General features: G+C 38.9%; 1 protein-coding gene, 1 non-coding gene and 1 pseudogene across 4 annotated transcripts; 2 read left to right on the plus strand and 1 right to left on the minus strand.

The window, feature by feature from the left end:
* Positions 1–3,817: 3,817 nt before the first annotated feature.
* ZFX (zinc finger protein X-linked) lies at positions 3,818–42,367 on the minus strand. Of its 3 annotated transcripts, XM_090263922.1 has the most exons (9): positions 42,001–42,367; positions 40,847–40,941; positions 27,286–27,374; positions 23,798–24,367; positions 11,587–11,736; positions 11,223–11,366; positions 10,709–10,861; positions 10,030–10,170; positions 3,818–9,193 (listed from the first exon to the last, which is right to left on the minus strand). In XM_090263922.1, exons 3-9 carry the CDS (start codon positions 27,344–27,346, stop codon positions 8,010–8,012), a joined length of 2,403 nt encoding a protein of 800 aa, XP_090120048.1. In that variant the 5' UTR covers positions 27,347–27,374; positions 40,847–40,941; positions 42,001–42,367; the 3' UTR covers positions 3,818–8,009. The 3 variants fall into 3 exon arrangements, with proteins under 3 accessions (XP_090120048.1, XP_090120047.1, XP_090120050.1); XM_090263921.1 differs by lacking the exon at positions 40,847–40,941; XM_090263924.1 differs by lacking the exons at positions 10,030–10,170; positions 40,847–40,941.
* LOC149991751 (cleavage and polyadenylation specificity factor subunit 5 pseudogene) lies at positions 33,286–33,974 on the plus strand (annotated as a pseudogene).
* A 14,305-nt stretch (positions 42,368–56,672) lies between the features above and the next one.
* Positions 56,673–56,778, plus strand: LOC149991752 (U6 spliceosomal RNA). Its single transcript, XR_016508746.1, has one exon. It is a non-coding gene; the product is annotated as a U6 spliceosomal RNA (small nuclear RNA).
* Positions 56,779–72,089: the final 15,311 nt, after the last annotated feature.

Raw genomic sequence — 72,089 nt, forward strand, 5'->3', positions numbered from 1 at the left:
GAAAGAACAATCGAAATTGCCTGAGTACTTTTGTCCTAGAAATATGAATATGGTTTAACTTCAGAAAATCCAGCACTGTAATTCAATATTCTTCATTATATCAACAAATAAAAAAAATCAATTAAATTAATAGGTGGCTAAAAAACATTTGACAATATTAATTAGTCATTGCTAATAAAATCTCTAAGTAAAATAATAGTGAAAGGAAACTATCTAACCTTGGAAAATGCTATTTTCCAAAACCAGCATTATACTAAGTGGTTAATTACTGAAGTATTGCCATGAAAAGCAGCCGGAACACAGAAATGCCTGCTGTAATATATATTATTCAGAGTTGTTTTAGAAGTTCTAGCTCACGTAAGACACAAAAAAGAAATAAAACATATTTTTGTCACATGACTGCACACACAGAAATTCAAAAGACTACTAAAGCACAATCAGAATTGGGAACATAACATGGAAATGTAGCTGGGTACATGAAAAATATATAAATATCTAATAGCTTTTTGTTATATTCACACAGTATCTAGGTGGCTACAAATTATAATGGACTTATGGAAAGTATAAGACCTATATATGAAGAAAGCTACGAGCATCACACTAAAGAATGTAAAATAAGACCAGAATACATGGAGGAACATGGATATGAAGAGAGTATATTAAAAATGTCAGGTTCGATTTAGTAATAAAAATTCATGCAATTTGAATAAAAAATCCCAATGGCTCTTTCTAAGGGAAACTGGATAAAATGATCTTAATATTCCTGTGGAGAAATAAATGTCAAGAAAACTATAAAAAAAAAAAGAACTTACCTTCTAGATATTAGAGTTCGCCGTAGAGCACTGTGAGTAAAACAATATATCGGCACAAGAATAACAAATAGATCAGTAAAACAGACTAGACTTCAGAAATAAATGCAAGGTTATATATGAACTGACACACAACGAAGTGCCATTTCAGTTCAAGGGGGCACAGGGTGACCGAATAAACAGTACTGCAATAATTGGCTCTCTATCCAAGAGAAAAAAGAAACTAGATCTCTTACCAAATAACATTAACAAAATAATTTTAATTGTATAAAAATATAATCAAATTAAAACAATACAAATATCTGAAGAAAATCTAGGCATGTATCTGTAGAACCTTGGGGTAGAAAAGACCTTTTTAAGCAGGACAAGAAAACCCAGGAATCATAAAGGGGGGGAAAAAGACATATATTTGATTCTACAAATATTAAAGATTTTTACCTATCAAAGGCAACATAAACAATAACAAGAAAAATCATAGACTAGAAAAATGTGCAGAAATGTATTAGAAAGCTAATAAGCCAAATGTGCAAAAGACTAAAGATAAAACGGGGCACAGGATTTGAAGAGGTGACTCATCAAAAAGAAAATTCAAAGGGCTATTAGACATATGAATGCATTACTTAACTCCACTAAGAGCCAAGGCAAAGCACATTGAAATAATGATGGCAAGGGGAGAGAGGGTCTCTTACTGTGATATTGGCCCTAACACCCACTGTTTGTAAGACTGAGGGGAATGAGCCCTCCCCTGCATTGATTGTCGTAATAGTGTGAATGACTACAGCCCTGGAAACCTCAACATCCAACCAAAAATTTTCCTCAGCACCCACTATACACCGTGTTCTACATGAACAGTAATGGACAAAACATACAAAAATCCCTGCACTCCTGCAATTTACATTCTAACAATAAATAATCTGTTAATGTCTGGTAAGATTTTTTAAAAATAGCACATATCCCTTCCCTTGGCAATCACATCTTGGGAGAATCTATCCGGCAGAAATCGAAGCCCAAGTATGTAAGGATTATATGCACAAGGATAGTTACTGTAGCATTCATGCAGTGGCAGAAAACTGGAAACAACCTAAATGTCCATCAAAAGGGGAATGGTGGACTAAATTAGGGTGGGCCCAATTTCTGAAAAGCTGAGCTATTAAAGAGTATGAGATGGTGCTCGGTCTACTGTCCCAGAGGGAGGGGTATATTAAGTGACTTGCAAAGATGCACACTCTCATTTTAGTAAACAAACAAAAATTTGCTCCCGCTGCCCCAGGCCTGCTGTTGCTTGCTCTCTTTCCTTCTCTGTCTTTGTACAGGTCTGTATGAGCATGGAGCAAAGGTGAAGTCTGTTAACTATGATTAATTACCTCAAGGAAATTGGTTTGCAGGAAGTGTGTGGGTGAGATCACTGTCTTTATGCTTATTTTGTGTTGTACAACATTTGTTACAACAACACGTATTTCGCAATTGAAAAATCTATAAAATTAAAACTCAATAAAGCTATATTTAACAGGATAATAATGTTCCAGATAATGGGTTGGGGGGGCATTTTACTTTCTTCTTTGTATCATTTTGAACTTTTCATATTCTCTCAAAAAGAAAGTACATTAAAAAAAATTCTAAGGCAGCCAATACATACCGAAATACTTGATGTTTGAAAAGAAAATTGCTGGACACAATAAAATCAATGCTGTGGTTACAAGACAAAAGATTTATGTGTATGGGCTGAGATTGGAAAAGAACAAAGACGAACAAGCCCTTTAATAAAGTGTCTTCATGGGTGATCATTTTCTCACATTTTGTTATGAAAACATGCAGTAAAAATAATCTGCAAGATTTCCATCTTTGTATAGTTTAGTAAATTTGCCTTTAGAAGTTATTTTTCTTAATAAAAACATACAGCTCTAGGAGAAACAGGAACTAAACCTTTGAAATTCTGCCATAACCACTACCTCAAGAGGGGACAGTGAAAGTCAATAGGGGAAAACGAACATGTAATACGCAAGGCCAAAGATAAACAAGCTCACACTTTGCTCATGGGCTAGTGCCAGAGGGCCACCCAGAACAGGACTAACCTATTATTTCATGAGTGTGGCATAAGGAAACTCTTCTCTGCTTTCCCCGAGTGCCGGCCTGGGAATGCTGGGGAGAATGCTGCAGCCGTTCTCACCCACTTGCTCCATTTCTCTGGTGGGAAACCAAGCCATCTCCCTACAGTTCAGAGGGGAGGGTGGGCCCCACACCTTCGGTCAAGGCTCTGGATCTCCCAACCCAGCTTTACTAAGCGAAGTCACTCAACTGGTGGTTTCTTGTGTCTATTTTCAACATGGTTATAACCCAGAGAGGACGGGTATAATTAAAACCTCCAAAACCCCAACAGATGGCTTTGCAAGACCTCCCCTTATTTCAAAGAAGCCCAGGCAAACGGAAATGGGTTCTGCTTTTAAAGCCAAACACAAGCATGAAGGAAAAGCAGAAACTGGCTTCTCTTGGAAAGCAAAATACTATATTAGTTCTAGTTAACTATTCTGTTTCCATCAACGCATTTAGATATTTCTGTGGTAGCTCACATCATGAATGAATTATGCCATCTACAATTCCTAAGCAGGTTTTCTGTAGCAAAGTATCCTAATGTCTTCCCAGTATCAGCAGGTCACTACGATGCGAAATCCCTTATGTTCACAGATACCAGCATGACAAGTGACACAGGACCAAGTGAATGGAAAAACCAAGTAAATGAGAATCATTCTTGAGTTTTACCTCGAACTTAATATACTAAGAATTTCCATCTCAGAGGTCATGGAAGTGATTTCGAAGTCTGAGCGGGTGCAGATGCTATATCTATATGCAACAGCGATACCTTCAGTGGTGCTAGAAGTGCTGGACTACTGAAGGGGCCCCATCACTTCCAGCTTACACTGTGTTGGGAATTGATTAACTATGTGATTTGTTTCCTCATTTCCATGCGTGTGCGTGCCTTTGTCTACAGCCAACACTCCACTAGGGTAACGTAAAACAAAATAGGAATTTATTTACAATAGCAGATGTCGAAAATAACAACAATATATAACAAATCCAAGAATTATTTTATGAAAAAGGCAAACAATATATACACAAAAGACAAAACAAAACCCCAAAGGGCAAACTTAACTTTGACCGCATCTAAAGTTACAGAATGTGGCAAAATGGGTTTTCAGATATGAATTACTTAAGTAACATTGGGCCAATTAATTAAACACATACACTTTCCAGCCCTTCTCCTCTTTTACTTGCTGAATCTTCCTCTCGGTTCCATTTACCTTTGAGGAGTGTAACTTCCGGAGGTCATATAAGATTTATGAAGCTCACGCTATTTACTTGTGAACTAAAGGACTTATTGACCTGCAGGCTCACACTTTAAAAGGGGTAAACCCAAGGTATAAATTGTGAGTCCCATTTCACCTTCAACTGCTTATTTCTGGCTTTTGTGTGTATGTGTGCGTTTCTAATCTTTGAAGTTCCTCAAGTGCTCTAAAACAGTGTTTCCAAAACTTGAACATGAATCAGAATCACTTGAAGGGCACATTAAGACATAAGATCACTGGGTCCCAAGTCCAGTTTTCCGATTCAGTGGGTCTGGGGTGGGACTGAGAATTTGGCATTTGAAAAGCACTGTTCTGAAACAGCACCCTTTTAAGATTTTGACTGGTCATGCTTTCCTTTACATGAATCTTAGAATTTGTGAGAAAGAAAGGAAATTAATACTAAGATTCCCAGAGAACAGAGCAATACCTGATCTGACCACCTGGGATCACAGACTGGTATGATGTTACCTGTTGGGCATTGTATTACAATTGTTTCTCAGCATGCTATGACTTTTATGATTTATGGCTCCGGACAGTGACATTCACCATGTCCTCTGGATCACTTAACTCAAGTTTTGATTACTTACTGTTGCGACTATTAGGCAAATACTTATTCCTACATAGTTCAATATCAGCAGGATCTCATCTTTAATGAACATTCTCCAGCATGTTAGTGTCTACCAGTCCTCCCAACTGGGGGCAGGGCTTCTGCTGTGGAGGAGGTGACAACCCCCAGTGAGTCAATGTGCTATGGATTGATACTGAAATGAACTTGAAGTGCTCTCAAAAACCACTTTATGCAAGGGAAATTATCTCAGGTGAATTGGAGATGCTAATAAAACAAATCCTTTGTGAAGATAAAAAGAAAAAATGAATTTCAAGGATATCTCATCAAAGGACTCACCAATCACCTAACTTATCTGAAATATTACTTGCAAATTCACAGGACTGAAATATCAGTATTTGCATTCAAGTCACAAAATTCAAAGAAATCAAGCATTTTGAATTCCACTGCTGCATAAAAGGAACTAAGAAATGGGGAAATGAAAATAATCCACTGCTTTTGATGTTTATTAGGTTTACAAAAACTGTACATTTTTTTTCTTAAGAAAAAGCATTAACTTAGTACTGGTATCAAATAGACTAAACATTCATTAACAGGAAAATATTCTGATTTTTATTTTTGCACGTTATTCTCAAGTACACAATTACAATAATGTCACACATCCCTATATGATTTTATTTTTATGTATTTTACTTTTTTTACAAAGTGTACAGAGGGAGGGACATACAATATTTAATAGGATATTTCTACAGAACAATAACTTATATTATGTCCTTGTAAAAATCTGTACCTCTTTAAAACATTTAACTGAAACAATCTTTTTTTTTTTAGCTTTGCTAATCAAAATTGTTTTTTAAGAATTAAAACTAGGTTGTAACTAATGTCAGTACATAAGTGACTACAATTTTATTTTCTCTTTATACAGACAAATACATTTTATAATATTCACTTGACCAAACCCTTAAATACCTTTTAAAGGTTTCAATATTGTGCTTTAAAAAGAAAAGAACTGTGTATGATTCCAGACTATATAAGAGAAATATAAAGTGTGTAAAATGCTGTGTTCTTTATCTTTCAGTTTATTTAAAAAAATATAATGACCAATTACTTATATTTTCTGTATTAATTTTACAGGATGTTTTAAAATTAACTTCCAATTTAATGTGTTTTTACATTAATCTGGTGGAAAAAAATATAAGGGAGATTGTAAAGGTTCTCACAAAAAAACAGACAGAGCTTTCAAGAATAGAACTTCTACAGGGCAATGAATCACACAATTTTGTTACTTTTTTTTAAAAAGCACGTTATGGAGGCCAAGAGGACACAGGAGTTCCCACTGGGACAGGCCCAGGCCTTGGTTCTGACTGGCATTCAGGTTGGAGTTCATACCAGCTTAAAGGATTTGATTTAAACTGGACTAAATCAATCCAGCACTTCAAAGGCTTGCCAAACACACAATATTTAGATTTCTAACCCTACAAACTCTTGAATACAGATATCAACGGCAAAGAGAAAGATGAAAGAGAAAGAGGATGGAGCACCATAATGAAGTGGCAAGGCAACTATCAAGTGGGAAGAAAAGTCCTGTATCTCCCACGATGTGCCAGGTACTCGTATGTGCTGACAGCCAATTTAAGGACCCCAAAAACTGTCTTCTGTTCTCCAAAATTCCTTTAACATAAACAAATTCTAATTAACTGCATTCACTTTATGAGTCAGAACTATTTATTAAAAAAAAAAAAAAAAAAAAACTCTCAAAGAAAAACAAGACAGTGAAAGAGTTGGTGATGTTCCAAATAAGGCCTCAGATTTTCCTCATGCACTTAAAGCATACCTTTATCTTATGTTCTAATCAAAGCCAACTTAAGTGTTAAGTTTTTGAAAGTTTCCTAGCTATAACTAAGAAATAACAGCGTAGGCTGAACTTGAAAAGTGTAAATCATAATTAGCACCCAGTCTCTGGCATGTGGAGCCCTAGCTTCCTTAGTCTCCCTCGCTTGGTGACACAGAGTCCTCTCAGGGCTTCTCAGAGAGAACTGAGGACAGTCTGTCTGGATACTCATTAGCTTTTCAGAAAAATATAAAGGCATGGAGCTGAAGTTGTATGAAAACATTCTATCTAGAAACATCTTAACTTCTATTTTTCAATTACCAAAGATATTTAAAAGAAAATACCTTTACTCTTTAAAAATACTAGTGTCCTTATTTTCCTTCTAATTCTTCACCTGAGTAGTCTCTCTGAAGAGCATTATTTACAAAATGCTCTCATACATCCCTGCATCTTTCATGTTATTGTAAATGTAATACTTTTCATTATAGATTTTAAACAACTACTACTTGGGGTTGTGTGTATAAATATGTAAAATAAGCAATACACACAGATACATGTTTTATATATATGTGCATATACATAATTCAGAGTACATTTACATATATAAAGTTGCAAAAGATCCTAAGAGCCACGAATTAACCTCTAGGAGATTCCAAAATGCAGTCCCCAGTAAGTCTCATTTGTAGCACACGACCATTCCAAGACAAAGCAGCACAGACAGAATAATCAAAATACAACAGGATCAAGCAAAAATTTTCAGTAAAGTTTTCTAAAACTTTGCTATGCTGACAAAAGATGTAAATACTCCAAAGAAAGCCCCCCAAAAGTATATTTTGTCTGCTAAACAAAATGAAAAGTAAACACAAACCCAGCCACTGTTCTTTACTCAGCAATGCCAGGTATGCAAAAGCTCAAACGGAAACTTTCATTGTCATGTGGTCTGAAAAGATTAAGCAAGACAAGTAAACGACTTCCATGTTAGCCTAATTAGACCTGACTGCTAAATCTCCCATTTATGTTAGTAGATGTCTCTGACAATTTTATTGTGAGAAATTCATGGGGGGAAAAATAGTTACTCTGAAAGTAATCATGTTGACTCAATCTAAAGTCTTACCCTAACTTTAAGTTAAATGGTCGTAGAAGAGTACCATCAAGGTAAGCAAGGTAAATATTTAAATAAATATAAAACTAGTAAGAGGAAATTTCAGTACAGAAGCAAGGTTTATTTCATCGAAAGCAACTTGCTTCTTCCTGCTCTTTCCCATTGATTAAACAAACTGAACAGAATTCAGAACACACTACTGAACAAAATGTAAAAAACCAATAATAAAGTCAACTAGAAGCAATATTCTATTTGTACACAGCATAAATCAATATACAGTATTGTAGGTGAATGAGACTGATTGGCTTTAAGATATTCTGCTTCAAGGCCAACATCTCCACGAATGTCTGCAGAAGTATTATTAGGGCAGGCCCACTTCTTTATGATGCCGCATTATGTGCTGGTTCTTTTCTGAAGGTCTTCGGAACCCCTTCTTGCAGTACTCACAACGGTGAGGGTAGTCTTTTGTGTGGATGGAAATAACATGCCGTTTAAAGCCCGAGGCATCTGTCGTGCTATACTCACAGTATTCACACTGATACACTTTCCTGCCACTGTGTGTCTTCATATGCTTTTTAAGCTCATTTTGTTGCCTAAATCCCTTTCTGCATCTCTTACACCTAAAGGGAAGATCCTTTGTGTGAACCGAGAGAATATGGCGACTCAGGACAAATGGATCTGCAATCTTAAAGTCACAATGTCTACACTGGTGCATTTTTTTACCCTTGTGGGCAGCCACGTGTTTCTTGAGTTCTGAAGGCCTATGGAAGCCTTTATCACACATATCACACTTATGGGGGTAGTCCTTCGTGTGAACTGAAATTATGTGTCGTTTCAAATCACTTGAGTTTGAACTCTTGTGGTCGCAATGCACACACTGGTGTGTTTTGCTTTCTTGGTGGATAAGAGCATGTTGCTGCACCTCTTTGGTATCTGAGAAAGTCAGAAGACAAATGTCACACTTGAATGGCATTTCTTTACTATGCTTAGTTTTTACGTGTGTTTTCAAGTTAGAAGAGTCTGCAGACCTATATTCGCAGTACTGGCATTGGTAGGGCTTCTCCCCGGTATGGATTCGCATGTGCTTTTTGAGCTCTGACGGGTGACGAAAACCTTTACCGCACTCCACGCAAATATGAGGGAAGTTCTTGCTGTGGACCGCCAAAAGGTGGCGATTCAATAGGCCTTGTTCAGCTGTTTCATATTCACAAAACTTACACTTATACATTTTGTTGGCTCCTTTTTCCTTATGCACCATTTTGTGAGTAAACAAAGCCCCAGCATGAGAGAAATGCTTCCCACATTCATCGCATTCGATGGCCTTCTCCGTCTTGCTGGTGAGCTTGTGGCTCTCCAGGTGGTTGTGTAAACTTATCTTCTTGTTGGTAGTGTAATCACAGTCAGTACAGCGGTACTTCTTCTTGGCAAGGTGTTCAGGATGGTTTTTCATGTGCCTTTTCAAAAACCCTCTTGACTTAAACTTTTTCCCACAGATCATGCAAGGATAGACGGTCAAGGGATGTCCATCAGGGCCAATTATTATTGCTAAGAAAGGAAAAGAAAGGTACATCAGTGATCAACCAACTTCTGTTTTGGTTTCTTCAAGAATTTAAAGGGTGTGTTCTGAACATTATTGGGCAAGTACTCCTAAGTTGAGGTATTTGCTACTTAACATTGCTTTTACCATGTTTCAACTCAAGAGGTATAGCAACCTGTCATAAAGAGGAATCTGGGCTGGACACTTCATTCCATAGGACTATACCAACCTCACTCCCTCCAGGTTAAAATAAGTAAATAAATATGGAACTTCCATCAACTAGTGATTAAAGCTATTATCAATTTAGAAATCAGTGGGAAATTACTCATCACAATAAAGTTTTGTAATCACAATTTCTGCTTTGGTTATTCCAAAGAATATAATTTATGTCAATTTAGAGTGAAGTTTAAATACACTATAAAATTACTGAGATGTAAATGGGCATACAAGAATAGACAAGAATGTCATGTGAACTGAAGTACCTGTCCTGCTGCTCTGTAAATCATGCCTCCTTTATGCTGACATAATCCGATTCTTTAAATATATTAGTTTTAAAAAGGTTAATGCTTGTAACATATTTGAGGGATTTGTTTTCATTTCCACATAAAAATCACCTGAGTTTTGAAATTTTTCATTCATGTTCAATACATTCCCTATTTTTTTTATCCAAGAAAATCATTCATGAATATCACTGAATTCTTAAAATTATATTTTCAACTTCAATACACAAAAGCTACATGTGGTCTAGCAGCTAAAATGCCATCACATCACCTCTGTGGATACATACTAGTTTCATCTGAGAGCTCGCAGAGCAAGCTGTGCTGTGGAACTCGTGTGCCCTCACCTGTTTGGTACTGCCTGGAATCAGGTCTTCTCCTTTTCTTTGGTTTTTGTTTAGCCAGTCTGCCGAGCCCAGCAGACTCATCTATGTGCAAGAGGGCACTTGCAGTGCCATTCCGGTTTTCAATTCCATCAGAATTATTACCTAACAATGCGCATTAAAAAACAAAATTATACTGCATTATAAATTATAAAGAATTAGGGATTCTTTATTAACTACAACAATGTAAAGTAAGCCATGATACTCATGAATGACAGAAATTCCCCATCTAGGTAATGGGTTTCATGACCACATTTATTACAGCAAGACTGGAAGAAATGGTCTAGCTTCCAAATTTAAAAAACACATGAAAGCATTTTGCCCCATGGACTCCCTTGTTGTCTCCCGAAAATGGAAGGGTATGGGACAGATATAATCAAGATGAAAAGTTTCAGCTTGAAAACCTATGTACTTCTTGCAATACTTCCTTCTACGTGCTATACACACGAAGTAAAGTCCTGTTAAAAATAAAGACAAAAAGTAGATTTTATAATCTCCCTCTACTCCTCCTGTTCAAATCAAATAACCCTTACAGGTTACTGGCATTTCAGATTTCTGAAACCTAAGACCACAGAAACTGTTTTTCAATCATGAATTCACGTTTGAAAACCAACTCAATCCTGAGCGCTGCTACGCGACTTACCGTAAGCGGCTGCCCACGCTATTGGCATGAAGGTTTTGATTTCATTGTCATCGATTTGCTGTTCGTGTGCGGCGGCTGCTGCCGCGGCTGCAGCAGCATCCTCTTCTCCTACGATCACTTCCATATAAACTTCATCGGCAATTTCAGCAACATCTAAGTAGAAAATTATATAAACTTTTGTGACCAGGTTCAGAGATCTGAGGAAAGATACTGTCATTTGAATTCATTTAATAGACAAGTAGAAAGGTTCAAATGTTACATACCTAGAACAAAACTTTCACACAGTAAGCACTCAAATATTTGAATGAATCATTCTTTTCTTTGTTTTCACCATAATTTGTTTTTAAAGCAACATTCCAAGCATATATAATAAGTCACTGATGATTCCCTTGGAATATGGCGGCATAATAATCTCTACAATAATGCTACTTGTTGCCTTTAAACACTGGCACTATATATATATTTTAAGAGCTACCGAGATAAAATTTTCTCCCACAAAAGGCCACCTACTTACTTAATTCTTCATCTTCTTGTTGAGAGTCATTGACAGTCATATAAACCATCTTTTCCCTTGGCACACGAATACTGCTATTCTGATCAAGTAGTTCCACTCCGTGGTCATTCTCAGGCTCACTCTCCACAATGTCTACAGTGCCACCTATCAGGGAAGATGACAGCTCCAAGAATTTATGTGAAAATTTCATTTCTACCTATTTCACTTATCGTATTTTACATACTTTTCTACTGCTACCTTGGAATCCTTGCTTAAAGGTTATCTTCAGAAAAGGTTTCCAATGTTCTCAATCTAACCCACCCAGGAGTAATCAGGTTGAAGTGCTCGGATCAGGATGTGTAATGTGCTCAAGGTGTACTCTTACCTAAGTCATCCTCTCCAGGGTCAGCTTTAAAAATGTACACCTTGATGACTTCAGGGCAAGTGCCATCCACTTTACAAGTATCAATTTCCGACTCGGCATCCAAGGTCATTCCAGAGGAACCATCGTGTTCTATTTTGCCAGCATCATCCACTAAGAAGACAGGAAACACATTACAAATAATATTAGTAGGGACTTAAGTGTTACTGTTTTCAGGTCTTTTTTACAAACATAATCTTTAAATTGATTCATATGAAATTGAGTGATTTTACCCTGACAGATCGGCACGAGGGGCATGGTGGGAAATGTGGTTAATGGCTAAGACAAAGCCTGGTCATGGAGGGCCTTGTGTAACCAGGCAGAGAAGCTCAGCCTTGATCCTAGCAGGCTGGAGAGGTTTCTCAATCAGGTCAGGTGTCAAAATCTCTTAGGGAATTTAAAAATACAGGCCAGCACCCAGCAGTTCTACAAAATCAGAATCTGCAAGGGTGGAGACTAATATAGAGATAGATTTAGAGGTAGTCTGCCCTAGGGGTTCTGATCAGAATTTTGACAACCGCGGCTGTAGGTGATGGGGCACTTCTAAGCCAAGCAGTGACAAGGTGAGATGGTCATTTTTGCTATACCATGCCAGCCTTGAGAAAGGTGGCTCTAAAAGGGGTTAAGACATGTAGCAGGGACACCACTCGCGAATCTACTGCAGTAATGCAGATGACAGATGCCAAGGCCTCAAATCAGGACAGATACAGTTCAGATGGGGAAGCTGGGTGGACTTGACAAAGAAGTCACAGAAAACTATGGGATTTGTGATTTAGGTGACTGAGTGACTGAGGGAAGAAATGTTAAGAAAAACGAGGAAAAGGATCTCTCTTACTACATGTTTAATTAACTAAGGTCTGCCTATCCCTATCCCTCTGTGCTCACAGCACCCTTTGACTGTATGGAGTCAGGTGTGGGTTGAGGATTCAATGGAAGGTATGACTTTCTTTAAGAAGTCGAATTTTAAAGTGAACAAAACAGTGTGGTGATTGCGGAAGAGGGTATGAGGGAGATAAATGGTGATGGAGTAAATAAAATTTCAAAATATAAAAAATAAAAATAAAGTGAACAAAGGGGCAGTAACTAGAATGGGTTGCGGGGTCAAGGACTTCTCTGTTTACCTGATAAAAATACTCATGCATGCTCAATCCGTGGGAGAAAGTAACAGAAAGTAAAGGCTGAAGTCAGACCTGGTGAAATTTCTGGATCGAGATCTCAGAGGAAAAGAGATATCAAACTAGATACAAAGATAAAGGAATTTTCCTGAAATAGGAGGATAAATACGCTACCCTTCCGAGACCTGCGAGGGTCACCTGGATGAGAAGAGAGCTACACTGTGTGTAGGGAGAGGGGGAAGGCTGTAATGCAGAAAGTTGGAGGAGCTCATGGCTGGTGGCTTCAACAGTAGATAGGAAATAGGAAGAAAGGACTTGGTTAAAAGTGAGAGAATGGTAGACTGGGTTAAGAGCTTAAGGAAGCTATAGAAACTGAGCTGATCCAGGACAAGCTTAATGATATGAAGGGTCAAAGAGATCAGTTGGTTAAACTCTTTGCAATTATAAAACAAAACAAAAAAAACAAAAAACAAAGAGAAGTTCTCTGAACTCTGAAGATAATTACCTAAATTCAAATATCTTGACTATGTTTTATAAAAATGGTTTGCAAAAAAGGATAAATATGATTTGCAGGAGAAAAGAATCAGTATATGTACTTATTTCTGGTCTAATGTGTACCTGCCCTTTTCCAAAGCTAAACATTTTTATGACATATCCAAGCTGACTAAGCCAATGTTATTTTCTTTTTTTTTAATCCTCACCCAAGGATATGCTTAGAGAAAGGAAGGGGGAAGGAGGGATTGGGGAGGGGGCGGGGGGGGGGGAGGTAGGGAGGTGGGGGGAGAGAGAGAGAGAGAGAAACATCCATTGGTTGTCTTCTGTATGCACCCTGACTGGGGATCAAATCCACCACCTTTTTGTGAACAATGTTTCAACTAACTGAACCACCCCAGCCAGGGCGCCCATGTTATTTTCTTAAAGGTGGCTTTGGAGTTTTAGGTGGAGATCACGAAGATCTCACCAAACCAGCAGGAAAGTCCTGAGTATATTTGTTATGTCTTCAGAGAATTCATCTCTGACAGCTGGTACTGTTAATAAAGCTTGGCCTCTTTTGGCAAGGTCTATCCAAACGGATTCTAACAAGTACTAGAAGATCAAGTGCCCTTGTGTTTACAAAGAACAAGGTCAGACTACCTGTTTATACGTACATTAGTTTGTCGGTACTCAAGATAAACCTTTGATGACTGGAAAATCTAATCATTTTTGAGCTTTGCAAAATGTCATGTATTTACCTATAACCTGAAGTAAAAGACTTTCTGTTTATTTTCATTAATGTGTGAGAAACACATTTCAAATATACAGGCTTACCTGAGTCGAACACAACTATTCTATCATTTGACAAAAGTAGAATTCACCTTCAGATTTTCACCTTGAGAATTTGCTCCATAACTCAACCTATAAAATTATTCCAAATATGAACTATTAAAGAAGTGATCTGTTTAAAAAAATACTTTGATGGTCCTGTCACTCAAAATTTCACTGTGATTTTAAAGCTACCATTAAAAATAAATTTCTAAAAACAGACAAAGAAAAAGCTTCAATAAAATTGAGTCACTTACATATGATTTCTGCATAAGTGCCTTCTTCTAATACAGTAATGAAGAACTAGAGCTTTAGAAGAAAGTCTCTCCAAAATAGAAGCACATAATTTCTGAAAATTAAGACTTCTAATAATAACTAGCATTTATATGGCATTTCACAATTTCCTTGGCATTTCTAGGTAGTTTTATTTTTTTGATACTCATCTTTCCAGGTAAAGAAATAAAGGCTCTGAGATGGTATGTGATTTGCCCAAAGCAGTGAACTAGTGAGAAGTGGAGACAGAGTGAGGAGGTCCCTGTCTTTAAAACCCAGACCTTTATTTTCATCTTCTGATTTTTTTAAAGAAATGTTATGTTCACTGTATATAACTTAGTACTGAAAAAAAAAAAAAAAATTCACCGTCTCACCAACCAGAGATTCCATCATTATGTTGGTAAATTTCCTTCCTAGTTTTTTCTACTTTTTAAAAAATAAAACTGCCATCACAGTTTCCTCAAACTTTATGGAATAATAATTTTTATATCTCATCCAGCATTTTAAACTTCAAAATTGAAGAAAAATTTGATGTAGCACCAATTTCATTAGTAACAGCAAAACTATAGCAAGATATAGGCATACTTTATAGTGCTTCAAAGGAGCTTCAGGTACATCCCCTGAAGAAAAAATTAAGGATGGTTATTGGCAATGCTAACAGATGTTGCAGAGTCTAAAACGTAGCTCATTAAGACTTCAGAAAACCCAATAGTTCCTGGAAAAGAAAAATTACTGGGGGGTGAGGGAAATATACCACTTCAAACAAATTGCTTGTTAAAAGAACACTGCTCTAATTTAAAAATCAGCAAAACTAAGTTGATATAGAGAACATTTCATGGAGAATCTATATAATAAGAAATGACGGTGGTTGTGATAAAGATAACACCAAGTATTTACCTACCACATGCCAAGCATGATACTAAGCCCTTAAAATATACCATTTACTCCTCACAACCACCTTATAAAACACGTGATATTGTTCTGTTATTCTCGCCTCTCTAGGTCTCAAGACCAATTTCATTATAATTTTTGCCAAGATAGAAAAATGGATGGTACTGGATTGCAACGGAATTGTATTTTGTATACATTAACATCATAAAACACACATCACACCAAAATCCCTTAGACACTGTCCTCAGTCAGATTTCTTAAAACAAAGATCCAATCGCCTTATTTTCTAGCAGGGAACAGTGCCCTATTTCCTACCAAGTAAAATACAAATTGCAGTCTAGCAGCTGAGCTCTGATCAAACTGCCTTCTGTCTTCACAGTCTTGTCTCCTCCAGACTACCCTTAACATCATATGCTTTTATTTCCATTCCTTTATGTTTCTGCAACTTTGCTTTAAAATATATATAGTTTATTGTAGAGATTATACAGCTTATTAAGAAGTATTTAAAAAGTATAAAAATTAAAATGTACTCAAAATCCCACCACATGGATCAATAGACATTTTTATGCTATTTAGAAATAAAAGGATGGAAGACAGAATGAACAGTTTTAGTGAAAATTGTGTAATGTTGCATGCTATTTTTAAACAAAAATTATTACATTAGAAATAAATCCAACTTTAATTCCATGATCAATCCCATTCCCTGGCTCTCCAATCCCTTGCCCCAACCTCGCGCTTCATTTCATCATACTGCTTGGCCGAACCATAAACTTGGCTAAATGCAACTTTCCTCTTTGTCTCTGCACTAGTACCCATGCAGCTAAATTTGGTTGGAAACACACACCCACCACCACCAACACCACCCCAACCCCACCCCGCTGATAGTTTCACTTCAAATTCATGACCCTGAACCTGCAGTGGAACTTTTCTGCTACCTTCCCCCTTTCCTATTTTCTACCTTCTCTCCTCTACTGTCACCTCCACATCCTCACTTTCTGCTGATGATCTTTTTATTTTTTTTTTAACTTTTATTTATTGACTTGACAGAGAAACATCGATTTGCTGTTCCACTTATTTGTACTTTCTATTGGTTGATTCTTCTATGTGCCCTGACCAGGCATCAAACCCACAACCTTGGTGTATGGGGATGACGCTCTAATCAACTGAGCTACCCAGTCAGGGTTTGTTGAACATCTAGCTTCACAGGAAACAACCGAAACAATCAGAAGAGATTACCTGCTTCACAGGTAACAACTGAAACAATCAATCAGGTTATCAACAACTACAGTAGCCTGTAACCATAGCCAAACCATCTGCACTCCTAGCTAAAGCTTGCTCCTTACTCCCCCTCCCCCAGGATCATTTTCCTTAGCATAACAAGCTATTCACAGCCTTTAAAACAAACAAGTCTTGATCCCCTGTGTCTGCCACCTCCTTTTCTCCAATTCTTGCCATTCCATATCCTCTAAACTCACTTCAATCAGGCTACTTCATCAAAATTGTTCAACAAGGTCATCCATTCTCAGCCCTCATCTGGATCGGCCTACCTTGGCTTCCAGGACCCAAGCTCCTGTTTCCTCCTCCCTCACTGGCCATGTCTCCTCAGTCTTTGCAGGAGCCTATTTCTTAATGCTGTAGACCTCAGGGCTTCGTCCTTGGTCCTGGTTTCATCTACAACCACTCCTTTGGTGACCGATCTCATTCAGTTTTAGAGCTTAAATTTCATCGATATGCCAAACACTCCCAATTTCGCATCTCCACTGTAGTCTTGCTTCCCTAATTCAGACGTACATCTTTGATGTCTATGAGACATCTCACAATTAAGTCTCCGGTCAAATGCAATCTTCTCAGCAAACCCTAATCACATTGATAACCCAGAACCGTTTTTATACTTTCTTTTTCTTCCCAAGCACATACCGGTATCACTTGCATACCACTTATTTATGTCTGTGTACCTCTGCTAGAATATTCTCTCCACGAGGGAAAGGCACTGTCATCTCTGTCATCTTTTTGTTCACTAATGTACTATCCCAAGTGCCTACAATACTGCCTGATGTATAGTAAGCACACAATGTTCATTTGTTAAATATATGGATACTGATCTTGAAGTAAATGTTTAGTTACTATTAGACTTACCTGTCTAAAGATAATATAAAAACACTGAGTCATACCTTGCCTTTCATACATGTATTAATTTTAAAGCCAATATCTATTCTCACCTTACTAAGATGTGGAAATGAACACATTCACACAGCTCTTCTTCCCAAATATTTTATATTTAGTTTTATATTAAGTTAATTCAATACTCACTACAAATCCTTTTATCACTATTTCTCCATTCTAGAGTTCTTTTTATTGACCGATCCTTTGGTTTGCTAAATGCATTATCACATAGGGCTATCAAAAAGGGGTAATGGATATTCCAGTTCCTGAGTTCCTAAATACTTAAAAATGTCAATCCATGAAGTTTTGGCTAGGTATAAAATTCTTAGGTTACATTTTTTCAGAATTTTGTACACATTGTTCCACTGTCTTCCAGCAATGAATATTTGTGTGGATATACATATAATGTTTTAAAGTTCACTAAACATCACTATGATTATAACTGGGTGGTTTTATCATTATGTTAATTTCTTGAAACAAGAAAGAGCTGGTATCTTTATTTCAGAATAATCTCTTCCATTATAAATATTTTTCTAGTCCATTGGTTGTTCCCTTCTGGAATTTCACTTACGTGTGTTTGTCTCCTTTATCTGTCTCCATAATCATTTTTTACCTTTATTTTTTGAACCATGTCATTTTTGTAATTTCATAAAGCCCAGTCCTTCTGCCCCTGGTTATATACTGAGACATATTTATTGTTACAGTTGCTTCTATGGTGGATTTTATCTTGATATTTTTACTTTTATTTTCCACTTCTTTCTGAATTCTGTCAGTTTACTTTCTGTCAGCCTCTCTTGTCTTATAGTCTTCGAACTTTTGTATTTCTTCTTTGGGTTGTAAAAAAAGAGATTATATTGTTTGCAATTTCACTGAGACTATAAACCAGTACTAATTAATAAATCTTTCGGTGATGATGGAAACGTTTATGTCTGTATCAGCACTAGCTATATGTGACTACTAGGCATTTGAAATATGGTTGGTGCACTGCAAGCAGTGCTTCCATACACCATGCTGCTTCTTTAAGGTACTGAAAGGAGAAGCATGCTCTCTCCTCCCTTCTCTTTTCCCTCCCCAATCCCCATTATCCCACAAAGTAATCATAGATCTATTCAAAGAGCAAGCTCTCTGCCATTCCTCCCTCCTCAGCCACCTACTGAGAACATTTTATTCATTCTTCAAATGGAGTTAACCCCAAATTAAGCCCTACGCAACTGACCTACTAGGCCAGGGCCCAAATTCTTTTTGAAACATGTAATAATAGTACTATTATTTTCTAAATCTCTGTCTTTGAGAAATACTTATAAATGAAATAATGTGAAATTTGCTCCAAAATAAAGTGAGGAAAATGAATAGGAAGAGACACGAAATAAATTTAGTTATGTCCTCAACTGAGCTCCCATAGAACTTTGGTTTACACTTTCATAGCATTCAGTTCACTCAAGTGTACCAAAAATTTCCCATTTCCTTAGTGCTTCCAAAATACTTTGTATATCCAGTTATATAGCTAGCTTTTCCCACTCAACTGTAATTACCTGTTTGTATTCATCTTCTCTCCAAGACGGAACTCTTAAAAAGCCAGAGACTTTCACTGTTTATCTCTAACAGCTGGCAAGGCTCCTAGCTTATCATGGCTGATTAATAAATGCTTTTGAATGAAGACATATGAAAAGTAAACATGGGCAAGAGTAAAAATAATAGTTTAGGTAGGATTCCTTTTTCTCACATAAACATAAATTTGAAAAAAAATAACATTTTTTTCAGTAGAAAAACAATGAAACAGGGTATGGGTGGCTTCTGCTATAACAAGTAACTAAGAAAATGTTTACGGCCACCCCAAATTATTTCCTAACATTGTTGAAACTGAGTATTCAATAATATTATAAATTTTAATAATCACTGAAATTCAATTTGCCTCCTACATCCAGCAATAATCACTATTTATTCCAAATTCTACTGCTTTGCAATATTAACTTTACACACACACACATACATACATACATACACACCCACAAAGTCAATATGAGTGGAGCAAACACTTTTTTTCTTTTTCGTTTTAATTTTTTTCCTTTTTAAATTTTTTCCCTTGCTTTTTCTTCTTCTTCTTCTTCTTCTTCTTCTTCTTCTTTTTTATTGGATTAGACACTTGAATAAAACACATCTGATTTTACCCTAATATTAGCTGGATGTGTAACATTTGGACAGGTTATTTAAACTGAGCCTCAGTTACCCAATCTGTAAAATGGTGATAACACCAACACTATAGGGATGTTTAAGAAATAAGCCTGGCACAGATACTAGTTATTAGAGGTTTACTATTACCTATTTTTATTTTTACCAACTTGTTACAAATGTCCAACTAGGCTTTCTTGGGATAAAAGAGCTTAAGTTTAAAAAAAAATTTAAATTGTCTATACTCACTTGATGACAAAGATTAAATAACAATCCTAAATGTTTTTTCCCTTGAAAAGAGTGCTTTATTAACAATAAACCTCACCAAACAAACTTAATCATGTCTTCTGACAGAAACACAACTGACTCAAGGTCATTAGAAGATGGATCTGATGAGTCCAAATGCATTCTGCACACATTAGCACCTGAGCTCTTCCTTTGAAATATTAATTCAAATGGATTTAAATTATATATATACCACCAGACCAAAACTGTAATAAACATCGCTTAAGAACTAACCAGTCTAATAATTTATTAACATTCAGCTTTTACAAAAGCAGTTACATATTGTAGAAAAGTGTTTTGAATACAATTTTATCCTAATGAGAAAGTCACTGGCCTTAGATTATAAACACAACTAAATGGAGAGAACACAGCTATATTACTGTCATCAAAAATTTTTATTAAAGTTATGGTCTGTACCAAGTAAAATTTCCAATTTTATAATCAACATGTTAAAAATGGTGGCAGGCTTTCACTTAACTAAACTAGTTTAAAGGGTTCTAAGCTTAAATTATTTGCTATAATTTTTGTTGTCTTTTAAAAAACTTTCTAAAATAACTGAAAGCAATATTTTATTAAAATGTGTATTCGAAATGAATCATTATATTGGTTTATATCAGAATAGAGGCCTTCTGGCCAAGGTTTTAGCAGAACGGAACCCCATGGTCTAGAGGCATGTTAGTTGTTTCCTCCGATGTCACTATAAAAGGTAGGCATACAGACCCAAGGACCCTTGTCTTCCATAAGAATGCATTATGTTGCCACTGCTTATTAATTTTGCTACTCCTTTAAAAACTGATTATGCATTTTTGCCTGGACTTTAAATTTTAGACTTTAATATTTAGGGTAATAAATTTCACAAAACCATTACCCACTCCTGACAGCATGAAACTAGTATAAGGATAGACATTTAGATCTGTGGAATAAAATTAAGAGTCCAGAAATTCACACCTCACATTTACAGTCAACTATTTTCAATAAGGGTGCCAAGAACCTTCAATGGGAAAAGAATAGTTATTTTAACAAATGGTGCTGGGACAACTGAATATCCATATGCCAAAGACTGAAGTTAGCCCTGCCTTGGTAGCTCAGTTGGTTAGAGCATCGTCCCAATATGTCAAGGTTGTGTGTTCGATCAGAGGTCAGGGTACAAACAAGAAGCAACCATTAAATGCACAAATAAGGTGGAACAACAATCAATGTTTCTGTTTCTCTCTCTCAAATCAATAAATAAAAATAAATTTTTTTAAGTGGAATTAGCTCCTGACCTCACACTACATACAAAAATAAACTCAAAATGGATCAAAGACCCAAATGTAAGAGCTAAAACTAAAACTCTTAGATGGGAACATAGGTATAAATCCACATGACTTTAGATTAAGCAACAATTTCTTATTGTGCCACCAAAAGCACAAGCAACAAAAATATATAAATTATACATTATTTAAAATTTAAAACTTTTATACACTACAACAGTAGTTTGTGTCCATCTGTATTTATTTTTTCAGGAACATTAAAATCTATATAAATTAGCAGAAACCTAGGGCCTAAAAGAAAGATGACTATAAAGATTTTTAATGAAAATTTTACAAGTCTGGACTCCAATACAAGAATCTAGTATACTATGTCAACTGTTACTAAGGCAACATCTGTTTTTTGTTTTTTTTATTACTTTCTTGGACGGTTGAACTTCCTTAAAGAATAATAAAGGCAAGAGATAGTGTGCAGCTAAAGGCTAAACCAAAGCCATGCATTTTACTCCTTAGCAACCAAATTTAAGACGACACAAAGGGCAGAAAATGGAAAGGGAAGTACTTCACCAGATCCTCTTCCCTTCATAAAGCACAATGAACTGAACTCCCTACTTTCTCCATCCTGGGTTGCCTGGTCTTGCAAGAGAAAATGTGGCAGTGGTATTTAAAAACAGCATTTTCATACTAAACAGTGCACCTTACATAGAAACCTACAAGACTCCCATCTCAGGTGGCCCCTCAATGCAATTCAGCAATCTAGCTTGTAAATTCTTGGCTTCCTGCCCTGGCCCATCCCCCCCCTAAGACTAAGGCTTTTCAACTCTTTGCCACTATCATTCAGCTTTCCACCCAACCTCTGCATATCCTTCTATATTAATAGATGAATATGCTGCAGAAAAAAAGAACTCCCTACATTCAAACATTCCTTTTACTTTCTGTCCCTGGCTCTCCAATTTCCCTCTCTCAGGTAAATGGCATGACCAGGTACCCCATCTACCAAGGTAGAAACCTCAGGGTCCTTTTTGAATTCCTTCACCCTCAAATACCCCCACTCTGTCACCAAATCTCACCCACTTTACTTCCTAATTAATCTCTCTTGAATCCAGCTCCTTTTCTCTGTCCCCATTACTGTGGAGGTACTTAGGATCTTATTTCATACATGAACCATTTCAACTATTCTCTGACACTAATCTCTCCCTCACCCATTCTTATTCAGTATTACCACCAGGATTATCTTCCTAAAATAAATTCAAACTTGAAACAGGATACCATAAAGTCCCCTGTCAAAATGGCAAAAAACTAAAAAGGAAAGTAATAGCTTGTGTTGGCCATAGTGTAGGGAAATGGAAATTCTTATAAACTTGGTGGGGAAAGTTACAGTAGGCAAAATACCGAGGCAATATGACCAGATTTATAAATGTGTATGCCCTTTGATCCAGCAATACTATTTCTAGAAACTTATTCTAAGGAATTAAGCAGAAAGTGCATAAAGATATACAAGTACATTGTAAAGTTCTCATCATTCCTAGCAAAGGCCAGGACCTTTTTTATATACTATACCATTTGCCTAGAATGTCTCCCTCCCACCCATGCCCTTCATCTTGTAAAACTAGAACTCATCCTTGAGTTCCAAGGTCAGCAACTCCGTCCAGTCTCCACAGTAATTTAGTCACATCCCTGCCTCACAGTGCAAGCTATCATTTCTCTCCCACAGTAGACTGTAATCTCTCCAAGGAAAATGGTTTTATGTATTTTTTATGTAGCACATATTCGTACCTGCACTACCTACAATGTCTGACACACAGTAGGGGCCCAATAAACATGTTGAATGATGGTGTTTTCTTGTTTACACAAAGAATTCTGTGCCTTCTAAAATCTTAAGAACTTTTAAAAGGTTATTTCCTAAAATGTTGGACTCCAATATATATTATATTAAGTTCCTGTATCATATTAGGTATCCAAGCAAAGGAATAGTCTTATCAATTTATATAAGCAAATAGTGGGTCTTTATTTGTTTGATGTTTAGTTCCTAAAGACCTAAGAATTTCCACAGTGGGTCAGAACTATAGTCTACCCATTGAGGACTTTGTCTGAAAATGGTACCAAGAAATATGTGCAAGAAGACACAGCTATCCCCTAGACATTAAGTTAAACATTTAGAGATGTGTTCCAAAGCACCTCACTTTTCTCCAATAATCTGAGTCCATCATACTTGAAATCATGTTTTAGAATTAGTTATGTTTCAGTGCCATGCCAGAGCTCTTTTCCATGCTATCTGTTATATAGTATTTTACATAAGCACATTAAATATTACAGAAGTAGTACATGTACATACAAGAATGTAAGTAGTTTGGTTATACTTTTTTTTTTTTCAATTTGAACTTCTTTTACATTTCAATAGGGTTCCTAATCTAATAAAGGCTGGTAATAGCCTGATCACATCCTTCATGAGTTCAAAGTTCAGTTCTATTCCTTTCCATCTTTGTCCTTCTAGATTGAAGAAATCTCATCTTTCTATTGCGTCCTTATAGAGAAATGACTCCTTATTCTGCACAACTTTGCTTTTCTTAATTTTGAGTTATCTTACAGGCTTCAAGCTGAAACAACAATGCAGGAATGTCTATAAGATTTACTTTTATAGAAGTCTAGAAAATTTCACCCCGATGTTAAGTTAGGAAAGAGAGCCTTCAAAAATACCTTTGGCAATCTTTGTACCCCAAGACTTACAGGAAATCATAAGGTAGTCCTCACAGTTGTTCTTGTCATCGTCTTGCTGGTCCACAGGGATCCCATTGGCATCTATGACTGCTTCAGAGGCACAATCTGCTACCAGTACTTCTTCTGAAACTACGTCAGTTGTCAGAGGATCAGTGACGATTTCGGCCTCAACTACACTATCATGAACGACGTGTTCAACGTGTCCAACATCAGACACATGTATAGAGTCACTTGTCAAGACGTGTTCTGGTATAGACATCGATGCTGGAGTAATATCAGAAGCTAAAACATCATCTGGGACTGTGCAGTGTTCTAAAGAAACTTCTTCAGTGACATCTGAGTCCAGCACTTGCTCAGGAATGATGACAGTTTCAGATACATCTGCTTCTTCCATGATATCTGGGCACTGAACATCTTCTATAACGACATCCTCGATGACATCTTGGATTACAACTGAGTCTGGGTCATCAGGAACGAAGTTATGCACAGTTATGTCTGAATCGACAACATCTGAAACAAAAACGGTTTCTTGTACTTCCACAACAATTTGGTCACCATCCATGTGTGCAGTATCAGCTCCTTAAAAAAAAAAAAATTAAAATCACAATTCCAGGTAGGCATGCCTGACTACCTCAATTAACATAAACATTATTTAATTGCTACCAGGAAAAGAGACTACCTTCTCTGTTTTCTCAAGCATTCAGTTAGATTAAAAAAATAAAGAGGGAATTTATTTTTGAATCATATCAGAAATGAAAACTTTAATACAAGAACTTTTATACTCATCCCAAATCAATTAATAGATAAGGAAACAGGAAAACCAAGCAATTGAGGTAGTCACAAAAAAAAAAATATTCATGAAAGTAAAATTCTAGGTTCACTAAAATTAAACCCATATGCATAAGTTACTTAGTGGATGATTATAAAAATTATTAAGTAAAGCAACTTCAGGTAGCAAATATACCATTTTCCTTCATTACATGTTTTTCATTTCTCTTCCATCTTGCTCCATCTTTCCCTTCTCAGCTCATACTTTTTCTTCCTTCCATCTCTCCCATGTATTTCTTTTATTTCCCTTCCATTTTTCTCCTCCCTCCCCTTTTGTTCTGGTACAATATCCCATGAATATCCTTCATTTATGACTATGGAAACTTAGAAATTATCTTCTGAAGTAGGATACAAAAGGATTGGGGCGTAAATAAAAGAGCACTAGAAAGCCACAGCTAAAGAGCAAAGAGAACTGGTCGAGAAGCCTCTGTGGATAGATAAGATGAATAAAAGTGCAGCTGCTCTGAAGCAATGGAGGGTGAAGTTAGTTGGAGCAGGGCCCGCCTCAATTTCACTAGGGTACCCTGCCTCCATCCAGCCTCCTTGCATTGCCCCATAACCCAATGCCCCAGGTCGTTCCTCAGAGTATAGGAAACCCTACTCTAGTTCACTCTGCAGATAAAAACAAAGGTAGAGGGGTGCATCAATTAAAGCCCAGAGAGATTAAATGATTTCACCAAGATCACAGTTTATACAGATTATGGTGCTCAGTAAATATTAATCTGAATAAATGCGATGATTAGGACTCCAAATCAGATATCCTTGCCAAAAAACATAATGTAAGATAAAATTAAACAAATCTGGTATCTTGCCTCCTGGTCCAGAGAAAAGCAAACAAAGTTTTATAAAAACCTTACGTAAAAAGCAATTCATTCAGTTAGTGTTTCTAGATGTTACTCAGACCAGGGAGAGTCCAAGTAGAGGCCTAACTCAGTGACAGTTTATCACTGACCAGGCCCTCTGAGAGACACACGGCTTTGTTTAACAAATACAAATAATCAACAAGGACCAAAGAACCATTAAAAGTGTAGGAAAACTTAAAGCCAATTAGTACCTATTTTAATTATATCTATAAATAATAAAAAGTATGTTTGCTTTAATTTCTATAGAAGTTCTACTAAATGCTTTACCTTTTGTTTTCAATATTCTTAATACTAACAGCAAGCAATAGAACACTGTAATCTCCATTTTGCAGATATAAAGAAAGTATTCAGTGGCCAGAGAAATAGTTAAAAACTCTAAACCAAAGAACAGGGTTTAGACACTTATTAGTTTTGTGACACTGGGAAAGTCATTTAACCTCTGAATTTCGGTTTCCTCATGAGTAAAATGAGGACGATAGTTTCTCTCATGCATACCCCACAAGACTGTTATGATGCTCAAATGGGAAATGTATGGGAAGTGTTCTGAAAAACTGTACTGAGAGGTTTCATTATTATTAGGATGAATGAAAATGGAGGCCCCGGCAGATTAAGTGACTTGCTCAAAGATAAACAAACACCATAAGTGTTAACAATAAGGGCTAAAATGAAAGAGCCCTTCAATCTACCACTTAGCCCATAACCCAGGCTTGCTTGTGGCAAGATTAAACTAGCAAATACTCTATGTTTTTCCTCAAAGAGCTTCATCCATCTTTTATAAGCACATCAATTATATTTCATGTTTTAATGAAGAATTATTATAATTTTACACTTATTATCAAAGTGAAATTATCAAACTTGAGTCAAAAGACAAGCCCAAATTGTTGAGAAAAATACACACACACCCCCACATACACACTGGATTTAGAGATTAAAGTTAAAAATAAAAGCCACTAACATCTAATTTCCTGATACAGTTAATTGCTAATTCTTTAATATAACTCAACATGATCATTTTAAGTCCAATGGACAACTCAATAATATTTTATTTATAAGGGTAGCTAGCTAGTGTGATATAAATCCATCTTATAGCATAAAACCTAACATAATCACTTTACAATGTTATATAATTGGAACCACAGATAATCTAAAATTGTGAATAATTTTTTTCTATTTTTAGAACTTCATGAATTTAATTTTTCTGTACAGTCTGGGGAGTGAGATAAAGATTGTCTTCCTGAAGCGAAAGACACTCCTTATAAACCAGTGAGAGGCAGGGTTGGTTACAAAAGCAGGACGGGGTCAGAATATAGAGGGCCTTAGGTTTATACTTTACCAACTGGGTAATGGAAAACAGAGAAATGACATGATACACACTGTTTTACAATGAGTACTCTGGTTGGCGGGCTATAAAAAAGAGACTAAGGGTAAGGAAAATTATTTAAAAGTTACTGCAGATGAGAAATGAGATGATGGAGCCTGTCCACGTGGTAGGAAGTAGATGTAAGCAAGGAACATTTTCAAAGAGAGAACAGGACTTAGTGCTATAACCAAGCAAGATGAGAATAACTGAAGATAACACTGAGGTTTTGATAACACTGCTGTTACTGACAAGAATATCAGAGTTGGTTGTGAGGGAGCCAAACTTTTACGGAGGGGAATAATGTGCTCACTTTAACATTTGTAGCCTGGACAAGATAATAAGATACCTTAAGTGTGAATATGAACCTGAGAGTCTAGCAACCTGTCCACTTGATAACCAACTCCAAATCTGGTAGCTGGAAAGTGAAACAAACCAAGCAGTTATACCTGTTGCACCAAAAAACGAGTTTGATTCTTGTGGTTGTAATTCAAGTGCATCTTCATCCATGGCCTTTAATTTTCATCAGTCACGGCTCCTAAGTTAGGGGGAAAAGTAAACAAAGTCTTACTTCTTTTATATCATGTATTTAAAATGTCACATAATTTCAAAACCATATCCATCTAAAATAAAATGGAACTTAATTGATTCCCAATGCTGTATGGGCATCTATATGACAAGGCAAGGCAGATAAATCAAACAAGTCAACTTTGCCTAGATTTTTGTTTACCTGAGATAGTACTTGCATACATCAAGTGCACGCATCTTGATGACTTCTGACACATGCACAAACCTGTGCAAGCACCACACTACCTGTATCAACATACAGAACATTTCTAGCACCCCAGCACTCGTCTCATCTCAGTGCATACACCCCACATTCCTGCAAAGGTAGCTGGTTTTATTAAGGTTCAACTTAAACACACTCTGTACTGGGGGTAAATTTCTGCACAACTTCCATATTACTTCTCTAAATTTAATGTAGTCTGCTTTCAACCAATACATTAAACATCAGTAAAAACTCAAAGTGCACAATTATAGTAAACACCCTTTGGGATTTCTAACTTATAATGACTTCTCTTAACTAACCCTCCAATCTAGAGAAGTAAATTCCCACAGTGTATTTATACTCTCCTGGCCATGTAGTTGATTGGCCCTAGTTATAAAATGATAAAAATAAGTTCATCTTTGCGCACAATAAAATCAAAGTCCTATCCCTGAGAACTGAAACCATGAACAAAGGTCACTCAGTGTCTCTCTTCCCTGGTGGCTGGAATGTAAGAGCTGAAGGAGGCCATTTTCCAACCTCAGCTTAGACGAGTAAGATAAAAGTTTACAAAGAAAAAATAAAAAGAATCCAGTGAGTGCCCTGAGAAACAGAGTAGAGGGAGCAGGAAAGGGAGGCTTACCAACAGTATTTTAGCTCCTGGTTCTAGATCTTTCTGAGGTCCAGCTACAGAACCTTATCTGCCTTCAGTCTTTGTAAGACATCCCAATGACCTTAATGCTCCCTTTTCTACTTAAGCCAAAAACTTAACAACAAAAAGAAGTTAGCCATAAAATAATATACTATTTAATACTAATGACTGTTTCAAAAGAGCAGACATCAAGGATTGTGGTTTACTCATGTTCTAAGTACTGCATAAACCTCCTCCCTCATTGGTTTCCTTATCTCTACTTTTTCACTTTTTAATCCAACCTAAATGATACTATTAGACACATCTTCCTTCTACCTTTATAATTTTTGTTGATGATGTAAGCACTGCATGCTTTTTAGTAAACTTTTAATAAAGTTATGCCCCCATAACCCCAAAGCTACATTTGGCTCAGGGTTTCTTCTACCTGGTACATCTTTCCACTATCATCTTGTCTGAACCTTTCCCCACCAAAAGGAAAAAGCTGAAAATCTCTCTCTCTCCCCCCTAAATTTCCAGAGCAATTCATCTTTTTTCCTTTTTTTTCTTATTGTACTTGTTCGTTATAAATCATGGCTATTTATACATGCTTATTTTCAGATGCTAAACATGTTGTATATAAATTCCTTAAAGAAATATCCACAAGAAACTCAATTAATTAACATTAATAAATGGATTTTCAACATGCCAACTCTGAGACTTATTCTATTCATTTTCAAGGAGCACGTTTAATGTTACTTATTCAAACTGCTTCAAATTAAAAGGACCAATAAAGAAAAAATATTTCAACTATGAAAAATCGAAAGGGTACATGATGAGTAACTTGTCACTGCTCTCTCCCCACCAAAATCACCTCTGGCCATAATTCTTTTTCACCTTTAAAAAATGTAATTACAGCCCTGCCTGGTGTGACTCAGTGGAGTGAAAGTCAGCCTGTGAACCAAAGGGTCGCAGGTTCAATTCCCAGTCAGGGCACATGACTAGGTTGCACATCAGGTCCCCAGTTGGGGGCGTGTGAGAGGCAACCACAGGTTGATGTTTCTCTCCCTCTTTCCCTCCCTTCCCGTCTCTCTAAAAGTAAATGAATAAAATCTTTAAAAATTTTTTGTTTAATGTAATTACAAAATGATAGACGTGAATTAAGCTTCTAAGCACAATGACATACTACTAACACGAAATTAAGCCAATTAAGAAGCAATAAATGTGATTCTTTAAGGTATTAAAGGTCCCTCTCCCCAATTTCTCCACATAAACCCAACCCCACCAGCTCTAAGAATTCTCAACCTGCACAACAGCTTCTTTTGTTGGCATTCATCTCCCCTTAGCTTTTCTTTTGGGGTTTGAAAGACAATCAATTCCCTCAATTTTGAAATTCTCTCCTTCCTCAGTTTCTTTTAAACTGAATTCTAGTTTCCTGCCCACCTTTCCAACTGCTGTTTACTCTGCCTCCCTGCACCCAATAGTGCAGCCTTGCCTAGAGTGGTGCACTCAGCCCTTTTCTTTTCTGCTTTCTCTTTATTTCATGGTTTCAACTACCATTTACACAAACATGAGTCCCTAAATCCACACGCAGGCTAGCACCTAACATTTCCCCCAGACTGCTTAGTATTTTCATTGAGGATAAAGCCCTGCTTTCCCTGACGTGACCACTGTGGCCTTTTCCTTCTCTGCTTATATTCAGTCAGACTGTCAGACCATATCCATTCCTTGTCCACAACTTCTCAGGAATCTGCCCCTTTCTTTTCATACCCACTGTCATCATTTACTCTCACCTTCATATTTCATGAACCCCCGAGGACAAAAATAACCTCTCAACTGGCTTTTCACTCCTTTCTGCCACTCCCACAACAAATGACTAGGAACCTTACTTACAAGGGCTGCTTGCCACATACATCTTTCTGATAATGCATTAAAGCATTTTCGTTTTCATGTTACTTTATTTAAGCTAATAAGTACTTTCCTTAGTTTTCTAGTAACTAGTTGCAAAAATAATGTATTGTAGCATTTACAGTTTTTAAGCTTTTAAATGTTCTTAAACTACGAAACTTCTTTAAGTTACTGTCTTGTCAGATCACCAACACAGAACGTGACTAATACTGACCCTACTCTTTCCATCACCTACATAAACAACACATGCTCCCTATTATTGTTTTTCCTAAATACATTACTTTGGGTCTGTATGGTTCTGTAAATTCAGTGCTGACATTAACAATGTTCTCTGTACCTCTTGAACACTAGCAAGAATACAATTTCAAGCTTTTCAACAACTATAAAATTTTTAAATTGAAAACTGCAGAGTCCTGGCCAGGTAGCTCAGTTGGTTAGGGTGTCGTCCTCATATGCCAAGGGCACATACAAGTAAATAAGCCGAACAACAAATCGATGTATTTCTCTCTCAAATCAATAAAACAAAAACTTTTTCTTAATGCAAAATTATGGAGTGTTTATACATTGATTTCTTGCTAAAACAATTAGCAGTATGTTTTGTACCTATAATAGTCAATCCTTTAATCATTTAAAAGAAATAACGGGCTGGGCACTATCCCGCAAAGCGAGAGGTTGTAGGTTCAATTCCTGATCAGGGCGCATGCCTGGGTTGTGGGCCAGATCCCAGGCTGGGGGAGTGCTAGGGACAACCTATGTTGCTATGGCACACTGACATTTCTCTCCCTTTCTTTCTCCCTCCCTGCCCCTCTCTCTTAAATACATAAATTAATTAATTTTGAAAAAAGAAATAACAGGCTGGACAATGCAGGGGGCTGAGTCTGCAGTACACCTGCTTCTTACATGACCAACAATGAGCATGCTCCAATGAATATCAGCTCCACTGAGTATCAGTGGCATTAATTCCATGATCATTCTCTGGAGCAAAGACAGGGAGACAGCTAATTTATACATACTTAAATAAATAAATAAATCCAAATCTGGCTTTTTTCAGGCATTTGAAAAAATAGTAATATACAACTAGATAATAATCTAAAAGGGGGTAGGGGGACACAAGCATACATAATTTGAAATGGGAAAGAAAAAAATGGATACAGAAAAAATTTAAATCTTGTAACAATAGTCTATAATTTCATGCTAGCACATTGAAGGGAAATGTAAGTTACCAGCATTACTTCAACGAGATAGAAAACCCAATCACCATAAAATTGGTAGGAGAAGAAAGTTACCTGTTACCCATTCAAAAAGCTCCAGATTTTCCCCAAAGCTATCTAAACTATGCCAGACACAGAAGAGGGAAGTTTTCTCAATTCCTTTTACAAAACTAATTTACCATTTTTTAAAAATCTAACAAAACTCATGTAACTGAACTACAAACTTGATTAATTATGAATCCAATTAAGAATTTGCAAATGTGATCCATCATGTAAAACACATACACACACATACCCCTTGACAAAGTATGGTTATTCTATAATTCAAGGATGGAATCAAATAATGGCCAAATTAACAGGTCAAAAGAGTAAATCCTGACTTTTCTCAGTATCTGCTGAAAACTTGAAATTCAACATCTACATTTTATTTAAACTATTTAGTCAAACTGAAATAGATATTTTCGTAACAGTTAAAAACATACAACAGGAATGAAATAATAAAAGGATGATCCTTGAAATCATTATGGGAAGTGAAAAAGCCAGATGAAAAAGACCACAAATTTTAAGATTTCATTTATATGAAATGTCAAGAATAGGCACATCCATAAAGACAGAAAGTAGATTAATGGCTGCTGGAGGGGGTTAAGGGAAATATGATGGGGATAAATTGCTGTTGAGTTCAGGGTTTCTTTTGGGGGTGATAAAATGTTGTAATTAGCAGTGATGGTTACGATAGTTACACAATGCTGAATCTACTAAAAACCACTGAATTGTACATTTTTAAAGGGTAAATTTTATAAGAGTTCATCTCAATAAAGCTGTTAAAAACACATAGGTATATACAAATCTTAAACTGGTTCACGTTACAAGCATTTTTAAATAGGAAAATGATGTATCTACAAAAAGACATATTAAAACTAAGGTAAAACACTAAAAGTATTCCTTCTAAAGTAAAAATTAAAAGAAGGGTGCCCATTAACACTATTATTTAAGACTATATGGAAACTGATAGTCAATGCAATTAGTTAAGAAAATGAAATGCAAGATATATTATTGAAAAAATTGTACTTATGCATAATTTAAGAAGTCCAAGAGACTCAACTGAGAAATTTACACAGTATGAATTTATAAAGTGTGTTGGTACAATATTAACATAGCTAAAGACAAAAGCTTTCTTACGTAGCACTTAGGAATGGAAAATCCCATTGATAAGAATAAAAAACTACTGAGTTTTTTAAAAGGCAAATACTTACAATAGAGAAATCAATCTTACTCTTGACTATGTTGTACTAGTAGTAGCAATTCTCTTTTAATTAACCTCTACAGTCGATCAAAATGCCAATACAGTTTTGCTGTAAATCAATTGACCTTATAAATGTAGTTCTACTTTCAGACTCTATTCTGTTCCATAGATCAGGCTTTGCATTCACTGTTTTAATCACTATAACTTTATAATAAGCTTTTATATATGGTGGTATGTGTCTTCCAACTTTTTATCCCCAAATTTGAGAACTAGTCTACCTTCCCAAAAGAAAGTCCTGGTTTTTTGTTTGTTTGTTTTTTATTGAATTTACTGATGTGACAATGGTTAATTAAAATCCTGTTGGGGTTTTTATTGGGATTGCACTGAATCTCTACATATCAAAACTGACATCTTTGTAATATTATAGTACTTTCAATCCATGAGCATTTCATCTTTCCCCATAAATCTAGTTCTTTCACTTCTCCTAGTTATGCTTTCGCTAAAGGTCTTAATATAGTTTGTTGAATTTATTTCAAGATATTGAATATTCTGACCTTATTATAAATTGTACTGGCTTTTAAACTTGATTTTTAGTCTCCCCACGCTCCCATGTTAATGGCGGGCGGCGGCTGCCGGCACCTTCTTACTGCCTTTCCCCCTTTCTTTCAGCCGCCAGCGCTCCCCAGCATATCCATGGTGCCGCCCAATCACTCACAGACCAGCTGGCTCTGGAGGAAGGGAGGGCGTCAACCAGTTAGGCAACAAGTACATGCAGGAGACTAAGCCCCTCACCTTGGAGTGCACTGTCAACCTGTACCCTCATACCAATTACACGTTTGACATAAAGAGCCCCTCTGAGAATGACAGCTCTGTTGCAGCCAGATTTCAACTTTCAACACATGATGGAGGAATTTGATAAAATTGGAATGAAGAAGACTATAGAAGGGGTTCTGATTGCACAAGAGCACTGGTTGGTTACCCCATGTGGTAACTGCTACAGCTGGGAACAACTTTTTTCAAACTACCTGGTGGTGAACTTAACCCAGGAGATGGAAGCTGAAGGTCTAAAACGCTTAATGACAGAGATACTAGGTCATCAAGATGGAGTCCCAGCAAGACTGCCTCATTGATGACATTGGTAACTGCTGGAGACCAAATTGTGAACCTTCTCAGTATCCATATATTCCTGCACATAGTACAAAACTCAAGGAACATAAGTTGTTTTTGGTTCAACTTCAAGAGAAAGCTTTGTTTGCAATCCCTAAAAATTACAAACTGGTAGCGACACCATTACGTGAATTGTATGACGTGAACCAGGATACAGACCCATCATTTCTAGTCTCCCTCAGCTTTTGAGCAGGTTCAATTTTACATACAACTGAATTCCTGCACAGTGGAGAAGGAAAAGAAGCGATCTCTGTGAACAGCCCTAACACAGTATAAACATGGTAGAAAAGGGTTTTTCTGTTTTATCTCTTTCCCAACTCTTAAATTGCCACGTGCTTTCTATTGTTTGACTAGTAAAGTTGACATGAAGAACTAGAAGTGGTATAAACAAAGGCAATGTTTAATTTGCTTTTGTTTCTACTCACATTGTTGTACGTTAAAGAAAGTAAACTTCTAAAAAGCAAAAATAAACTTGATTTTTAAATTGTTGTTACTATAGAGAAATACAATTGATTTTTGCATATCAGTGTTCCCCAACTATAATGCAATAAAATGAGAAATAAATGTCACAGAGATAGCAGAAAAAATGTCCCATAAATTTTAAAACGAAGTTCTAAATAATTCAATGGGCAACAGGAAAATAATGAAAAAAAAAAATCACAATATATTTAGGGCTAAATAAAAATCAATTCATATCAAAATCACCACATCCAGTTATAGTTCAGAGGAAATTTAGTTTTAAAGGCACATAAGAGTAGAGATTAAATATTAATAAGCTAAACCTCCAACTTAAATTTTTTAATGTTAGAATAAATGCAAATAAAGCAGAAGGAATGAAATATTACCAAATGAAGAAAAGCAGAAAGGGACAATATGAACTACTTGAAAAGTCTTAATAATATAGCCCAAGTCAGTGGCAGTCCTGATCACAAAAAAAGGAACAAATTAACCAAATTAGATATTTTAAAGTCATTACAGAAACCTATCTCTATACCAACATATTTGAAAATTTGTATTTTTCTAAAATATTCATTTTGTATAAATAACAAAAAAAAAAAAAAAAAAAATCAAGGAAAGCCAGAAAGACTTACCACCGTGAAAGAAAATTAATAAATCAAAACCAACTCACAAAAGACACCAGGCAGTTTCACAGACACATTCTAATGTTCAAGACACAGATTAGCCCTATTAAATACAACTTCTTTCGAAAAGAATAAATACTCCCCAGCTCATCTTATGAAGTTAGCGTAGCCTTGCTTGTTATTAAAATAATACATGAAAAATGAAAAATGCATGGCAATAACAAAGGAATGCAAATATCTAGGGAATCCAAAGACAATTTAAAATACAAAATCTAAGGTTTCCAGTCAAGATAGTACACTGAAATTAATACAATATTGAACGTCAATTGTACTTTTAATTTAAAAAACCTTTTTTTAAAGAATCTACAAATGCAATTCATCAGACCAATAGACCAGCAAATGCATTAGAAAAATCAATTCCTGTTCACAATGAAAACTCTAAAATAAGCAGAAGAGAATGTGAACTAATAAATGACATCTGCCCCCTCCAGAAAAACCCACTACAATATCATACTTAACGATAAATATTAGAAGCACTCCATTAAAGTACCTAGACAAGGATGCCTGTTATCAATGCTTTTAATCAATACTGTTCTAGATGTGTTAGTCAGTGCAATTTTAAGAAAAGAAACAAAAAACGGGGGGCAAAAGGAATGGAAAATAATACATTATTCCCACATCATTACTTAGAAAATACAGAAGAATTATAAAGTATTATTATTCCCACATTTCATTGATTCTAAAGATATCACCAACTTTAAGTTGCATCCTTATTTTATATACAAGAAGAAAACACTGCCAATTAAAGTGATGCCATACTTTGTCTAATATTTTCATTTTAGACTTAAGACAATTCTTTAAGACTTAAAAGACATTTTTATCATATATGTGCATATAAAGCAAATAGAAGCAAAAGAAATTGGTAGGGTACTCCTAGAACATCACATTCAAGGTCCTACTATGGATTACTTTCTACTTAAAGCTATTCAACTTTTCCTAACAATGTTGCCCTCTGCCAAGAGTGTTGGTGATGCAGCATTTCTTAAAATGCTCCATCATCATCATCGAGATTTTCTTTCCAGTCAGACACCTACTTCGTCGTTTCTTCTCCCTTCAGTTGTATTGTTTGGCATGAAATAACAGAACAACAATGCACATATTCACTTAATGACAAAATGGAGTCTTGACCAAAGTCTGTCCATATGCAGGCAATGATAACTATCGTGACTGCTGCCTGAACAATACTGATTATTGGACACCATCAATTCAAGATCTGTTTTGATTTCAGAGATGTTAAAATGTAAGGGGGGAAAGTGCATCTCAGAATCTATGAAATACAGTAATATGAGAGTTCAACAAGGTCAATATCAATACATGTAAGTCCACAGTGTTCCCTGTACGTCAGCAATAAATAGGAATAATAACTAATGGAAAATCCTATTTACAACAACAAAAATTACAAAGTATCTAGCAAAAATTTAATGAAAGTTGTGCAAAAGCTTTTCTGAAAAGCAGTAGAGCATGCCCAGATTCAAATCCCAACTCCACTACTTAGCATACTGTATATCTATCTGTATCTACATAGTTATTCTATAAATCTGATGCAAATACAATAAAAACCCAACAATTTTGCATAAAAATTGACAAACTGACCCAAAAATAAACAAAGGAAGTTTTTAAAACCTAAAGAAAAAAACATATAGTATGAGTTAATTATAAAGTTATCATTATTAAATCAGAGTGGTATAGATGTATAGTCAACCAATGAAAGCAGAAAAGAGAAACCAGAAACAGATATGTATGTGTGAGACTATGATAAACCTCAGGAGTTGCATTATAAATCAGTGGGGAGAAAGGCTGAACTACTTGGCAAATCCATATTAAAAAGATAAAATTAGATCCCTACATCACACAATAGAGAAAAAAGTTCCAGAAGAATTAATGACCTAAATACGAAAAAGCACAGTATTATTATAACTTTGGGGGTAAGGGAAAGAAAACATAAGCCATAAATGAAAAAAAGTGAGAAAACTGACTACCTTCACACTGAGAAGTCCTACACACACAATAAAAAATATTCCAAAACAAAGCTAAAAGATAAGCCACAGACTAGAAAATAGTATTTTCAGTATAATTATAAATCATTAGTATTCAGAATATAAAAATATCCATACGCTAATGAGAAAAAGGCAACAGTCCAACAGAAAAATGGACCAAGGGGAGGAGCTCTACCTCACCAGTAATCTAGGAAACACAAAATGAAATCAGCAGCGAGATACCACTTACACCCAACAGATTGGAAAACGTGAAGTGTAAATGTGAAATGTAAAACAATGCTCCTCTTTTCACTAATTTTTTTGAAAAGTAGTTATTTTAAAATAAGTTATTTATGTTTACATACAGTGGGCTTATTTTTTATGAATTTATAAATATTTTTAAGTGCCTCAGATTTAATTTCTAACGTAAGTATAGGTAGAACCCACATAAACAAAAACTCTTTGGGGATCTCAGTCTGAAGACTGTGAAGGGGTCCTCAGACCAAGAAGTTTGAAAACTTGGTACATACATATTGGGAGTGGTTACTTCTGGCAAAGAAAAGACAAGAATGGAATGAGGGTCATTCTTTAAATGGATTTATGAGTTTCTTTCTTTAAACAAACAAAAATGTTATGAAGCAAATATATAATAAAACATTAAGATCTGTTAAATCTGGGTGACACTTGCTTCTCTGGAATATTTGTAATTTGATACTTGTAATTCTGAAATATTTCATAATTTAAAGTGGGCCTTTCTGAGTAAATACAGTTATAAGAAACCTGGTTTTTATAAAACATTGTTTGGAAAAATAATTTCACAAGAATAAGAATACACTGACTATATTAACCCCAAACAAGTGGCAGAAGGGTTATTCAACTCATGTGGTATATACCCTTGGTCAAAGAACACAATGACTAGACGCCTGAATAGTTGCAAACTATTCAACTACATAAACCTCTCTGTACCCAATAACTGAAATAATTGTTTTCAGAGATAATGACCATGTTCCAGGCATTGCTTGGGGACAAAAATAAAACTGTTTCTACACTCAGAGTTTAGAAAAGATGACAAAAATATAAACACAGTTAAAATATAATAGATGAAACGCTAAGTTAAAGCTGTCCACATTGCTATATAAGACAGAGAATAAAGAACGAGCCTGGGAAAATAATGATGCCATTAAAAGAAAGCTAGAAGCTCGTGTTGTTTTAGGGGCTCTGAGTTAAAAAAAATTTTTTCCCCCAATAAATAATATTGAGCATCTACTTACTATGTGTCAGATACATTTGGTCTCAGCCATGTTGAAACAATCAGACACCTGGGTGAAGATGGTCAGGAGGCAATTGAACATGCTAGAGGAGAAACTAAAAGAGAGCATGGGCATGCATGGTATGAAACACCGAAACCAGGGGAGAAGATTTGAGAAAAAAGGATGCAGAGTTGACCCTGAGGGCAATCTCATGATAGAAGACAGAGAAGGCAGAGTTTCTGAAACACATAACATTTTTATATGACACACCCGGTGACACGCTGTGGAACAGTTACTCAATTTAGGAATAAGTGGGATGAGAAGAAATAAAAGTACTGGTGAAAGAAAAAAAGATAGGTGAGGCTCTCCCCACGAAGAGCAAAAACCTAGGAATGTTGATAAGGGGAGGGAAAGGCACCAGCGGAGATAGAGGGGCAATGATGCAATCGGCAGATTCACTGACCGAGCTCCGTCCCAAAGGACGGGTGGGGTGCACAGGCAGAGCAGCTGGGCCTGAAGGAGGCCAAGTCTTCCTGCAGCGGAAGAGCAGGAGGGGGAAAAGCCTAGGTAGAGACAGAGGAAGAGCATGATGTGGAAGGAAGAAAACGCAAATGCTTAGATCAGATGATCATCTATGCTTCTGGCCTAAGGAAAAGATTAGGTAATCTCTGCCAAGGCTGAGGGTTTCAAGGGCAGGATGAGGAGTTTCAGAGTAAAAAGAGTCTGGAATTGCCAGTGCACACAAACACAAATAAAAACAAGGCCATCAGTGACAATACAAGCACAGATGGGGTTAGAGAGGAAGCATTTACAAAAAGTAATGTGGAAAAAAATTGTTTTAATGTATTGTGAGCACGTTTTTTAAAAAGGAAACTTGCATATATCTGAAACATCCACATAACTTAAACACTAACACCTCATTTATCTAAAATCGTAGGGAAATAAGGTTTCTCACCGGTCAGTTTTCCAGATCAAGGCCTACCCTTGCACACAAAGAGCATTTTATATGTAACTGTTAGGGATAGAAATCCTTCTAAAGTATGCATTTATCTGTCTTCTTCATTACACAAGTTGAGTATAACAATCTTTATCTTCAACACCCACTCTTGCTGTACTAAAACATCTACGAATGCTATACTGTGCGTGCATCAATAAAATTCTTTGATCTTTTTTATGTCTTTCCCAGCTGTCAAGATAGAAAGCAACTGGTTTTTCTAAGTGTACATTTACTCTTACCACCTCGGCAACCGGTCCGGCTTAGCAATGTGCTTCCAGTGGGCCTCCCACAATGCACTGTTTCTTAAACATCTCTAAACCACGGCCCTTTATGACAGCCATGAGAATCTCCAGTTCCCTCCTGTCCTCCCCCGGAGCGTCAACGCTCGGACCTGTCACAGTCTAGGAATGGACTGTGAATACTTATGTTTTATATCATAAAATTATAGGACACACATTCCCCACATACGCATCTATAACAGTCAGAGATTAATCAAAACACGAGAAGGCTTCGCCTCGCCAACAGCCATAGTTACTCTCTCAAACAAAAAGTTGGTTACTCTCAAGGGGGGGGGGGGGCGGCGGGGGGGACGACGACGGGGGACGGGGACGACACAACAGAGGTTGTAAAGGACCATCTAAACGCTGCTGCCTTTTTAGTAACTGGCTCTTCTAACCTACTTCTCAAAACCGACTTCTTAAAAAATTACCATGGGGTTCATTCCTCATTTTAGTAAAGTAATCCACGGCACTAGTCCTCAATTTTTCACCTGGTAAATGGAAAGTCAGAAACTCCTCCCTATTTGTTTACTAGATAAATGATAATAACTGAGCAAAAGGTTATTTGGAATGAGAAGTTAGGATACAAAAAAGGAGCAGCTATCTCCCTAGCAGATATGGATCATTGAAAGAGTAGCAAAATTGGCTTAACTTGTGAACATTCTTCATCATCATTACAGTAGTGAGACTACTCTCACTATTTCTCAACTTTGAAACTCTCCCCAGTCTAATGGAACTACTAAGCGAATAGAAAGTCCGGCTCAGGTGTGTCCTGACCTTGCTAATTGAGGGCTCCCTGGGTTCCCCATCAGGTATAAGCCTTTCAACCTGGCAAGCAAGCTCTTCCACCATCTACCTTTTCTGGCCCAAATTTCCAACACTCCCCTCCCTCCCTACACCATCTACCCCAGCCGAATTATAAATCCTTGCTGTTTTCCACAGATCCTTCACCCTTGAAATGCCCTTTCCCCACCTCCACCACTGCCCAACAGAGTCCTACCCATTCTTCAGACCTCAAAATGTCAGGAACACTTCCCTGATGCTCCAAAAGGAAACCCTGCCTTCCTCTGAAGCCTCACTGATTTGTTGTACCCTTCCCGCAGCACTTCACCTCGTCTCATCTGCCACCCAACGACGAACTTCTAGCAGCCACACTGCATTACAAGAACCGTTTTAATCGTTTTTAGCACCCAAAACAATGCACCGCTAACAGCGGGCTGCGAGTTTACAGGAGTTGTACAGTATGCAATCGAAAGTAATTTAAGGGGTGGAATTACACCTTCGAATTTTTCAAATCAAATAAACAATCCTAAATACCGTGACAAAAAAATACTGCATCACATTATGTTGTCCTTCAGTAAGAAAAATAAAAAACTTCCTGCCCTTTCCATCCTCTAAAAAAAGAGTAAACACTACCAACAAACCACTAATAGCTTAAATGCACCTTTTCAAGAAAGTTGTTTCCAAATAAATGGGCTCAAACGACTCCTTCACAACGTTATTCCTCCGTTTACGTGCTGTGCAATTTGCATTTTCCCCCTATTGGATAAAAGGGTGGTGAGAACTTCTTTCCCATCAAATTGTATTTCTATTGCTCTATTCAGACCCTGGAGAAGGCAATGATTGGTGGAAAACCACCGCATCGAGGGCACCGTAACAGCCACGTATGACTTTGCTTGACTAATAAAAAAATGTCTCGGGGTGGCACTTGCCGTGGTGAGCACAGATGTTTGGGCTGCCATCCCCCCCCACCCCGGCCGCCCTCGGGTGGCTAAAAAAGCGAGGTACAGGAGCGGGGCTGAGGTCACTAAGGGACGAGATGGCCCAAGCACCCGGCCGGCGGTGATGGCTGCCTGCCGCAGCTCAGTTAAAATGCAACGGAAGCCAACAGCCCGTCACGGGGCTGAGAGGCAGGGCAGGAAGGCGGCGCTGCCGCCGAGAGCCTGGAGCCCATCATGGCGGTGAGGGCAATGGCCGCCGTGGGGAGCGAGCACGCCCCCTCCGCTAGCACACGCTGCCGTGCCGGGCCTCCGGGGCCCGTCACCGGAGCCGCCGCCCGCTCTCCGACCCCCCCTCACGGGCTGTAGCGGAATTTTCTCTTCCGACACCGCCTTCAAGATGGCGGCTCCCCCTCCCGGCAACCCCTTCAATCGTCCCCTGCAGCAGGCGCCGAGCCGCCGCCATTTTGTCCCCCGTCCCTCACCCCCCCCCTCGCCGATATTTACATAGCGAAAATCGGCCCGGTCGGCTTGCGGCCTTCACCTCACGCCTGCAGCCTTAGCCACCTGGGCAGGCCTCGCTCCCGTGCGGTGTCCCGGGCCGGCCGCGGTGTCAAGCCGAAGCCCTTCAACAGCCTCCCAGACCACCGGGCGACCCTCCCCCAACCCCCGCCCGTTCACTAAGCGCGCCTCCGCCGCCGCTCGGGGCAGCCGGGCTCCTCCCCGGGCCTAACTGCGGCCTCCTCGGGGCCTGCTTGGCGCCGTGCGCCACGCCGCCCGGCCTAGCGCGGAAAGGCGCCTCGCGGGCCGCCGACCAGGCCGGGACCAGGCCGCTGCACGCACGCTAGGCCCCGCGGCCGCGGCGACACCCGGAACTCACCGAACGGGCGTGCGGGCGGGCGCCGACGGTGGCGGGTGCTGCAGGCCGGCCTTTCTCTGGAGCACTGGGCCGGGCTCCGGCTGGTGGGGCGGGCGGAGGGAGGGAGGAGGGGCCGAGTTCGGAGCTGACAAAAAGCGGCCCAGCTCCCCGGCACGGGCCCGCCGTCAGCACGTCACGTCACCGCCCGGGAGAGAGACCCAGGAAAATGCGGAAGGGTAGAGAGGCCCCCTCCTCCGCCCGGTGGGTTCCCCTGGAGTCCCGGGTCGGCGACGCTCACGCCCCGCGACCAGGGAACCCAATGGCCTCGCTGCGGCGGGGTCTCCGGCGGCCGGAGTCTCCGTGACAGCGCCCCCCTTCTTTCCACCTCCGCGCTCCCTCCCGTCGCTGCTACACACGCGCGGCGGCCACCGCCTCGGCCGTAAAGCCCGCGCGGGCCCCGACCCGGCCCGGCCGCCCCCCACCATCTCCCGTTGGGCCGCAGCCTACCCCCCGGGCCCTCCCCGGAGACCTACCGCCTGCCCGCGCCTGTCCTGGCCGACGCGCCTGCTCGAGTTGTTTGCAGGCCCTCAGACCCCCGCCCGCAGTATATGTGTCTTTTTCATCCCCGTGGCTGGAGAAGAAGATAAATTTAGCAACCCCCGCCGTCCCCTGCTTTCCCTTAAAAAAAAAAAAAAATTATTTGAAACAAAATGAAAATAGGCTTGGCAGTCTAAGTGGGTATGTGGGCAAGAGAAGGGGGAGAAGGGTGATTCTAGAGCAACTACCAAACCCTTTAATTTTTTTTTTTTTTTTTTAATAAGCATTCGACCAGAAAGCCTGATTTTATTAGTTTGCGGGGGCGGGAAAAAAAATGAGGAAAAGGGTTACATTTTGAAACTGGTTTCGCACATTGCAATGAACAGGAATTTTTAATGTATATTTTCTATACATCTGTGTTTCAGAATTTGGGAGCCTATGAAATGGAAGTGGTGTAATTGTTTCATAAATTATCAATTTTTCACATTCTCATAAATATGGAGAGAGGTAGCAGAATTGAGTATGGCTGTTTTACAAACTACTTAAACAAGCCTCTTAAAGTTTAGAAAGATTGGAGAGAAAGGAAAATATGTACTCGATTAAACAAAGCATTTATCAACCCCAAAAATATGTGTTTTGCGTTTTCGTTACTTTAAATTTTTAGGCTCTTTCCATGCTGAACTTGGGACTCAAACTGTGTTTCACAGTTACTAGTTAAATGGTAAACAGTGTGATCTTTAATCAGGAAGGCGTGCTTTATTCTTCAGTTCACTAAATGTTAGATTAAAACGTTTTAATCATTACGGAACAAGTTTTAAAACAAATTAGCATACTGGTGTGAAATCTCCTTAAATGCAGAAGCCACATATTTTAGTTTCCTGTCATAACTTTTTAAACTCCCAGAATGCAAGTTGTCCTTTCCCTCAGACATCTTACAAACCAAAGGCACAATGAGAAGAAATCTCTAATAATGTACTGGATGGTAATTTTCCTCTCAAGGCTTCAGATTTGATATATTTTTTAAGCAATTAAATTCCCTTTCAAAAATGATAAACAACAATGTCATATATAGAAAACTCCACCGGGCTCTGATAGACTGTCCTCACAGAAAGGTAAACAAACATACAAACAAAAAAAAAACACAAAAAAAGGAGAAATAGCTTGTATACTCATACTAATATAATTTCAAACAATTAATTACCAGCATTTAAGTACTGAACAAGAGCTTCCGTTTAATGCTATGGTATGTCAAGAAAGGAATCATCATCCATGAACATAAAATCTTCATGTCAGCATTCCTGTTAGTTCTTCCATAATTACTATCAAATACCAATAAGTCCCCAGTATAAGGTACTTAAGAAAAGTTTCAAGGAACACCAATGAAAAAAAGATTTCCTCAACTTAAAAGACCAGAAGTAGTTTTGATACTTTAAAAGAGCCCTTTACCATTACTTTTCATGCATAAAGACTGCTAACTTTGATGGGAAACAAGGAAAGGAAAGCCTGTTTCTATTAATTACATTAGATAAACTTTTACTGAAGTCCAACAAAAATTATTCTATAGATCATTATACAGATGAAGTCAAATATACCTTTTTTTTTAGTTTTCAAAGAACGGAAAGTAACTTCTTCAAATCCATTTATGAAAGACTATAAAGAGCACTGTACAATAAAAATCACTTTACTAGAAATACCCTTAATATAAAGTACTCATGATAAATGAAGATGCAAAGGAAGTGTGAACAGCAGAGATCAGAAATCATTCGATGTTATGATAAAATATAAAATATAGTCTATGAAAATATTCACAATAGGACCTTGAGGACACCTAAGATCACTGAAAGCATTTGCTAATGAAGCACTGGGTGATGAACCTGACACCTTGCACTTAAAGGACCTACTACAGCCGATCTTGCATTCTTTGTTCATTGTTTTGGTATTAAGGACCTATAGAATTCTGGGCACAGGTAACAGAAAGATGTGGTGCTTGCCCTTGGGGAACTCTGAATAAGGAGGTTGCCTATGGCAGAATAAAAACATTCTTAAGTGCTTTCATTTTCTCAAATAACCACAATAAAAGGGAAATTTGATTTAGGGAGATTGAGAGCAGAACATTTCAAAGGCATATGCTGTGAATACAAAATAGATGGTTTCAAAGCAATCAAAGAGATTTTGGTTATGTGTTAAAATTTATTTGTTCCTTCAGAGCTGTTAATGTATATCAGATAGTTAAAAGTAACTTACTCAAGGTTTTGACAGTGTTTTAATAACTTAACTAAAAATCCATGACATGTTTATAGGTCTTTGAGCCAGAAATAATACAAGGCCTTTCAATCATCTTTCCAGAGAAAGATTAGTCAGAAAAGAAACTGTTAAAAAAAAAAAAAAAAAGAAGAAAATTATTTTCACTCCACATTACTGACTACTGGAAATCCAAATAGGAGGCAGTAAATTATTGGTGTCTGAGACAATACAGACCTTCTTGAAAAATGTTGTGGTAATTGATTATTTTATATCCCAAAGGTTAAAAAATACTTTCCCCTACAAATGCCCTAGTTTTACTGAACTAAGCACACCTTATAAAAATTAACACTTTATCTGATACTTGATACTTAAGTCATCCCCTATGTACTCATCTTAACATGAGCAAGTTGCATCATGTTGGAATTCAGCTGGCTGTAATTAACACCAAGTAAGAATCTTTAATATGAGTCCCAAGGGAAATGATTTTAAAATAAATAATGAATGACAATTAGGTGATTTTCAAACACTATTTTTCACAGAGTCATTAGTTGAATAAGACATTGTTTAATTCCTGAAAATCACCAACAGCCAAATTCAACTTCATGGATTATAAATCACAGGACACAGCAAACAAACTAGCTCCACTGAAGATGTAAAAAGCAATATGTAAGGCCTAGAAACAATAACCAGTAATAATGAGCATGCTGGGTGTCCAAATTGTTGCTTTTATGTACAATTTTCCACTAAAGGAACTCACAGTTCTGGAAGAAATTATTGATTCCTGGGCTGGAGCCAAAAAGTATAAGATGAACCAGGAATATCTCTTCAAACAGAAAGCTTACTAGGAGTATGTCAAAAGGTCTCAGGAGCCTATTTAAAGAGGTGCCAGTTGTCTAAAGATTAAAAAATGTGATTGTCAAAAGAATACTTGCTATGGATTGAAATGCATCAAGCAGGTTGATGAGTTTATAATGGGATTTTTAAAAAATGAAGAACTTGTGATGGTTGCAGTTTTGTGAATATACTAGAAACTAGTCAACTGTGTACTTCAGAAGGGTGAATTTTATGGCATGTGAATTATAGCTTGACTTTTTTTTAAATGATCACCTTTGGAGAATGCTAGAGAACCAACTCATTATTTTGAAAACTAGTATAGGGAATGATCAGGCACTTATCCTGTCTGAACTGTTCCTGAGGCTAAACAAATAGTTAACGGAGGGATTTTTCATTTAATAGAAGTATTTCAACTAATATATGAAGGCTTGACAGAGTTAGAATATCAGCATTTTGCAATTCCTAAAGAATCAGTGGATCTAGGCAACGATCATCAATGGCTGCTAAGCAGAGTGACAACCAGACATATGCTTCATGACGGAAGTACACAATACCACTAGCCAAACACATCAAACCTAAACCCGATCAACCCTCTAGCTCTAACTGCCAATTTACAGGAAATACAGGGGACACAGAAGCATATCAGTGAAACCACAGGGATGCAATCAACTAAATCAAAATAGTGGGAAACTTAGGGACCTGCTTTCTTCAAGAAATAAGAGAAAAAAATTGGAGGGGAAACCAATATATAAAAAAAGACTTAAAAGACAAATCAATCAGCCCTGGCTGGGTGACTCCGTGGATTGAGCGCCGGCCTGAGAACCAACGGGTCCTCAGTTCGATTCCCAGTCAGAGCACATGCCTGCGTTGTGGGCCAAGTCCCCAGTAGGGGGCGCACGAGAGACAACCACACTTCAATGTTTCTCTCTTCCTCCCACTTTCTCCCTTTCTTTCCCTCCCCTCTCTCTAAAAATAAAAAAACAATAATATTTTTTAAAAAGACCCATCAATAGTTGTATATGAACTTAATCTCAGTCTTGATTCAAACAAGGGTTAAAAAAAAGATGAGACAATTGAAGAAATGTGAACACTGAATTGTTGTCAACACTGACAAGATATATGCTGATATAAACAAATTATTGTTAATTGGTTTAGATGTCATCATAGTGTGATTATATCTTAAAAGAGTCCTTATCTTTTAGAGATAAATTATCAAACTATTTACAGATAAAATGATACCAATGAATGATAAAATTCTATAGCACGAACACCTGCTGGCACTGCTGCTAGAAACACAGTGGAGTAGGGACAAGGCTCAGAGATGGCCTTCAGAATAATAAAGGAGAGTGAAGACAGAAGAAGGGTTGAGGGTGCAGTGGGTGGGGAATATAAATGAAACAAGACTGGCCATGAGCAGACACTTGTTGAAACTGGATGATGGGCTTATGAGGGATTGATGTATTATTCTCTTTGTGTGTATATTTGAATTTTTCTTTTTTTTTAAACCTTTTTATTGGCTTTATTGTAGTGACACTGGTTAATAAAAGTATATAGGTTACAGGTGTACAATTCTATAATACATCATCTGTATTTTGTATTGTGTGTTCACCACCCCAGCCAAGTCTCCTTCCATCACCACTTCTCGCCCCATCCCCGCTTTCCCTCTGGTTGTATATTTGAAATTTTCCATAACGAATTTAAAAACAAACAACAGGCCAGATAGCTCAGTTGGTTAGAGCATCATTCAATGCGCCAAGGTTTCTGGTTCAATCCCCAGTGAGGGCACATACAAGAATCAACCAATAAATGCATAAACAAGTAAAACAACAAACTGATGTTTCTTTCTCTCCCTCCCTCTCTCTCTTCCCCACTTCCTCTCTCTCTCTCATAAATCAATCAATTAAAAATGTTTTAAATAAAAAAAACAACAATAAGCATACAAAGATAAAAACACCTTTAAATTTCAAAGAATCTTTAGAGAGGGCCAAGCATGATAGATATTAGTTGCTTCCTTTCTCACTTTTCTGTGGACCTTATAACACCACTTTTTTCTAAAACAATTAGCATAATTAGCAATGAAATCAATAAAACTAGACCACTTATGATTAAGAAAACTGCAATGGTTTTCAAATTTGCAAGGGAATGCTTGCTAAAGATGCAGAATCCTGGACCTCAATTCCTAGAAATTCTGATTTTTAGTAGGTGTGAGATAAAGCTTAGGAATCTGCAATTTAACCAGGAGCCCAGGTGATACATAGACAAATAGACACACACCAGTGATAAGAAATAATAGTACATCCTGGTAAATGCCTCTGTGCCCATATTTATAAGAGTTTCTCTTGGAGTATAAAGAAGTAAAATTGCTAGATAGGTCACATTTTCAATATTAATCTTCAAAATGACAATACTAATTATACATTCCCTTCAGCAGAAGAGAATTCCTAACTCCCTGTTCCCTAGCCAATTCTTGATGTGCTCATACTTTTTGATTTTTGCCAGGAACATAACTATCTTACAGAATGACCTTCCAGTTAGCAACATTTGTTAAAGCAGCTCTTGAAAATTCCATCACATTTTGAACAAAGACTCCTTTTTAATGACTTTTTATTATTGTAATTACTTTCATAATTATAATTATAATAACTTTTCACCCCAAAAAGCCACATAAATATGCTCAAAGGAGTGATAATTAAATATTATAGTTTAAAGCAAAAATGTTCTCAGCAATTACAGGACATAAGAATTCCTCGTCAGAGAATCTCATATGGAATAAATCTTAATTGTACTTCGTGTTTACATGAATCACAAATTTTTTTTTGTTTTTGCATACAAACATCAAGCAAACAGAAATAACCCAAACTGAGAGCAAAACAGGAAGAAGCAGCTGGCAGAAATGTGGAAAGTTTCGTAATTCTCAAAAAGGTGAGGCAAGCCAAAGACACAGCAGGAATCCGACTGAGTAAAATTAAAGTTTCTATAAAGTGTGAATTGTGAATATGCTCCCTAGGTGCCCCGGCAATAGAAGCCCCACTTTATGGCCATAACATTGTATTGAGGGAAACTGCACATGAAAATGAAGTAAGTAGGAAGGTGTCAGAGCATTACCTGATCTGGTGTGGTGAGCAGTTTGGGAATAAAAGGTTTAAACTGAAGCTGAGCCTCTCGAACTTGAATGGAGATGCTGTGAAAATGCTCCCCACTGGTGCAGGATGGGGCGCCTGAGGGCCTGCACGTCTAACGGGCTCCAGGGCGATGCTGAGGATGCGGGGTTCTCTGGGATCCCCACTGACGTGGCTCCTTGCCGTGACTGCCTGATGTCTGTCGCTGAGAAATTCTGTAGCGCAAACACCTGCCCCTGCCGCTGCTAGGAAGACAGTGGGACGGGGACAAGGCAGAAGCCCACTTCCTCTGGAACCCTCCGTATAGGGGAGGGGCTGGGTTTTGTGGCAGCCAGTGGCTTAGTCCTCCCGTGGGAATGATACGGCCCAGGAGGGTTGAGAGAAGTTCAAGGAATCAGCAGCTCTTGGCATTGATACTTTGTCGCCAATGTTCATGCCCCAAGGAACTCCATGTTCAGAGGCCGAGGACAGGGGAATGAGAGAGGAAATAATACAAGAGAGAGACAATGATACGCAAACAGACAATGAACAACAAATTACAGGTGCGCGATGTTCCTGGCCAAGAGACACATGATGAAAGAGCTTTAGATTAAGGTTTTCCTAAGCTTACGGGAGAACTCTGCCTAGACTGAAAGAACTTACCCCATGTCAGGGAGAATTAACTATCTACACACAAACACAGTTGCCAGCAATTTTTAGCTACAATAGAAAAACATCTGCAATCATCAAGACAGGAGAAAACAAATCAACATTTGTTCTGCACACTACCTGGTGCTTTACATGAATTCCCTCATTCAGACCTCACAGCATTCCAAAAAAGGGTGGTGCTGGCCTTTAAGGTGACCAGACTCAGGAACTCCAACTACGTTGACAGGCTTCCTCCAAAAGGCAGCTCCGGCCTCCCATGATCTATCCTAGCTCAGTAACCCCAGAAGAAAGAGACAGAGTCTCTCTCCCGCTCTCCAGTTGTGTGTATGCCATGTGCTGGCCCTGGGATCCATCACAGTGGCCAAGAGAACGGAGTTAAGATAATTGGCCAGGGGCTGAGGTACTATGATTAGCAATCCCACCAGAAATGAAAATGGTGGAGTGAGAAAAATAAGCAAATAAAAGAGAGGTTTGGCCAACAAATGTAAAAGGTCCATGAGGGGAAGGTCTATGAGTTGCCCACTGTACAGATGAGTCCAGCAAGGATTCGAGGGCAAGTAAGCTGCCCAAGGTCACAGTTCAGTACAAGCCGATGAGCTAGGATACAAACCAAGGCAGTCCGACCAGAGCTCTTAACCACTCTGCTATAGGGCGACAAAGTCAGTTTGGTTTCAGACATCTCCGCAACGTCAGCTTTCAGAGCAAAATGGAGGAACAGCTAGCCTATTTAGAGAAAAAAGATTGTACCCAAAGATTTCTTCCACGCTGCCAAACTGTCTTTCACAATAATATCTAACAAATTTAAACACACACTGTGTGACAAGGCACTGTTGTAAGTTCTAAAAGGACCTCTGCACTTCTGCACCTGAGCTGGGGTCAGGGGGAGAATGGTGTCCCACTTCTCCCAGAGTGACATATCTGTTTAACAAGAGAGAAGCTGGACAGGGATAATCGCCCCGGGTCTTCTCTTGCTGCTCCTGATATGGAACCCTTGCCCTGTGAGCAAGCTGGAGCAGGGACCCAGTTCCACAGCCCCGCCACATGGGTAGTAGGTTTTTTGTCCTACAGTGGAGACTGGGCAGGGAGGGAGCTCCGATCCTGTGCCATGCATTTGCCTGGATGCAGCTTCTGCAATACAGAGCTGATGAGAGATGAGAGATGCTGTCAGCTTGCCTTTCCTGGAGTGAAACCATTGTCTAAGGCTGGGAGCTGGGAGGAAAGGGAGCCCCATCTCCTTGGCTGCGTCTTCCAATCACACTGAGCTGGGAAGTGGGAAGCAGTTCGTGGCTCAAATGCCACAGATTCCCGTTGTTCTTACAAAGGTTTAGTAGGAGGTTTTCTTGAGTAAATGTTTCTATTTGCTGGATGTCCTTGGGATAAATCCCAGAGACATTAAATGGTTGGGTTTTTAAAAATAGTTTTCACCAGTTAAATGGTTCTTTTACTGGGGAGAGTGTCTCTACTAACCTCCTCACCCCAGCGTTTTCAAAGTTGGCTACCTCAATCAGTTTTTTTTAAGATGAAAAATGAGTTTGGTAGTATTTTAAACTCATGATTCAAATATATTCCATGTGTTTCAATCCACTGCAATAACTTTTATTGGTGCTCAAATTATCCCAACTATGGCTAATGGGAACTTTAAGTTGGCTCCTGAGTCCTTTGACATGACCCTGGCAGTCATTCACAGCTTTTTTTGCTAATAAAATACTATGTACATTACCTCCTCCAGGCCCAAGAAAAACTTTAAGGTCACACTTAGCAGGACCAAAAGAAGTATACATGCCTTGCAAAGAAACGAATAAGATAAAAGCAAGCAGTCCAAAGGAAAAAAAAAAAAAAGAAAAACCTCATAAAACAAATAAAAATAATAAGGAAACATTAAAAATAGCATAGAAAAATATGACAAATAATGAAAGAAATGTATCAGACATCACAATAAATATAAATGAAATCTACTCCCCTATTAAAAATTAAGATTCACAAATTGGATTACAAACTCAATCTTGCCCTGGCAGGTGTGGCTCAGTTGGTTGGAGCACTGTCCTGTACACCAAAAGGTTGGGAGTTCGATTCCTGGTCAGGGCACATAACTAGGTTGCAATTTTGGAGCATATGGGAGGCCACCAATTGATGTCCCTCTCTCTCCTCCTTCCTCTCTCTTTAAAATCAATAAACATATTTTTAAAAAGTTAAAAAGAATTTGATGTTGCTAATTGGGACAACATGAATGGACCTAGAGAGTATTATATTCAGTAAAGTAAGTCAGACAGAGAAAGACAAATACCGTATGATTCCACTTACATGTACAATCTAAAAAACAAATGAACGAACAAAACAGAAACAAACTCATAGATATAGAGAACAAACTGATGGTTGCCAGAGGGGAGGGAAGACTGGGGGGGGGGTTGTACAGAAAAGGGAAAGGGGATTAAGAAGTACAAACTTCCAGTTATAAAATAAGCCATGGGGATGTAAGGTACAGCAGAGGGAATAGAGTCAATAATATCGTAATAACTAGGTATGGTGTCAGATGGGTACTAGACTTATTGTGGTGGTCACTTTGTAAGGTATATAAATGTTGAATCACTATGTTGTACACCTGAAACTAATATGATATTTTATGTCAACTGTACTTAACAAATTTAAGAAGTAAATTTTAAAATTTCAACTTCATATTATTTAAGTGAAGCACAAAACAAAACAGAAAAGTTAAGGTAAAGGAAGGGGAAGTATATAAAACAAATGCCAATTAAGAGAAATCAAAAATGAAAATACTTACATTAGTAGAATTTGACATTAAAAAGTGGCATTGAAATGTATAAAGCCAAAATATGAAGGATAGTGCATCATTTAATAATATGACTAATAAATCTTGCTTACTAGACAATATACCTTTTTTCCCTCAGTGCCCATGCAACATTTACAAGAATGGAATATAAAGCTTCACTAACAGTGGTGCTTAAACAGGGTTCAGTTGCTGAAGAAGACTCACGGGACCCAAAAGGACAAAGCTTTCAAATGTACAGTTTATTACAGGGAATGGACATACTATAGCGAGAGACTGAAAATCAGAATAAACATCATAGCAGATGACGCACAGCAGGGGTCTGGAGAGGCCAAGTGCAGGCTCCTTGTGTCTTCCCTGCCCCAGCCCTAGAACCAGCCATTTCTTTAAGGAGCCCTGGTTCCATTTATTGGAGAATTGTATTTAGAAACAAAGATCTGGATGTGTGCTCATTGCTCTCATTGCTGCGGAGGTGTCACTGCTTCTAGGCTCTCTCAGCAGTCAGAGCCAGGCAATACATCCAAGGAGACTGCCCCATGTATACATGCATATCTATATTTCTGTGTCTGCCAACTAGAGTACAGTATTTACGTACAGTTTTTTTGTCACTAGCTTTACATTATCTAGTCAAAGCACCATCTTTCTTTTTTTTATTTACGTAGAATTGACATATAACATTATATTCATTTTAGGTGTACAACATCATGGTTTGATCCTTGTGTATATTGTGAAAATTAGCATCACAATAAATCTAGTTAACATCCGTCACCGTAGGGTTAGAGAAATTTTTTTCTTGTGGTCAGAACTTTTAAGATCTACTCTCTTAGCAACTTTCAAGTATGCAATACAGTATCATTAACTATAGTCGCCATGCTGTACATTAAATCCCCATGACATTTATCTTATAACTGAAACTTTGTATCTTTGACCCCTTTCACCCATTTCATCCACCCTCAACCGCCTGCGTCCCGCAACCACCAAACTGTTCCCTGTATCTATGAGCTTGAAAACACTTTTTCAAATTTTCCTTACCCTCTTCAGTGAACTTATGGCATACATTTTTAAACACAATTAGATTCATTTGTCACACTCAGCATTCCACGTTGGGATCACTGACAACCAGGCTGATTTTTTAAATTGGCATACAGTAAAATTCATTCTTGGTGGTGTACCATCCTATGGGTTTTGACAATTGTAGAGACATGTATCCACCACTACTACCCTTGTACAACCCATTTGTACTCAGGCCTTTTCTCTGCTCAATCCCTGGCAACCACTGATCTGCTTTCTGTCCTGTGTCCCTTGGTAGATGGAATAATGACCCAAAAAGATATCCATGTCCTAATCCCCGCAACTGATAAATGTTACATCATATGGCAATAGAGACTTTGCAGATGTGATTAAGTTAAGAATCTTGTGATAGGGAGATTATCCTGGATTATCCGGGTGGGTCTTCAACTTAATCACAAGGGTCCTTAAGAGAGAGCTGTGAGCAAGTCAAAGGAGGCAGGAGCAAGAGGTTGGAGCGATATGAGGAAGGAATCACAAGCTAAGGAATTCAAGGAGCTTCCAGAAACTAGAAAAGTCAAGGAAACGAATTTTCCCTGAGAGCCTCCAGAAGGAACCAGCCCTACAGCGCCTTGACTTTAGCCTAATGAAACTGATTTCAGACTTCCGGCCTCCAGAACTGTAAGAGAATACCGTACATTTGTGTTGTTCTAAGTCACCAAGTTTGTGGTAATTTTTTACAGCAGCAATAGGAAACTAATACACATTCCTATAGTTTTGCCTTTTTAAAAATGTCACATGAATAATATCATGCAATACTTTTGGATCTTTGGAGTCTGGCTTCTTTCATTTGGCAAAATGCATTTAAGATTCATCCATGTTTATGTTATGTATATTTTACCATTAAAAAAAAGATTCATTCATGTTGAGTGAATCAATAGATCTTTCCTTCTTATCACTGTCTAGCATTTCATGGTATGCATGTACCAGTTTATCTATCATTCACCTGCTGAAGGACATCTGGTCAGTTCCAGTTTTTGATGAATAAAGCTGCTATAAACATTTGCAAAGAAATTTTGTGTGCACATAAATTTTCAATTCACTTAGCTATTAACACTCATAGGTATTCAGAGCTTTTAGTACATGAAGATGTCAATTTAAACATCATTACCCAGGAAACGCATTATTAAGTAATACAAACAAAAAGGATCACAGGCTTTTTAAGGCCAAAGTTATGTTCACAGAACAAGCTGTAAGTTCTGATTTCCGGATGTCTTACAAGACCCCTTTGTTAGATCTAACATTTTCAAGGATATTTTAAGAAAAAAGAAAACCATCTTATCCTGTTGCTGGGATTTCTTACACCAGCAGTTAGGAGGATCTGTGTGTTTCCAGATCGAATGCTGAAATTCCATTATTTAGAACTGAGAGAAACAAAGAAAGCTCTAAGAAGATTAAAACTTATTATAGAAAGGAAAGCGGCAAAATAGAGCTATAAACAATGGAAAACGACCATAAATGTTATCCATCTCTAATGTGAATAGAAAAAACTAACAATGAATATTTGAATTTCTGATTTATTATATTGGCAATCCAATCAGCCTTGGTCCTTAGTATTGTTTGCTATGAACTTGTCAAATAGTTTAATGGAGTCACAAAATCTATCTGTTTTTTCCAACAGATGTGTAATGACACCTCTGCCAGTGGAGTTTTTCCTGAATAGAGAAAAAAAATAAATCATTCCAATATAAAAAAGGCAAAATTTTCCCCTAAGGGATCAAAACTACAGAGGAATAATTCCGACTTGTACCCTCAATGCAAAATCAGGTACGTGTCACATCATATCCAAAAGGCTTGTGAAACCAACTGCAAACAGTCTAACAAATATTTGTCGGTGTTTGGGATTTTCTCTTACTTACAAGCTAACAAATTTGCCTGTTCTGATTCCCAGGATGCCAGCAGCACAGTGAGTGGTATGAGCATATCAGCATATTTGCATGGGTTCCCCACTTCCCCAAGTCCCACAGGGGCCTGCGGAGGGGCCCAGGGGAACACAATATGTACCCAATGCAAGTTTGCATCACAGCTGAGGAATACTGGCCTCAGGGAATTCACGTCTTCTATAGGGGCCTGTTCTCTGTCCCAGGAGATGGGGCCTCATCTCTCAAGGCAGCTTCCTTCAAATACAGCCTTGAGAGATGATGGCCCAGGTAAGGCAGGTCAGGGCCTTGCATTCTTGGCACACAAAACAGAACAGGGACATTCTGGGCTGTGACAGATTGCATTTCTCAAGCATATTATGCCTAGAGAGAAACCAGGCCACCTCTCCTTCCACATGAAGTGGACAATAAGATATACAGCTCACAGTGTTGCCTTTAGGAATATTTTCCTTCACCGCTGTCTTTCAGGGGCTAGAATGCAGCCATCCCCTTTTACTCAGTGCCAGTAAACGGTGCATAAACCAGGCCTGCATTTTTCTGTTAACCAATCATAGAGAACTTTCTGGAAAGCCATAAATGTGGGTTAAGGAAAAAATATATCAGAGAGGAAGTATCATGTATTTTTTTCCAATATTTATTTATCTTTACTTTCTTATTATTAATGGAAATATTACATGAGAAAGGGTTTTTTCAAATGAAAATTCTATTTAAAATTGTTAATGGTATTGTCCTTTATATATTTCCTAAGAAGGTCTGTTCCCTTTCAATTAATATGCCTATCTTTTCATAGGACATTAATAATATTAATCTATTATAAGCAAAATAAATCTCATAGCAGTGGCTCAAAAAATGATAAATGTTCTAAGGGTGTCCAAACTTTTCTTTAGCTTGTCACAGTTAAGATCATGGGAGTTTAAAACACTTCTTCATACAGTTTACTTGTGCCTTCTGACTAGCTGGGACTCAATCACATATATAGCATTATCATTTTCTAATGGAATACTGTTATCACATCCAATTTTATACATATTTCCATAAATCAGAAAACACCTATTGCCCTGGCCGGGTGGCTCAGTTGTTTGGAGAGTCATCCCATGCACCAAAAGGCTGCGGGTTCGATCTCTGGTCGGGGGCATATACGGGAGTTAACCAATGTCTGTCTGTCTGTCTCTCTCAAATCAATAAACATATTCTCAGGTGAGGATTAAAAAAAACACCTATTACCTGATGATCATTTCAAGTAGTATACACCCATCTCCTTTCCCATTCCAGATCTCCTCCCCATGCTTTCTGAGTTAACCCACCCAGAAGCTGGAGGGCAAAGAAACCTATTGATACAGTCCCTTCCCAGGGCACAGAGCAGGTGGGGAGGGGTGGAGTGAATCTGGAAGGGCAAATGGAAGATATCCAGCACAGCCCATAAATGGCATTGATGTCATTGGTGTGATTTTCTAAACCATTAAACTATTCTTGGTAAAGTTCCAAACAAAACAACACACACTCTTTTCAATTTACACAGTAGTTCTGTTCCTGGAAAATTCCAGGATATTAAACCTGTGCAAGAAATACTTTGAGGTATGCCCGCTTCAACAGCAGTATACTAAAAATGGAATTATACAGAGAAGATGAGCATAGCCCCTGTACTAGAATGACATGCACATTTGTGAACGCATTCCATATTTTTAAAAATCAATTTCAGAAAAAAAGAAAGTACTTGGAGTTTACGTGCAAAATGAGGTTAGGTTTAGGCTCAATTACAAATAGGTTTTTCATATATGTGAATGTCTGAGCGGATGTCTGAAAATTATGTAAGACGTAGGAAAGTTTGTCCTTGTAAGAATGTCACATGCAATGAAGAACGTATGAGTTCTTGGCTCCTGCCCATTAACTGCCAGGAAATCCTCGCCAGGGGATTCTTGTCCATCACTATAACAACCGAAATAGCCCCACGTGTTTTCAAAGCATACCCTTCGGTGGTACTGCCCTCAGTGAGACCCCCCTCTCCTAAGGTGAAACATTCTTCCTGGTAGAATTTGAGTTTGCTATTTCATCCACTTCGTGTCTGGGGGCAACACAAAATGGAAATGTCTTCTCAATTTATGGGTCCTTGTTCAATCCAATATACTGAAGTCTCTGACCCAGTTACCGAACACTGGCTGCCATTTCTAGCCACACCTACTCGTGAATTTGAATTTTTTGATTTAGTATAAATAAAAACCAAGAAAATAACTGGACATGAAGTTCAAGCTTCATATGAAGCCAGATAAAAGTTTTAAAATAACTATTTCATGTCACTTGGTATTAAACTATAACATTTTCCTACTTTTAACTTATACATTCTAAGTATACATACACATTATATAAAATTACAAAATATAGACACAAAAATAATAAGTAAAAACATCACATACCGACCGTGGTAGACAGAACAATGGCTCCCCTCAAAGATGTCCACAACCTAATCCCTTGAACCTTTTACAAGGCAAAAGGAACTCTGCAGATGTTATCAAGTTAAGGACCTTGAGATAGGGAGATTATCCTGGATTATTCATGTGGACCCTGTGTAATCACAAGGGTCTTTACAAAGGAAAGCTGGAGCCCTGGCTGGTGTGGCTCAGTGGATTGAGTGCCGACCTACAAACCAAAAGATCGCTATTTCGATTCCCAGTCAGGGCACATGCCTGGGTTGCGGGCCAGGTCCCAGCTGCTAACAGCCACGTGAGCTTGGAAGCAGACGCGACTGGAGCCTAGGCAGACACCTTGATTGAAGCTTTATTAGTTTTTGAAGCAAAGCATCTAGCTAAGCCATGCCTACCCAGACTCCTGACCTACAGGAAAAAGAGATAATAAATGTGTCTTGGGTTAAGCTTTTCAGTTTGTGTTAACATTGTTATGTAGCAATAGATAACTGATGCACTATTTAATCATAGGTTTATGTGAATATTTTCAATTCAATTTTATTATTATAGTGTTTTCCATAATTTCTTGGATTGTATCCTAATACTTTTTACAAATAATAGAACAACTGCCCACCAAATTGTGGATAAAAAACTGAAAAAGAAGGATCTCCTCTCCTTTAAAATTTTTCATTCTTTCTCTCTTGGAAGGGGAACATGTATTCATTAGTATTTTTCTCCTATGGCCTTGCTTATTTAAGTAAAATAAGTCTGTGAAATAACTTCATAATAACTTTGGCCTTAGGATCCTTTTACATTATTATTGTAATATTTCTTCTTAATATAGTATAATACTTCATGGTTTAAACTAAATTCTTTAAAACATTTTATTTATTTCTTAGAGAGACGGGAAATGAAGGAGAAAGAGAGGATGAGAAACACTGATGTGTGAGAGAAACATTGATCAGTTGCCTCTCACACGCCCCCAACTCAGGACCTGGCCCACAACCCAGGCACGTGCCCTGACAAGAAACCGAACCAGAAACCTTTCGGTTCACAGGTCGGCGCTCAATCCACTGAATCACACCTGCCAGGGCAAATTTTTTCATGGATAAGTTTCTGTAATAAATTTTAGAACAACATTCAATTAATAGAAATTTGATTTAGACAAAATTATCATACAAATTATTTGCTTCTCACTAACAATGTTTATTTCCCCAAACAAGGCATACCTATGCTTTTAAAGTAATTTTTAAACAGTTAAATACATAGCTTAACTTTTTGTATTTTTAATAAATATATGAAATAAAAATTCAAAGTCCAAGCTCTGAACAATCACTTATGATGAACAAAGATGTCACTAATCTAAACCAACCACTTCTATTTTTAAATATTTAGTAACAAGTATTTATTTAATCTTTAAAATTATACAAGCACGTTTATATTTGTATTATTTCTGCTCAAAAAAACTAAATGTATTCAAAAGTTCACTTGAAATGATGTTATTAATACTGATAAAACAAAAAATACTCAGAGTCATTTTGAATACTTCTCTTGTATCTTCAAGTTTAACACAGATGTTATAGAACAAATAATTCAACCTAACAAATAACATTTCCCAAGAGTACTATTTTCAGTAACAATTTTTCTCTATTGAATGAAACTTTATAATAAATATTGTAAAATATCTCACAACCACCCTGCACACGGGTCGACAAATATTACTGTAATATACTTCATAGAAAATGCAGGACAGGTTTTACAGATGCTTAAGAAACAATGGTTAAGTTCTCCTGACCAAAAATATACCCACTAGGAAGAGATTAAGTTATGTAAGTCAAAGATTTTCTGGCACAACTTCACATGTTTCTCAAAACTCTGTTCAATGTCATAAAACTGTTTTTTTTTTTTCTGATTATTAGTGCATCGAGGAAGTGGAGGGAACCTTCGGGTAAAGGTCTGGGTTTTATTTATCTCTCTATCCCCAGGTCTAGTATAGAATCTAGCATATCAACTCTGTTAATGTTAAATAAATAAATTGACAATTGGTGGAAGGAAGGAAGGAGTGCAAAGGATCCAATGAATGACCTCAAGTGGCTTTAAGTTACTCTGAAACATATTTAACTATCTTAAAAGTAATAAAAGATATACAAAACAATAAAGAACTGAAGGAGGTTAGCCAATATCTTAGTTAAAGCTAATTTCCATGAATCAATGAAAGAAATAGGCTATAATCCCAGAAATGAAGAATATGCAGACCATGGGTACAACCCCTACTTTAAAATTTTGGAACCCATGTCATTTTGTCTATAAAATGATTAGTTTAGCATTTGAGATTATGACAAACTGGAGATCTACAGCCCAGATCCCACAACTCACCCAGTCTCTTGGCAAACAGCAACCTCAGTGAAGAGAGTAATTGTCTATTGGGCTCAACAGGGACAATACTGCCCTCTAGGGAGCGGCATCTGGAAGTTTATGGATGGATTTATTTATTTGTTTGTTTGTTGGTTTATTTATTTATTTTTGACATGTTGGCATGAAACTGCAAAACATTAATGATAAAGAGAATCTAAAAAGCCACAAGAGAGCCCTGGCTGGTGTAGCTCAGTGGATTGAGTGTTGGCCTGCAAACTGAAAAGTCGCCGGTTTGATTCCCAATCAGGGCACATGCCTGGGTTGCTGGCCAGGTCCCCAGTTGGGAGTGTAAGAGACAACCAATCAATGTATCTCTCGCACATCAATGTTTCTCTCTCTGACTTCCCCTCTCTCTAAAAATAAACAAATAAACTATTTTTTTAAAAAAGCCACAAGAGGAAAAAGGTCTTACCACTTAAGAAATGAAAATTAAATTACCGACAGACTTTGTATCAGCCAACTGATGCCAGAAGACAGTAGAATGATATTGAAAAAGGGAAAATTATTACCAACATAACATTTTATACCTAGATAAATTACCATTGCAAAGGAATAAAGGCAAAATAGAGACATTTACAGACATACAAAGAAGTAGTTTACCCCTCACAGGTTCTCACCAACAGAAATACCATAGATGTACTGATGATTCCTGGTGCCAGCCAAGATGGAATAAGCCCATACAGTCTATCTCTCCCACTTAGAATAACTACAGTCCCAGGGGGTGGGGAGACACAAAAGCAACTACCTGAGAACTCTGAAACATAAGCAAAATCAGGTGGATTGAGAAGGAAAGTAAGAACTCTGCAGAAGTGACTCATACAGGAGTGAGTTACCCATATAGTATTTTAGCTACTTTTCTCCGAACAATGATCAGAGGAGAAATCTCCAGCAGAGCTTTCTTAGATAGCACAAAGAGGAAACGTCCAAGGAACCCTATACTTCTGGCCAAACAACTGAGAAAAGGTGCTCCTGAAGGCTGGAAGTGTGGAAGGAATCACAAAGAGATTTCTGGAGAAGGGATTCATTCTATATATGAACTAGCACAAATCCCAGGCTTACCTCTGAGATGAGCATGCATGTGATAGAACCAAACCAGCATAGCAACAGCTTTGAGAACTAACTTATTATATAAAACACCACTCAAAATAACCCGAGTAGAACATATGTGGGATAAGCCCAAAGTATCAGAGCAAAGGGTTTGAACTGACATTAGGACCACTGCACACGAAAGTTAGAGCTTGTAGTCTAAATCTAACCAGGTTGCTCTGGCCGGTGTGCTCAGTGGATTGAGTCCCAGTGGGCACATGCCTGGGTTTCCCACTAGGTACCCAGATGGGGGTGCGGGAGAGGCAACTGATTGATGTATCTCTCACACATCTATGTTTCTCTCCATTTCTTTCTACTTCTCTTCCCCCTCTCTCTAAAACAACAACAACAAAAAAACTCATCTGCCCTGGGTGGTGTGGCCTTCAAACAGAAAGGTTGCCAGTAGGTATAAAATAGACAAGGGGAAGTTAAGAATAATATAGGAAAGGATGAAGCCAAAGAACTTCTACGCATGACCTTTAGACAAGAACTAAGAGAGGGGTGGGATTGCTGGAGAGAAGGGGGTACTGGGTGGAGTGGAGAAAAGGGAAAAGAAATTGGGACAGCTGGAACAGCATAATCAATAAAATATACTTTAAAAGAAGAGAAAAAGAAATGTCGCCGGTTCAATTCCCAGTCAGGGCACATGCCTCAGTTTCGGGCCAGATCCCCAGTTGCAGGTGCACGAGAGACAACTTGACCTTTCTCTCCCTCTTTCTCCCTCACTTCCCTGGCTCTCTTAGAAAACCAAAACCAAAAAACTCATCCAGCCTGGCTGGTGTGGCCTGCTAACAGTAGGGTCACTGGTTCAATTCCAAGTCAAGGCACATGCCTGGGTTTCGGGCCAGGTCCCCAGTTGGGGGCGTATGAGAGGCAACCGATTGATGTATCTCTCACACATCGATGTTTCTCTCCCTCTCTTTCTCCTTCCCTTCCTTGTCTCTCTTTAAAAAATAAAAAATCCTACCTGGCTGGTGTGGCCTGTGAACAGAAAGATCAGTTTTAATTTCCTGTCAGGTCACATGCCTGGGTTTCAGGCCAGGTGCCCAGTCGGGGGCGCGCGAGAGGCAATACCACGTTTCTCTCCCTCTTTCTCCCTCCCTTCCCCATCTCAAGTAAAAACAAAAACAAAAACAAAAACAAAACTCATCTGCCTTGGCTGGTGTGGCCTGCGAACAATAGGGTCACTGGTTCAATTCCCAGTCAAGGCACATGCCGGGTTTCGGGCCAGGTCCCCAGTTGGGGGCATATGAAAGGCAACCGATTGATGTATCTCTCACACATCGATGTTTCTCTCCCTCTTTTTTTTCCCTCCCTTCCCCGCCTCAATTAAAAAAAAAACAAAAAACAAACAAACAAAAAACTCATCCGCCCTGGCTGGTGTAGCCTGCGAACAGAAAAGTCAGTTTCGATTTCCAGTTAGGTCACATGCCTGAGTTTCAGGGCCGGACCCCAGTTGGGGGCCCGCGAGAGGCAACGCCACGTTTCTCTCCCTATCTCTCTCCCTTCCCCATCTCTCTTAAAAAACAAACAAACAAACAAACAAAAACGAAAAACCAACCTCCCCACCCCCCCAAAAAACCTCATCCGCCCTGGCTGGTGTGGCCTGGGAACAATAGGATCATTGGTTCAATTCCCAGTCAGGGCACATGCCTGAGTTTCGGGCTAGGTCCCCAGTAGGGGGCGTATGAGAGGCAACACACGTTGCTCTCCCTCTTTCTCCCTCCCTTCCCCAACTAGATTTTTAAAAAAGAACAACAACGAAAAAAAACTCATCTGCCCTGGCTGGTGTGGCCTGCGAACAGAAAAGTCAGTTTTGATTTCCTGTCAGGTCACATGCCTGGGTTTCAGGGCTGGACCCCAGTTGGGGGTCCGCGAGAGGCAACGCCACGTTTTTCTTCCTCTCCATCTCCCTCCCTTTCCCATCTCTCTTAAAAAAACAAAACAAAAACAAAAACCTCATCTGCTCTGGCTGGTGTGGCCTGCGAACAATAGGGTCACTGGTTCAATTCCCAGTCAGGGCACATGCCTGGGTTTCGGGCCAGGTCCTCAGTTGGGGGCGTATGAAAGGCAACCAATTGATGTATCTCTCACACATCGATGTTTCTCTCCCTCTCTTTTTCCCTCCCTTCTCCACCTCAATTAAAAAAAAAAACAAAGAACTCATCTGCCCTGGCTGGTGTGGCCTGCGAACAGAAAAGTCAGTTTCGATTTCCAGTCAGGTCACATGCCTGAGTTTCAGGGCCGGACCCCAGTTGGGGGCCCGCGAGAGGCAACACCACGTTTCTCTCCCTCTTTATCTCCCTCCCTTCCCCATCTCTCTTAAAAAAAAAAAAAAAAAAAAAAAACCCAAAAAACCCTCATCTGCCCTGGCTGGTGTGGCCTGTGAACAATAGGGCCGCTGGTTCAATTCCCAGTCAGGGCACATGCCTGAGTTTTGGGCCACGTCCTCAGTTGGGTGCGTATGAGAGGCAACGCATGTTGCTCTCCCTATTTCTCCCTCCCTTCCCCATCTCGATTTTTAAAAAACAACAACAACGAAAAAAAACTCATCCGCCCTGGCTGGTGTGGCCTGCGAACAATAGGGTCGTTGGTTCAATCCCCAGTCAGGGAACATGCCTGGGTGTCAGGCCAGGTCCCCAGTTGGGGGTGCACAAGGGGCAACGCCACGTTGCCCTCCCTCTCTTCCTCCCTTCCCTATCTCTCTTAAAAAAAAAAACAAAAAACCACCTCATCTGCCCTGGCTGGTATGGCCTGCGAACAATAGGGCCGCTGGTTCAATTCCCAGTCAGGGCACATGCCTGAGTTTCAGGCCACGTCTTCAGTTGGGGACGTGTGAGAGGCAATGCCATGTTGCTCTCCCTCTTCCTCCCTCCCTTCCCCATCTCAATTTTTAAAAAACAACAACAACCAAAAAAAAAAAAAACTCATCCGCCCTGGCTGGTGTGGCCTGCGAACAGAAAAGTCAGTTTCGATTTCCAGTTAGGTCACATGCCTGGGTTTCAGGGCCGGACCCCAGTTGGGGGCCCGGGAGAGGCAACACCACGTTTCTCTCCCTCTCTATCTCCCTCCCTTCCCCATCTCTCTTAAAAAAAAAACAAAAAACCTCATCCGCCCTGGCTGGTGTGGCCTGGGAACAATAGGGTCCTTGGTTCAATTCCCAGTCAGGGCACATGCCTGGGTTTCGGGCCAGGTCCCCAGCTGGGGGCGCACGAGAGGCAATGCCACGTTTCTCTCCCTCTCTTCCTCCCTTCCCAATCTCTCTTAAAAAAAAAAAAACAAAAACCACCTCACCCGCCCTGGCTGGTGCGGCCTGCGAACAGAAAGGTCAGTTTCGATTTCTAGTCAGGTCACATGCCTGGGTTTCAGGCCAGGATCCCAGTTGGGGGCGGGCAAGAGGCAATGCCACGTTTCTCTCCCTCTGTATCTCCCTCCCTTCTCCATCTCTCTTAAAAAAAAAACAACAAAAAAAAACACCTCATCCGCCCTGGCTGGTGTGGCCTGTGAACAATAGGGCCGCTGGTTCAATTCCCAGTCAGGGCACATGCCTGGGTTGTGGGCCAGGTCCCCAGTTGGGGGCTTGTGAGAGGCAAGGGAGCGATGTTTCTCTCGCACATTGATGTTTATTTACCTCACTTTCTCCTCCTTTCCCCTCTCTCTAAAATTAAATAAATAGAAATTCTCATCCACCAGAGATCTTTAACAGAACCCAGATTCTTGCAAAATAAGATTCAAAATAGCCAGTATACAATCCAAAATTATTTGGTAGACAAAGAATCAAGAAAATGTGACTAATTCCCAAGGGAAAAAAACATTCAACAGCTGCCACAACCAAGATAATTCACATGTTGAAATTAACACAGACTTTAAATCTGTTCTAATTATACCCCATGAGGTAAACACAGTCTTTAAATAAATGAAAATATAGTTCTCAGCAGAGTAAAAATAAACTATTAAAAAAAAACTATAAAAAATGGAAATTTTAGAGGACAAAAATACAATATATAAAATAGAAAACTGACTAGATGAGCTCAACAGAAATAGATGTGTTAATATATATAATATATATACAGCAGTTTCCCCTGGCTGGTTTGGCTCAGTGGATTGAGCATCGGCCTGCGAGCTAAGTGTCGCTGGTTCGATCTTCCAGTCAGGGCACATCAGAGAAGGAAAACTCTGACTCCAAAAAACCTCCGCTGCCTTGCGGCATACCTCTTCAGGGGAAAGGCTAAGGGAGTAAACCCCGACAGAAAATCCGGAGCCGGAGTCCCTAAGGCGGTTTGACGTTGTAGTCAACACCGGCAACTCCTGCGGCGCACCTGAAGCCAAGCTGTATTGACTCCGTCTTTCCCTTGGACCCTTCAGCTGTGAAGAGAGGGGGGGTCTGCTGCATGGGCAACAGCAGACCCTCCATATCACCCTGCCCAGGCTCTGTAGCTTCAGCTTCACGGGAGAGGACACTCCAGCGTCATCGCAAGATGTCGATTCAACACGGGAGGAGACAGATACCGTGTCACTCCCGAGTCGGACTGCACAGCCATTCTCGGCGGTGCAGATAGACTCTTAAGAAGCTACACCATCGTCTCTCGAGACGGACGGCTGCCGACGACGATATACAGCAGTCCCTGTATATCACGGGTCACTTATCGCGGCCTCACTGTATCGTGGGATTTTTAAAAATATTGTATTTAATCATTTATCGCGGATTTTTTGCTCTATCGTGGGCTTTTGCGGTACTGTATACGTATGTGGTTACAGTTACGAAGGTTTAAGAGTGTAGAATATGTTTAAGAACATAAGTAGTGTCTATAAAAGTGTGGAAAAGGTTAATAAGGGAGTGGGAAAGGTTAATAAGGGACTGGGAACGGTTTATAAGTGTGTGGGAAGGGTTTATAAAGCCTTAAAATATATATAAATACTAAAATAAATGTAAGGTTCCTACCTGGCGGATTTTCACCTATCGCGGGGGGAGGGGGGCGTCTAGAATGTAATACCCGCGATAAGTGAGGGAATGCTGTAAACCGTCATTTTATATATAACACTGTGTATCACATATATGATGATATACAGTCAAACCTTGGTTCTTGAAGGTCTTGGTTCTCAAACAATTTGATTTTTGACCAAGTTGTTCACGGAAAAAAGTCTCGGTTGTCTAATAAAACTTTGGGTCTCCATTCTCTACCCAACAACCCTTTCATGCTGATACCTGTATGATTAGTCATCTCTCTCAGGGAACAAAGGAGACTCAGTTTTCAAACAAATTGCTTCTTGAACAGTTTTCTGGAAGGAATTAAGTTCAAGAACCGAGGTTCTGCTGTATTAACTATTTATATATGATGTATATTTTTATATACAGAAAAATGATTATGTAGACTGTGGGTACAATCCCTACCTTAAAATTTTGGAATTCATGTCATTTTGTCTATAAAAGGGGATTAGTCTAACCTTTGAGACCATGAGAAACTGGACAGCCCCGATTTCACGACCCGCCCAAGTCTCTGGACAAAAACAACCCCAGGAGAGATAGCAATTGTCTCAAAAGTGCTATGGGCTCAACAGGGACAAGTTTTTTCACTTGAAGCGTTCAACTGATTGGATAAGGCCCACCTACATTATTGAGGATAATTTGCTTTACTATTGACTTAAATGTTAATCACAATTTAAAAATACCTTCACAGACGATCCAAGATGGCGACAGAGTAGTTGGAAGCCATACTTACCTCCTCCTAGGACCAAACTGGAATTACAACTAAAATACAGAAAAATCAACCTAAATAACCAACTGAAGACCAGCTGAACAGAAGTCTTATAAGCAAGATTTACAGAAGAAGCCACATCGAGACTGTTAGGAAGAGTGGAGACGTGAACAGGGCTAGGCCCACACCGCCATACGGTGACTTGAGAATCCGGAAGAATTCAGCTGCAAAGGTTCCCCACCCCCAGCAGGAGCATGGAATCTCAACCTCACGCTCGGCTCCCCAGCCCAGAGCACGAGACCCAGAGAGAGGAGCCCAAATGACATCTGGCTGTGAAAATCGGTGGGGTTTCTATCGCCAGGAGAGATGGGGTGCTAGAACCCCAGGCACCCTCTTAAAGAGCCAAAGCACAAAACCTTGTTTGCAGCCACTTACCCTGGGAGCCGGAGGAGGAAAGGTAGCTCAAAGAAGACCGGAGTCGTGCTAGAGGAGACTGGGTTGGGTGGCTCCAGGGAGAGAACTGAAGCGACAGCCGCCAGGGACCCTGTGCTGAGTTCCTCTCCCGCACTGCCCACGAAGTCTTTCCTGGGTTGAGCACTCTCCTACTTATGGCATCAGCCTTGGGGAATGCAATAGCTCCACCCTCCCAGGCTCCCTGTCGCCCCACCCTTCCAAGCTCTCACCCTGAAGGGGAGTCAGCTTCCTGGGTCTGTGGTGTAGAATTTCTTGGAGGGTTCTCGAGGGCAAATTCTGGTGGTGTGAGAGACTGAATTTTGTGGCTCTGGGGTGGGGGGCCATTCCCTCACCCCACGCACCTCACGGGTGCTTACCCCCCCAAAGAAAATCCACTAGCCCCACCCTCCCAACTCCCCGTGGCCCTGCCCTGCCAAGCTTCTGCCCTGCGGAAGTGTTATCTCACTGTGGCCAGCCCGGGCTCACAATACAGAATTTCTAGAAAAGTTCTTGAGGTGGTCAAGGCAGAATTAGGGATAGATTGAGTTGTGTGGCTCTAGAGTGGGTACCATTTTTTCCCTCACACGTCCAACCAGTACCACCGTTCCTGCGTACAACCCTCCCTTCACACGGCCAAATACTGGTTTGTTTGGGCCTGATGAGTTGCTGGCCTCACCCTGAAGACTCCATGAGACCCTGCCCCACCACAAGGTCCGAGGGAACCCGGTGGGTGGTGCCTGACCTTGTTCTCTGGGACTTTTGCTGAGTGGCTTCAGTCCTAGCACTGGTGCTGATTGGAATCTGTTAGTCTGCTGAACAACACTCGCCCCTACCTGCTGACTCACTGAGACCTACCTCATGCTATTTGCTATCACCAGAGGCCATTTCAGTGACTGAGATTAACAGGAAGACACGGGAAGACGTGGACCTCTGGGCGCCTTGGGTTTTTTGCTGAGCTGCCCCTAGGCTTGGTGCTTGTGAAGGCCAGCCTTGGTGTGCAACTTGGCCCCTCCCATGCAACCAGTCACACGCAGCGCCTGACACTGATCTGCTGCAACCGAGTTCCTCCCAAGAGGCCCCAGAACCAACAAACCTGGTAGCAGGCTTCAGATCACATCAGAGCACAACCCAGTTAGCTCCACAAGTGGCATACCCAAAGGGAGATCTCAACAGGCAACAGACCCTGTTGAGGCAAATTCTGCTTCATAAGGTAAACCCCCACACGGCAGCTCATACGTTGTACCTGGGGTCAATCTTCATCTTCAGCCAGTCTAAGAGTCACCCCCACTCACCGATGGGCCAACAGCAATCAAGACTCAACTATAACAGGAGGGCTCACATAACCCACACAAGGGACATTCCTAGAGTACCTAGCTCAGGAAAATGCGCCAGTGAGTCCCACAGCATACCTACTATATAAGGTTACCATACTAGGAAAAGCAGACATAGCAGTTCTACCTAATATACAGAAACAAACACAGAGAGGCAGCCAAAATGGGGAGACACAAAAACATGCTCCATATGAAAGAACAGGAAAAATTCCCAGAAAAAAGAAATAATTGAAATGGAGGCAAGCAATCTACCAGATACAGTTCAAAACAATGGTTATAAGGATGCACAAGGAACTTAGTGAGAACTTCAACAAAGAGATAGTAAGAACAAAAAAAAGGGACATAGAAACCATAAAAAAGAACCAGTCAGAAATGAATAGTTACAATATCTGAAATGAAGAATACAGTAGAAGGCTTCAACAACATATTAGAAGAAGCAGAAGATCAAATCAGAGACTCCAAAGACAAGCTAGCAGAAAACACCCAATCAGAGCAGTGAAAAGAAAAAAAAAAAAGAATTAGAAAATTTAGGCTAATTTAAGGGACATTTGGGACAACATGAAGTGTAACAACATCCACAGCATAGGAGTACCAGAGGAGAAGAGAAAGAGCAAGGGACTGAGAACTTTTTTGAAGAAATAATGACTGAAAACTTCTCTAACCTGGTGAAGAAAAAAGACACACAAGTCCAGGAAACAGAGAGTCCCAAACAAGATGAACACAAAGCGGCCCACACCAAGACACATCATAATTAAAATGGCAACGGTTAAAGACAAAGAAAGAATCTTAAAAGCAGCTAGAGAAAAACAGTTCGTTACCTACAAGGGAGCTCCCATAAGGCTGTCAGCTGATTTCTCAACAGAAACATTTCAGGCCAGAGGGATCAGCAAATAATATTCAAAGTGATGAAAATGCAAGGACCTATATATAACCAAGACTACTTTACCAGTAAGGCTATTATTTAAAATTGAAGAAGAAATAAAGAGCTTCTAAGACAAGAAAAAGCTAAAGGAGTTCATTACCACCAAACCAGTATTACAATTAATTTTAAAGGGTCTTCTTTAAGAAGAAAAAAAAGAGGAACACAGTTAGAAAAATAAAACGGCAATAAATATGTACCTGTCAATAATCACTTTAAATGTAAATGGCTTAAGTGCTCCAAATAAAAGATATAGGGTAGCAGAGTGGATGAGAGAACAAGACCTACATATATGCTGTCTACAAGAGACCCACGTCAGACTCTGGCTTGTGTGTTTCAATGGATTGAGTGCCGGACTGCAAACCAAAGGGTAGCCAGTTCGATTCCCAGTCAGGGCACATGCCTTGGTGCTCAAGAGGCAACCACACAGTGATATTTCTCTCCCTCTCTCCCTCCCTCCCTTCCCCTTTCTCTAAATAAATAAATAAATAAATTTTAAAAAAGAGAGACCCACCTCAGAATGAAAGACACACAAACTAACAGTAAAGGGATGAAAAAAGATATTTCATGCAAATGGAAATGAAAAAAAAGCTGGGGTAGCAATACTTACAGCAGAGAAAATAGACTTTAAAACAAAGGCTATTACAAGGGACAAAGAACACTACATAATCCTAAAGGAATTAATCCAACAAGAGGATATAACCCTTACAGATAATTATGCACCCAACATAGGAGCACTTAAATATATAAAGCAAATCTTTTAAAAATATTTTTAAGATTGATTTTACTTATTTTTAGAAAAGGGAAGGAGAAAGAGAGAGCAAGAAACATTGATGTGTGAGAGATACATAGATGGGTTGCCTCTCACACGCCCCCATCTGGGGACCTGGCCGGCAACCCAGGCATGTGCTCTGACTGGGAATCGAACCAGTGACCTTTCAGTTCACAAGCTGGTACTCAATCCACTGAGCCATACTAGCCAGGGCTATAAAGCAAATTTTGATATATATAAAGGGAGAGATCAACCATAATACAGTCCTAGTAGGGGATTTTACATTAATGTCAATGTATATGTCTTCCAGACAGAAAATCAACAAGGAAAAGCACCCTTAAATGACACACTAAATAAGATGGATTTAATTCAGAGCATTTCACCCCAAAGCAGCAAAATATACATTCTTTTCAAGTGCACATGGAAAAATAAATAAATACCTTCACAGCAATATCTAGATCAGTGTTTGACTAAACACTGGATATCATAGCTTTGCCAGACTGACACATAAAACTAACCATCACAGATAACAATAGAAAGAATCAGTGACCTTGAAGACAGGTCAATAGAAATTATCCAGTCCAGCCCTGGTTGGTGTGGCTCAGTGGATTGTCAGCCTGGGAATCGCTGGTTTGATTCACAGTCAGGGCACGTGCCTGGGTTGTAGCTAGGTTCCCAGTTGGGGGCATGTGAGAGGCAACCGATCGATGTATCTCTTGCACATCAGTGTTGCTCTCTCTCTCTTTCTCCCTCCCTTCTCCTCTTTCCAAAAAATAAAAAAAAAAAAAATTTTTTTTAAAGGAGTTACCCAGTCCAAAGAATGGAAAGAAAGAAGACTGAAGAAACTTAACAGAACCTAGGCCTGTGAAAAATTATCGAAAGGATTATCATTTGTGCTTCTAGATTCCCAAGAGAGTAGAATGAGATAGTGCAGAAAAAATATTTGAGAAATAATGGCTGAAATTTCCCCAAATTTGGAGAAAGACATAAATACATAGATTCATGATCAACAAACCCACAATGAGATTAACTTGCCAACAGGAAAAATTTGTTCCTTCTTCTCAATTACATATGAATCATTTATTTAAAAAATGACCAGATATAAGTAACGAATGAAGTCTTAACAAATTTCAAGGAATCAATATTAAACAGACCTCACGCTCTGGTAGAAAAGAGCAATAAAAAGATATTTCAAATATTTTTAAAAGATTTATTTATTTTTAGAGAGAGGGGAAGGGAGGGAGAAAGAGAGGGAGAGAAACATCGATGTGCAAGAGAAACATCCATCGGCTGCCTCTTGCACACCCCCAACTGGGAACCTGGCCTGCAACCCAGGCATGTGCCCTGACTGGAAATGTAACCTGCGACCTTTCTGTCCACAAGCCACATCATCCAGGGCGGATGAGGTGTTCTTCTTTTTTTTTTTTTTCTGCGAGGGGGAAGGGAGGGAAAAAGAGAGGGAGAGAAACATTGACGTGTGAGAGATACATCAGTTGGTTGTCTCGCGCCCCCAACCGGGGACCTAGCCAAAACCCAGGCATGTGCCCTGACTGGGACTCAATCCACTAAACCACACCAGCCAGGGCTAAAAAGATATTTTAAAGGAATATTTAGTCACCTCAATAAAGCTAAAAAAAATGTTTAGAACACTAAAATGCTACCAAATAACTCATAGGTTTATGAGTAAATCATGATTTGGCAAAGAATTCTTGGATATGATACCAAAAGCACAAGCAACAGAAAACAGATAAATTGGACTTCATGAAAGTGACAAACTTTTGTGCTTCAATGGACACTATTAAGAAAATTCACATGCCCTGGCTGGTGTGGCTCAGTGGATTGAGCGCTGACCTGAGAATCAAAAGGTCGCTGGTTCAATTCCCAGTCAGGGCATATGTCTGGATTGGGGGCCACTTCCCCAGTT

Source organism: Furipterus horrens, unplaced genomic scaffold (genome assembly GCF_987537825.1).
Source record: "Furipterus horrens unplaced genomic scaffold, mFurHor1.1.pri manual_scaffold_17, whole genome shotgun sequence".
Classification (NCBI taxonomy): Eukaryota; Metazoa; Chordata; class Mammalia; order Chiroptera; family Furipteridae; genus Furipterus; species Furipterus horrens.

Coding starts and splice junctions, on each gene's coding strand:
- ZFX (XM_090263921.1), bottom strand. CDS start 27,346: ATGGATGAAGATGCACTTGAATTACAACCACAAGAATCAAACTCGTTT. Junction 24,368..27,285: donor CTCGTTTTTTGGTGCAACAG/GTATAACTGCTT, acceptor TTTTTTTTTAAG/GAGCTGATACTGCACACATG. Junction 10,862..11,222: donor ACAAGAAGATGAAGAATTAA/GTAAGTAGGTGG, acceptor TTTTCTACTTAG/ATGTTGCTGAAATTGCCGAT.